This window comes from Oryza glaberrima, chromosome 7 (assembly GCF_000147395.1).
Source record: "Oryza glaberrima chromosome 7, OglaRS2, whole genome shotgun sequence".
NCBI lineage: Eukaryota > Viridiplantae > Streptophyta > Magnoliopsida > Poales > Poaceae > Oryza > Oryza glaberrima.
The window spans coordinates 24,415,493-24,487,581 of record NC_068332.1 but is presented as its reverse complement, the minus strand read 5'-3'; the positions used below and the strand labels follow the sequence as shown (position 1 = coordinate 24,487,581).

General features: G+C 43.7%; 2 protein-coding genes and 4 pseudogenes across 2 annotated transcripts; 1 reads left to right on the top strand and 5 right to left on the bottom strand.

The window, feature by feature from the left end:
• Window positions 1-3,855: 3,855 nt before the first annotated feature.
• Window positions 3,856-8,324, bottom strand: LOC127780330 (uncharacterized). Its single transcript, XM_052307230.1, has 3 exons — window positions 8,059-8,324; window positions 4,647-6,870; window positions 3,856-4,302 (listed from the first exon to the last, which is right to left on the bottom strand). Exons 1-3 carry the CDS (start codon window positions 8,322-8,324, stop codon window positions 3,856-3,858), a joined length of 2,937 nt encoding a protein of 978 aa, XP_052163190.1.
• Window positions 8,325-13,115: 4,791 nt separating this feature from the next.
• Window positions 13,116-26,943, bottom strand: LOC127780503 (uncharacterized; annotated as a pseudogene).
• Window positions 26,944-34,782: 7,839 nt separating this feature from the next.
• LOC127780329 (uncharacterized) lies at window positions 34,783-37,101 on the bottom strand (annotated as a pseudogene).
• A 3,942-nt stretch (window positions 37,102-41,043) lies between these two features.
• LOC127779526 (uncharacterized) lies at window positions 41,044-57,113 on the top strand. Its single transcript, XM_052306328.1, has 3 exons — window positions 41,044-41,384; window positions 47,335-47,428; window positions 51,757-57,113. The coding sequence occupies exons 1-3, from the start codon at window positions 41,067-41,069 to the stop codon at window positions 52,581-52,583; spliced, it is 1,239 nt and encodes a 412-aa protein (XP_052162288.1). The 5' UTR covers window positions 41,044-41,066; the 3' UTR covers window positions 52,584-57,113.
• Window positions 43,685-47,709, bottom strand: LOC127779525 (uncharacterized; annotated as a pseudogene).
• On the bottom strand, window positions 56,368-67,076 carry LOC127780328 (uncharacterized; annotated as a pseudogene).
• Between the last annotated feature and the right edge of the window lie 5,013 nt (window positions 67,077-72,089).

Here is a 72,089-nt window from a genome sequence, read left to right as displayed (position 1 = left end):
TCTGGGCATCATATTATTTTTGTGAAAATAGAGAAAAGTACGTTTTAATACTCCTTCGTCCATGAATCACCCAAAAGGGAACTCTTTGCTCTGGCCACAGAAGAAGAGAGAAAAATATTATACTCCATAAAATGTGCATTGCCATAGTAGAGCCTGTATATCTCAGCCATACTTGGAAAGGCTGGACTGCTCCTGCCTACTGAGTACTGACTTTGTGTTGCAAGGTACATCGAAACACTGAACAGAGTTACAACAACGAGAGAACACAAGGATGGACAGGGATCTAGCGGCCACTAAGAAGCCGCAGAAAGAGAAGGAAGCAAAGCCGAAGTGAAGATGTTCCTCCAAGCATCGGTGGAGCTTCTGGCGGAGTCGTTGAGGCGGAAACTCCACATAGACGATTCTTCTTTGCATGCTTTAAGCAGTCTTGTGGTGCATGGAGGCAAATTCTGAAAGACTACCTCATTTCTGTGTTTCCAGATTCTCCAGAAGCAAAGAAGGTAGAAGCATTTGTACTGCTCCGATGGAATGCAGCTGGGCGGCTGGATGAGGTTGAGAGCCTTCATAGAGGGAATGTTGGGGTTTGCATGAGTTAGGTCCCAAAAGGCCTTTGCCACCGAGCAGTGAAGGAAAAGGTGCTCCGCAGTCTCTGGAGCAATCTTGCAAATCTCGCAGACATCGGAGGGACTGATGTTTTTCTTTTTGAGATTCACCCTCGTTGGCAGTCTGTCTTTCGCGAGTAACCAAGCAAAGAACTGAACCCGGGGAGGGGCCTTGTTTTTCCAAACGAATTTCCAATTCGAACAGCAGGTTGGTCTTGAGTTTAGGATTCCATAAAGCTTTGAGCAGGAGAATGTATTTTGATTTGTTTGGAAGGTAAGTGATCTGCTGTCTTGTTCTGCGCTCGGCTGGAAGTTTTGAAGCAGCGTAGAGAGATGAGCCAAATCTTGTGAAGCAGCTGCTGTGAGCCTAGGCTGCCACAGGTGATCATATGAACTGAGCATTTCTTTTACTGACACAGAAGGCTTCAGGCAGTGGGAGAACAGCGCCGGCATTTTAGAAGCAAGAGGAATGTCGGAGATCCAAGTGTCGAACCAGAAAGAAGTTTTGTCTCCAGATCCAACGCAGCATTTTGTGTTAACTTGATATAGAGGCAGGAGTTTGGTTAGGCTACGGACGTGGGGTCCCAAATTTGAATCAGGGAGCAACTTGTCTTGAGGAATTTCATTCCACAGCCAGATGGTCCAAGGAGTAGAAGAGACGTGAAGCTTGTGCAGGTTTTCAACAGTAAACAGGAGTTTTGTTTAGCAAGGTCCTTAATTCCTAGGCCACCGAATTTTTTGTCAGTGCAGACTTCATCCCAGGATACCAAACATTTTGAACCAGAGCACAAATCATCACCGGTCCAAAGGAAGGCTCTTCTTCTTTTGTCAATCGCCGCAAATACTCCTTTCGGGAGCTCCATAGCCGCCATTGCGTAGGTAGGGAGAGATGATAGAATTGCATTAATGAGGATGATCCTGTCTGCGTAGTTCAGTAAGGAGGCCTGCCAGCTTGCAAGGAACCTGTCCACTCTCGAGATCACAGGAGCAAAGGCATCGAAGTTTGGCTTGGTTGTGGACAGCAGAAGTCCCAGATATGTCTGCGGGAAGTTTTCAAGTCTGCATCCCAGCACATTGGCAAGCTGGACTTGATCTTCAGGGGGGACATGAATGCACACCATGGTACTCTTGGAGTAGTTTATCTCCAGTCCAGTTGCAGAAGAAAAATCATCAAGAATCCGCTTGATAAGGGCGACATCCTGGGAGGAGGCTTTGCAGATTATTAATGTGTCGTCCGCATATTGAAGTGTGGAGGGAGTCATCTGCGGGTTGAGAGGATGTCGTAGCTGGCTTTTCCGGATGAGAGTTTGGAGCACATCAGCTACAATGATAAACAGATAAGGGGATAGAGGATCCCCCTGGCGAAGTCCTTGTTTGCAGGAGATCCAATTACCCGGCACACCATTTAGGATGATAGAGGATCTGGCAGAAGCGAGGAGCATTTTGATACAAGTGTTCCAAGAATCATTGAATCCTCTGCAGTATAGAATTTTGTGTAAACTGTCCCACTGGACTGAGTCAAAAGCTTTGGCGAAGTCTAATTTTAGGATCACCGCAGGGGCTTTTCTCTTATGACAGCACTGGACTAATTCTGTTGCATGAATGAAGGTTTCAGAAATATGCCTCCCCTTGAGAAAACCTGTCTGGTCTAGCTGGATAATGGAGCTTAATTCTTTCTGCAGTCTGAAACTGAGCACCTTTGAGATTATTTTAAGCGAGCAGTTCTGCAGGGCAATCGGCCTGAAGTTGCAAGGTGCAGGCGCCTTTCCTTGCTTTTTGGATGAGCACAATGTATGCCCTGTTGATCTTGTCCAGGTCAAGGTTGTTGTAGTAGAAATTATGCATCAGGTTGAGGACCTGAGGGAAAATAAGATTCCAGGCAGCCTGATAGAAACTAGGGCCTATTCCATCCGGACCTGGGGCACTGTCCTTGTCCATTTGCATCACAGCCAGCTTTATTTCTTCCAACTCGAAGAGCCCAGAGATATTATCTGAATTAATCTGGGGGTGGCCTGAATATAACTCCAGAAGATCAAAGTTCCAATGAGTTGCTTTACTGGCTCCCAAAGAGTCAGAAAAGAAGTTGTACAGAATCTGAGCTTTGGTTGAGTGATCGTATACAAAGTTGTTGTCCACCAGCAGCCCTCTGATTGCATTCTTTCTCATCTTTACAGAGGCATGAGCATGGAAGAATTTAGAGTTTGTTCCCATGAATTTGATCCACTTGACTTTTGCTCTTTCTTTCCAGAAAATCGATTCTTGCTGATTGAGATCAGAAAGTTTAAGTTGTAAAAGAGAGCGTAATTCCATCAGAGCTGAGGAGCAGGTGCCGAATTCCTCAAGGAAGTCAATGTAATCAATTACAAAGTTACAATCATTTCTGCAAGCCTGGATGAATCTGTGATCATGTTTCCAGATTTTTGCTCTCTGCCTTACCCTTCTGAGATTCAGATGGAGATCGCCCGCCGCTTCGGTATGTGGATCTGGGAGGGACCAGCGCGATAGAACGTAGGGAAGAAAGTCAGGATTCAGCAGGGCCGAGTTGTCAAATCTGAAGATCTTGCTTTTAGGGATTTTGGTTTGGATGGAAAGAAGGAGCGGGACGTGATCAGAGGTTGTTCTTGTTTGGGAAGTGAGGGAGCAATTGGGGAGCAGATCATTCCAGGCTAAGTTGAAGAAGACTCTGTCGATACGGGTAAGTGTGGGATTAAGTCGCTTGTTGGACCAGGTGAAGAGTCTGTCTGAGAGTGTAAGTTCGAGCAGGGAGAGATTCTCAAGAGTGTCGTTGAAAAGGGTGTAGTTGTGTTTGAATGAGGCTAATCGCTATGGCGAAAAACCCAGTTTGTAGGTGTCAAAATAAATCACAGGTTTTACGAATATAAACGGTGCCAAAGCTGGGACATGCTAGAACCTGGCATAGGGATTGCAGTCATCTCAAGCATCAATAATGTTGATTTGAGATGACACCAAGAGATCATAATTGGATAAATCGTCAGAAGCTAAATAGATTACAATGCAGGACTAATGTGGTACAATCACAATAACTTTTACTCATCTAATAAGATCATATGCACATTCACTTGTTTTACCGTGTGTTAGTAATAAGCATGGTCTTCTGACTCCAACACCAGCATTTTCTGTTTGTTCTTTTTGCATCACCACAGCATCAATGATAAATTTGTGGCATCTGGATTACAACGAACAATTCATTAACTCACTACAGTTGCAATTGCGAAATTATCTACATTATTTTTCAGTTGGAACTGCTGATGTCTTGCAAGCACTGGACACCCAACATTTCTTTTGCTCTATCCACAAGAGCAAAGAGAGGTGTTTTGTATTCCATGAAACCTGCGCCGCCCAAGAAAATCCAGTAGTTCTCACTCCTTGAGGGCATCTCTTCTACCATTGACAGTGCTTCCATCATCCGGAATTCATTGAAACAACTAGCATAGAGGGAATTGCACTCCATCATGTATATGGATTGCTCAAGTATCACCCTCCTGATCCCAGGACAATGAGCACCTGGGTTGATATTTGCATTGAGTGCATCAACTAGCCTCTTCACAAACCTTCGCTTAATTTGTCCACCCTCCAGTTCTTGGGCAAATTCTTCAGGAATAACTTTGCATATTTGTGAACTTAGGCCAATGAGGATCTCTAGTTCTGCCCCTTCTACATTCATTATTCTTTCCAACACCTGTAGTGGAAATAATATAATGTAGCATGAGTACTAGATGAGACACCACCTAGGCACCTAGCACTACGATAATTCAGCAAAGCACAGTACATTACACTCCAGTTTACTACTCCCTCCATCCCAAAATATAGCAACCTAGTACTAGACACCACGATATTTTGGGACAGAGGGAGTATTAAATATTTTTTTCAGATAATACTAGTAAATAAATGCCCCATTTAATAAATAAGGGTTGGTGAAATTTCATCAGACAGCATAAAGACAATATGCAAACAACAAAGAATATTATCCACCAGAAATATTGACTGCATCTATAATCTATTGCATGAAGTAGCAAGGCTCACCTCTCGCAAAGTGTGAGATAACTCTTTCAGGTTTAATTCTGTGAGCTTGGCTTGGGCGTGCTGGCACATACTACGCAACAAACTTGCTGCCACATATATGTACTTCTCATCAGGGATCAAGATCATATTTTTTAACTTATTAATGAGCTTTGGTTCCTTCATCATAACTAAGCAGTTATGCACATTATCCATTGCCAACATTGCCAGTGCTTGCCCAGCTACCTTTGGTAGAAAGCAATCAACATTTGTGCTAGAGGTTCCATCTGATTTGATGAATGCCTTCATCAGCCTGGTTATGAGCACCTGCATTTGCCCTATCTCCTGCCTTGTGTCACCATCAATGGCAAGGTTTCTAAGGATTCCAGCAACAAGTTTACTTAATTCATGATGGCTGCTAGTGTTTCCCAAGATATCTGCGAGGTTTCTTAATAGGAAGGGATGTTTTGATATCTTATACCTGAGTGCTATGCCAATTTCCCCTCCAATGCTTGTCAGCCTCTGCAACACCTTCACTGATGACTTCACCAGGACCCATTGTTGTGCCTCGCTAGTTGTTGTGTCACCTCTGAAGCTTGTGAATCCTATGATCTTCCAGATGAGGTTAGTTTCTCTATGAATTTCCACACAGTTATTTTCATCACCACTAGCAAGGTTGTTAACAATCGACATCCCCAGTGCAGGAAGAAGATCGTGGTCTGTCAACGGTTTCTCCTTGGGGATTGACCAGTACTCTGAAATCCGTTGCCAGGTTCTGATTACGAAGGATATACGTTCATTGATATGGGTTGATCGGGTTTGTGTCTCCAGCAAGTTATCAGTGTCCCCATGTCGCTCTTGAATTTGACATTGGTCATCAGCTGCATCATGCCTATCCTCTTGGCTTTCTGATGTATTGTGAATTGGGGCTTGCTTTCCCTCCTGTTCACCATCTACATCCAGAAGTGGGTTTCCCTTTTTCGGTTTGCCATGAATGTCTAGAAGTGAAGATACAAGCTGCACTGTCCCAGGAACAGTGATGACCCGGAGGCTCTTTGCAAGCTCTGCAGTGGCCTTCGCTGCATATAATCTGACTACTGTATGGTTTGGACTTGACCAGCCCAACATGCTGATTAATCTGGCCATTGTGTTGGTAGAGGTGGTGAGTTCTGATATGATCCGTTCCCTGGTTGGTTCCCTTTGAAGAAAAACGTGCAGCATCTGGACACTAGAGAGCTGCATCTTGGGTGAGTCTGAGTTGAGGGAATCCATTGCAAAGGTGATGAGGCTGATCTTCTTTGGAACAAGCACACCTCCTTCCATGTATTTCTCGAAGGCGTATGCGTAGTACAAATTGACAGATGCAATGCCCCACTGACCTCCAAATCCACTCTGGCGGATGAGAGATCTCCGAGGGATGAAGGAAAAGAACTCCAAGATACAAGCTGCAATGTAGAGTATCCCTTGGCCAAGCACCATCCCGTAGAAGATACTTAGAGATGGCACGAGGGTTTCATTCTCTCCATCTTTTTTCTTGTCAATTAGCCAATCAGCCCAGTGGTAGTACTGTGTTAGAAAGCGGAACAGCGGGAGCAAGACACGGATTGTCGCTGCTGGGATCTGCAGGTTGCCGCATGACACTAATAGTACCAGAGCAAATGCTTCCAACATGATGAGCGCATCTCGATTGTATTTATCAACCATAAGCAAAGGCATAATGATTGAGGCAATCATGCACAGTTTCAGAATAATCTGGCACCAAAACTCACGTTTTCTGCCTAGAGTACCATTTAGTAGCTTGATTATACTCAGGAACCGGAACCTGCTGATTGTCACGAGGAGCACAACTACAAGCAGCACTACATACGCTATCGTCCATTTGGGCATTGAGGCATCGGTAAAGAGTTTGTTCGTCTGAGAATTAACATAGAGTCGTAGTACAAAGGGACCCAGCAATAGGATTGCAACCATGGGGCTCCATAACGATATCGCACGGCGTATCGGATAGCTTGTGTGTAGTCTTGATGCCGCTGAACATACAAACTGGACAATTGCTAGGAGTAACATCACCCCAAGAAACCATAACGGGTTCATGAAGTAAGGAATGTAGTTCCGGAGAACCGTGCAGAGCATAGCATTGGAAATACATGCGACCATGATCAATCCATTCCAGCCAGCAGCAGGTCTGAAGGCACCTCTCGTGCGGAAGAACAATTGGTAATCGAGCCTATTGCTGCGGCTGAACATCCTGTATTATGTATAAGGTAATGCAATTAATAAAACTAGTAATTCAAATTGAAAATAACTATGGGATTGTCCCGCGCGAATCGGGCGGTGCTAGATTTTAAAAGCAAAATTGAACTTCCCCAAAGCGACTTCTCCGGCGAGATCGCCTGTTGCTCAACAATGTCTACACATTTGTGATCACTAGCTCGTGTGATTCTTTGTAGCTTCCTAGCGCATATGTCCTTGATGGGAACTTCCTGGACAGGCTCCGTATCCATGGCCACCATGGAGGTGGTAAGAGAGTATCTCCAGCAGAGACGCTAAACACATGCCCTAAATGATGCTAGTAGGGGTTGAAGCTAAAATAGAAAGTCCAGCAGAATCTCCGCTAAAGACCCTCAAATCCCCTCCCAACACAATAGAGCAGGACATCTGGCAGGGAACACAACGTAGGAATAGGGAAACCTCATCCGACAAAGCCCACAATAACCGGAACCAATACAGGCGAGACGAGCTTAATTATATATGGGCGCGAGTGCGCGACTAAAGAGTGCAGGTGCACCAGTCAGTCTCAATATCCAAAGGAGATAGATCGAATTAGAGTTTTCCTATGGTACACCTTATATACTTCCTCTGTCTCAAAGAAGTGGATGTTTCACCGCCCTAGTGTTGTCTTAAAAGATACTCACTCTGTCCTAAAAAAAATGAATCTAGTACTGGATGTAACACATTCTAGTGTCCAGATTCATAGTACTAGGATGTCTCGACATTCAGACATCCTAGTATTACATATCCTAGTATTAGGTTGGTTTTTTATGGGACGGAGGGAGTATGTCGTTTTAGCGATTTACATAGAAGTGGTGGGACCAGTCTATTCCGTGAAACCAGAACATATGAAGTTTTTTTTCTCTACTGTGATCTTATCATCTCGCGTTGATTCAGTCACCCCCACCCCGTCAACTCCTTTGTCGCTCGCCCCCTCCCACTAAGCCGATCCCCAATCTCCGTCGGCCCCCACAATCACCGCTTATTCAAATGATAACTGAATCAAATAAATGGGGTAACTTGGTCATTTGCACTGCTCACTAATTTGGGTCAGAAATCTGAAAGCTTCAGTTTTTTTTTTTTGGACGGAGAGGGTATTAATTAATGAGACGTACTGGGTTGTCTATGGACTATGAAGAGAGCATGCATATGTATCGGTGCATACCTTGTAGCTTCTATGAAGACTATGACCGTCGCGTAATAGAAATCGTCGTAGGAGCGGAGCATCGTCAGGTAGCCGCCTAGCAGGACGACGGTAGCCCAGGTGAAGACCAGAGAGCCGAGGGCGTTGCCCGTCCTCTCCATCAGCGCCACCACGCGAACGAAGCAGTTCACCCACTTCTCCGGCGCGGCTACCCGCCGCCCTCGCCGGTCACCGCCTTGCGCCGGCGGCATTTGGACGCGGTGTTCTCCGCCGGCGATGTCCGCCATTGATCCCACACCACACTTGACCTGACCTGACCCAACTCAAAGGGGGCATCTATGGACAATCTATATATGACGGAAACCATGTGAGCTTGTCAGAAATTAATACATGTTCATTTGGACTGGGCGTCCAATTAAAAATTTAAGGTTTCAGCTGCCTGTCTGCTGTCAGTCATTAAGCGCAAAAGTGTAGGAGGTTTCACGCTTGTTTTTTGTTGTTTGGCGACCATGCCGTTCACGCCTTCAGCCATTAATTAGGATCAATTAATTTATCCCAAAGTGCATTGCAAACTTTGCAAAAGTTATGGGAGCTCGTGGAATATTAAGATCCTGATCACGCCGGAGTTTGGATATCTTGCGTGATGTTTGCATCGATGCATGGCAGTATTCTACTCCCTCCGTCACAAATTATAAGGTCTATATTTTTTTTACACGATCTTTAATGAAATACTTTGACCATTAATTTATTTTATGTCATGTTCCTAACAAATATGAAATTAGCTTCACATAAAAGTACTTTAAAAGATGATTTTAGTGATATAACTTGCATAATACTTAGCATATAGGTTAGTACGATTATTAGTCAAAAGTTACCGAGTTTGATTTTCTTTAAAAAGAGGGCGTCATATAATTTGGGACGGAGGGAGTAGGAAGGTAACCTATGCTGAAAGCTAAAATGAGGTAAGAAGGGCAGGCATTGGATATTTGGATCTGTCCAATGATGCACATAACTCTTTTATCGCTAGAGGTGAGGGCTGAGGCCTGAGGGTATACCTGATTTTGATTCAACTAAATGTTGCTTTTTTTTTTAGCACCAATTAAATGACAGCGCGACTGCTTGCACTTTCCCTACTTGGTTAACAAGGCCAACCGCAGCCAATCCACACTTCCTCGCTAGGCATGCAGCTCCATCCTTGTGAAGGATAAAGGCACACAATATCCCTAATATGATATATGCAGTACTGTAGCAGAGGATAGCAGGCATAAGGATGTGTTCTTTATTCCCTCTTTCCAACTTCTACTTTCTCTTTTTCACACGCACGCTTCGTAAACTATTAAACGAGCGTTTTTTTGCTAAAAAAATATTCTACAGAAAAGTTGCTTTAAAAGTTCATATTGATTTATTTGTAAGTGGTTTTTAGCTAATACTTAACTTTTTTAGAAACACAGTACAAATACAGCCGCTCACCCCTATAAATGCATACACATACCCTAATACTATGAGCACCTCCGAAAGACTGGGCCGACATATTTTTAAATTGACGAAGTCACCATGGGCATCTCGTTGTTGACGGGTGCATCACCTACCAACATATTTTATATTTTGAGATTAACGAAGTCACCACAAGCACCTCATTGTCGATGGGTACGTCATCTACCAGCATATTTTTAGATTGACAAAGCCACCACGGACGCCTCGCTGTCGACGGGTAGTCGCTTATCACTGAAAGAATAATTAGCCGTAAATGTGCGAGGACCCATGTCAAATTTAGGATTTGAACCCGATGGACTGATTCCAGTTAAACTACGCTCACTTCGCAGCCAATACTTAATTAATCACTTGCTACTACGTTGGTCTGTTTTACGTGTTGGAGTGTGTTTTTTTTTAGGGGAAATCAGAATTTCCATTACTGAGACAGCTGAATCATCAGCAACCAGATACATGATTTGTGCCGGAATAGGAGCCAGAACAGGGGCCTGCTCCGGATCACAGACACTACCCAAAGCTGCCAACTCAGGAGCTACTCTGTTACATGACCGAGGAACATGATTAACACACCAATAAATAAAATTCAAGCGCAGTAAGGTTTGAAGCTCCGCCACCAGGAAAGACACGTCGCTCAGCTCGAACTCGTTCGTGTAGACCGCTTGAATCACAGCAGCCGCGTCTGTCTCAATAATCACCCGGCCGATTCCCATTTCAACTGCTGCCTGGACTCCCTGTAAGCATGCAATGAGCTCACCATGGAGAGGATGCATAGATTATTAACTCTCCCCCGGAAAGCAGCCACCACATCACTATCCGCATCACGAAGAACACAGCCCACGAAGAACACAGCCCCAGCCGCCATTACCAGAAACAGGATTAAACGCTGCATCGCAATTTACGTTGACATGATCAGTCATTGGTTTCTCCCAGCGTGTTGGAGTGTTGGTGGGAAAAGGTTCCCAACCCTCTAAAACAACACAGAATGAACCCTGAAGGTGACGCTTCCGAGTTCTGCGCCCTTGGGGGGACTCATGGGCCGGATTGGATTACAAGCACAAATTGGGCTTCAGTTTTTCCATAATAAGTTAGGCTTTTTTTAAAGAGAAAATGGGCTTCTACCATGCCCGAGAATGAGGTGGGCCACGATCAGCAGGGGCCTTCGCAGCGGGCAGCTCGGGCATGGCGACGAGCAGCTCGCGCCTTGACGCCGGCCGGCGAGTGCGAGCCCGCTACCATCCATGGCAGGAGCCCGAGAGTGAAAGGTACCCCGCTCCTCGCCTCCCTCCTCCGCAGTTTCTTCCTCCATCTCTCCTCTGGACCTTTGTTTTCTAGCTATGTGCTGCGCGCGCTGGAGATCCACCCGCCGGGGCTGCACGGCTGTTGTTTGTTGAAATGCCTGAACTGAATCGACCCTGATACGATCTATCACCAGGGGATGCAATGCTGACATCTACAATGATGCTTCACCTTCATTGGCTGTCAAGTTGAATGCCTGGGCAATTCAACTGCCAAAACACGGAAGAGGAAGGTGCGTTTTTTGGGGATTACAGGAAGGTGCGTTTTAATACTCCTAGGTCTTCAATGTCGTTTGGTGTCTCCGTTCTACTTGTCTACATGGTTAGGAATCTTCGAACTGTGTGCATTTGTAGTAGTTCAACTGCATCATAGATATGATTTTCGTGAGGAAATTAAGCTTGTTTACTACAAATATTAGTACAACCTACATATGACATACAGACATAGTCAGTTGACACGGCTGATGCTAGTACCATTCATGGCCCATCGGCTATTTTGCTCTGGCCACGAGAGTGGAAAGTAGTACGCTGTGCTCCATGAGTCCTGTGTCACCTGAGAAGCTGAGAACAACATGTGGTTTTCAGTTTTTGAGGATGGGTTTTCTACCATTGATAGCTTTCCATCATCCAGCGTTTGTGGAAATCGCTTGCATGGGCAACATGGCAAGAATTGAACTCCATCAAGTATATGGAATATGTAAAATCAAAGTGTGTTTGATTCTTCTGTGGTGATGAACAATTGGCATATGTGATTATTGGTTTTGATATTTGAAGATTATTGGCGAAGTGGTTTTAGAAATGATTGGATTTTTTAGACGGTGAACAGGGACTGCTAGATTTGGGTCCGGTCAGATCGGGCTTGTACTGCCGGTCAGACCGGAGGTCTTCGAGCTGTCAGACCGGCCAGCCCGCGGTCTGACCGACCGATTCTGTATCGGTTTCTGTTTCGGGTTGTTTCATTGGATTTTCGTGGATATTTCATGTTTATGACTTCTAGATGGATACTATGCGTATGTAATACTGTTGTGTGCTAACAATGAGTCAAGTTGGAGATAGCTTGTGCTCGGATATGGTTTCTTTGTTTGATTCATGTGTAGGTAATCTTTACGCCTCGGGAGAGTATTGCCGGTGATGGATTGAGAGTCAACTTGGAGATAAGGTGACGTCCGGACGGTCAAGATATCATGCGGGATACTTAGGATAAAGATTGATGCATGTGGTTGGTGAAGATTCCATATGGCATACGATGGAGATATTGTGTGCGTATGGGATGCGGAGTTATATTTTGGATGGAGTCCAAAATTGGTACAATTGGAGTTTGTAAGTTTGTTTCTTATACGGGAAGGTTTTCTAGGTGGATTAGGACTTCCTGTATGAGTTGGGTTCGTGGCTTTAGGCTGCCTATGTCATGTATAAATAGAGAGGGAAGGCGTGGCCTCCCGGTATCGCTTTTAGAGCATTGAGTTGATAGTTTAGTTAGGGTTTCGTGTTTAGTCGAGATTTTTGTGAGGAGTGTTGTTGTTGCACTTTGTAAACACAGAGAGATGTAATAAAGTTGTCATCTACTTCAAGAGATCTTCGATTTGTGTTTGCTCGGGTTCGACGGTCTAACCGGCGAAACACCGGCGGTCAGACAGGCGGGTACTCACCGGTCAGATCGGTGACGGTGACAGAAGGCAGAAGCGACTCAGGAGCGGTTGGACCTAGCGATCTACACTGGTCAGACCGACGGCACAGGCGCGGTCAGACCGGCAGATCAACTTCGGTCAGACCGATCTACATCGATTACGAGGGTAACTTTTTATTCCGCAAAAAGTTTTGGTTTTTGAGTATATCAACCATTCGCCCCCCCTCTGGTTGGCTTAGTTCTGGGTATTCGATCCTACAGAATGCTGAACAATCACCCTCCTGATGTTGGGACTGTGAGCACTGGGACTCATATGTGCATTAAGTGCATTGACAAGCCTTTTTACAAATCATTCCTTAATCCGACCATGCTCTAGTACTCAGGCAAAGTCTTTTGGAATGACTTTACAATTTCGTAAACTAAGGCCAATAAGGGATTCCATTCCAGTAGTTGCAACCATTGTGCCAGTAATGATTGTTCCACACAAGAATTCCACCTGTTTTTAGGCTGTTTCTACTCATGAACTCACTCTTGTGGTATAGCTCTAGTCTATGGATTCTGCTACAAGTCTCTGTGCATATCAGCTTATGCATGATTATGTAATATTGTACAATTTAATAACCCATTACAATTATAAATGCGAAATCATCTCCTACATTTTTTTTTCAGTTGGCACTACTAACTCCTTGCAAACACTGTTGACCCATCAGTTCTTTTGCTCTGTCCACAAGAGCAATGAGAGGTGTACTGTATTCCATGAAACCCACGTCACCCAAGAAAATCCTATAGTTCTCAGCCCTTGAGGGCATCTCTTCTACCATCGATAGTGCTTCCATCATCTGTAATTCATTGAAGCAATTGGCATAGTGAGAATTGCACTCCATCATGTATATGGATTGCTCAATTATCACCCTCCTGATTCCAGAACAATGACCACCTGGGTTCATATTTGCATTCAGTGTGTCAACTAGTCTCTTCATAAATCTTTTCTTAATCTGTCCACCCTCCAGCTCTTGGACAAATTCTTTAGGAATGACTTTGCATATCTGTGAACATAGGCCAATGAGGATCTCTAGTTCTGCCCCTTCTACATTCATTATTCTTTCCAACACCTGTAATGGAAACAACAACACAATGTAGCATGAGTTGTAACAGCATGATTCAGCCAAAAAAAAACTCTAGTTCACTAGTAAATAAATGCTCCCATTTAATAAAGTGTAAGTGGAATTTCATCAGCTGGCATAAAAGAACATATGCAAACAACAAAGCACATTATACACAACAAATATTCATTGCATCTGTAGCATGAAGGAGCAGGGTTTACCTCTCGCAAGGTGTGGCATAGTTCCTTCAAGTCTGATTCTGTGAGCTTGGCTTGGGCGTGCTGGCACATGCTACACAGCAGGCTAGCCGCCGCATATGTATACTTCTCATCATGGATTAGGATCATATTTTTCAGTTTATTAGTGCACTCTGGTTCATTCAACATAACTAAGCAGTTATGCACATTATCCATTGCTAGCATTGCCAGTGCTTGCTCGGCAACCTTTGGTAGCAAGCAATCAACATTTGTGCTGGAGGTTCTATCTAAATTGAGGAATGTCTTCATCAACCTGGTTATAAGCACCTGCATGTGCCCAATCTCCTGCCTTGTGTCACGATCAATAGCAAGGTTTCTGAGGATTCCTGCCACAAGCTTACTTAATTCTTGATCACTGCTGTTGTCTCCTAAGATCACTCCGAGATTTCTTAACAAGAAGGGATGTTTCGATATCTTGTACCGCAATGCTACGCCGATTTCCCCTCCAATGCTCGTCAGCCTTTGCAGCACCTTCAGTGATGACTTTGCTAGGACCACTTGTTGTGCCCCATTGTTTTTTATGACAATCCTGAAGTTTGTGAATCCTATGATCTTTGGGATGAGGTCAGTTACTCTATCAATTTCTACACAGTTATTTTGATCACAACTAGCAAGATCGTCAAGAATCGACATGCCCAGTGCAGGAAGAAGGTCATGGTCTGTCAATGGCTGCTCCTTGGGGATTGACCAATACTCTGAAATTTGCTGTCAGCTTCTGAGTATGGAGGAGTTCCGTTCGTTGATGTGGTTAGTTCGGATATGTGTCTCGAGTAGGTTATCAGTGTCCTGAAGCGGCTCGTGTACTTGGCATTCTTCAGCTGCTGTATCCCTAATTGCATCATGCCTTTCCTCTTGGCTTTCTGATGTACTGTAAGTTGGATCTAGCTTTCCCTCGTGGTCACCATCTACATCCAAAAGCGGGTTTCCCCTTTTCTGTTTGCCATCAATGTCTAGAAGTGAAGATACAAGCTGCATTGTCCCAGGAACGGTGACAACTCGGAGGCTCTTCGCAAGCTCAACAGTGGCCTTCGCGGCATATAATCTGACTACTTTATGACTTGGACTTGTCCATCCCAACATGTTGATTAATCTTGCCATGTTCTTGGTAGAGGTGGTGAGCTTTGCTATGACCCGTTCCCTGATCGGTTCCCTTTGCAGAAAAATGTGTAGCATCTGGACACTGTAGAGCTGCATCTTGGGTGAGTCTGAGTTCAGGGAATCCATTGCAAAGGTGACGAGGCTGATCTTCTTTGGAGCAAGCACACCTCCTTCCATGTATTTCTCGAAGGCGTGTGCGTAGTACAAATTGATAGATGCCACCCCCCACTGACCTTCAAATCCACCATGGCGGATTAGCGATCTCCGAGGGATAAATGAGAAGACCTCAAAGATACAGGCTGTAATGTAGAGAATCCCTTGGCCAAGCACCATCCCATAGAAGATGTTCAGAGATGCAACTAGATTTGTCTTATCTCCGAGGTTCTTCTCGTCAATAGGCTCGTCGTCACTGTAGTAGTTGTGTGGTAGAAGGCGCAACAGTGCAAGCGCGACACGGACAGTCGCTGTTGGAATCTGTAAGTTGCCAAATAATACTAACACTAAAGCAAGAGCTTCCAGTATGATGATAACATATCGATCGCTTGTATCAGGCACAATAAGCACAGGCATTATGATCGAAGCAATTATGCACAACTTCAGAGTAAATTGACACCAAAATTCTTGTTTGCTGCCAAGAGTACCATTTAGTAGTTTGATTATACTTGGGAACTGGAGCCTGCTGATCGTCAGCAGGAGCATCAATACAAGCAGCACTACGTACGCTATCATCCATTTAGCCATTGTCTTCTTGGGAATGAACGATTTGGAATCAATATAGAGTCCTAGTACAAAGGGACCTAGCAGTAGGATTGCAACCATGGGGCTCAATAATGATATAGCACGTCGCATTGGATTGCACGTGAGCAGTTTTGAAGCTGCTGAACGTAAAAACTGGAGAATAGCTAGTAGTAATATCACCATAACATACCAAAACGGGTCATCTGATGCCATAATATTGCCCCAGAGAGCCGTGCAGAGCAGAGCATTTGATACGCATGCAACCACGATCAGTTCATTCCAGCCAGCAGAAGGGTTGAAAGCACCTCTCGTGCGGAAGAACAACTGGTAATCGAGTCTGTTGTTGCGGCTGAACATCCTGTATGATATATGCTAGTGCGATTAACACACAAAAAAATTGATGATCTAATCCTAAGCCAATCAGCACGAGAGTACTATCAGGATTCCGATACAAATACTATGGCTACAGCCTCATCTTTTCGCTTATCCTTATGCTTATAAGCAAAAAATTAAATTTTAAAACTTAATTTTGAAGTTGTTTTTTTAGTTTTTTCATCATTGTTTTACAACATTTGCTTTTGAATCACTAAGGATACGTATATAAAAGTTGTGCTCATAAATTTTTTTTGATTGCAAATAAACATAAGCGCAATTATGTGATTCCACTACTGCTACATAGGAAGACTACCGTACGCGGCCATATAAACAGGGAGTGAGGCCACCGCATCCTGACGCAATACAACTATACTCCTTCTGTCTCATAATAAGTTAATTTAATATAATGTGACGCATCCTTTTTTATTGTCTAAATTCATATTTTTAAGGATATGTTATATCATGTACAATTAGAAGGCAGTACAAGCGAGGAGTTCATTGCCCCATTCACATGAGAAGTAGTAATCCCCTGACGCTAGACTCTTATATCGGTTAAAAATTTGAAGGTATGTTTAAGAATTATAGAGAGGAACAATCACTTCAACACTTTGAAGTCCTTAAAGAAAATTTGTGATCCACCTGGTAGAACAATTTCTATATTTTTACTATATAGATTGTTTTCTCACTGCCACCATGGTATTATTTTTAAGGATTGTTTGATGAATTTTTGTGCTAAAAATTCATAGAAGATAAAAAAATTTATTGGGCGTTTAATTTTGTATGAAAATATTATTTGCAACCCAATATACACGAGGCGTATCTCTATGTCATGTGGGCCTAGAGATTTCAAATATCACGATGTCCGAATATATTCGATATTGGACTCGTTTTGTTGTATAATTTGAATAGAAAGTAATGGTTCAAATGGATTTTAAATCTGATGTACGATTCAAAAGATTGGAGCTATTAAAAGAAAAGAAATAAGCAAGTGCTATCGTTACTTGCTTTGCTACGTGAGCATGCACGGTCATTATCTCTAATTTGGAAATTGGCAGTGGTGATTAAACACATGGGGCCCACCATCATCAGCCATGTTAATCGCATGATTATCTCCAGACTCCAGTACGTGTGTTTGGTTTTTATCTCGTGGATGGATTAGCTCATCTGTGCGTCGGCTTATCAGGAGAATTAACGTGTGATATTGTTGGCTTATGCTGGAAATTCGGAACAGATCAGGCAGATCGTTGCCGCCGCCTCTGCCTATAAAAGGCACCGACTCCGTCTCTCGCGACGGAGGAAGAAGAGGGAACACACGGCGCCGGCTTATCAGGAGAATTAACGTGTGATATTGTTGGCTTATGCTGGAAATTCGGAACAGATCAGGCAGATCGTTGCCGCCGCCTCTGCCTATAAAAGGCACCGACTCCGTCTCTCGCGACGGAGGAAGAAGAGGGAACACACGGCGCAAGCGCTGCACCATTAAGCAGCAATATGCCCTAGAGGTACACACCCGCACCCACATATATACGCAGAGAGATCAGAAAGAAGATGCATGCGCATGGCACAGGGTGCGTGATCGCGGATCAGCAACCTGTAATCGCCGGCACTGATGGCATCTCTATCGGCGAGTCTTCAGAAACAAGCTGATCTCGTTCTCCGTCAAGCCGCTTATCCAAGATAACACAACAACACCGTAGTGCTGTGCAGATATTATGCATAGCCCGGCATTATCTCCTAGAGGGAGCAAATATACACCGTAGCGTTGTGCAGTTGCGCAGCCCGGACGGTAAAATAGTAAAGTGGAGTAGTGATGAATATATCGTGGATGTGTTGTGAACTTGTAGCCATGGATATATAAGTATCCCTAGTGACGCATACACATGTACACGCCATCTTTGTCAAGCGATTAATATGGGCTGCAAATAAATACAAGGCGAGCCTGACCCTCGTGAGGGTTGGACCGTCTAAATTATCAATATCAAATATTGGATGTGGATATTTATTTATATAAACTTGGGATGAGTTTGAGTCTTATTGGCATCAGACTAACCATGATTTATACATATTTATATTCATGCCGGATGAGTCACATATTGCCTCGTGCATGTCATGTATGGGAGCAATTCCTTCTCTCTCCAAATTCTACCGGATGGACGGGAGCAATTTCTCACAATTCCTGAAGACAAGCATTATTCGCTAAATAAAACAACGCTAGCCATGAGGGCGAGGTGTGCAGATTTAAAATAAACGTCGACATCGTGGCTGAGTGTCGATGAGATGAAATGGCCAATTTATCAATATTTGTGCTACGTCCGAGACCGACGAAGCCGGACGACATATTGGCCAAAGCTAACAAAGCTATAGCCATTCACTCATTTCATTTGTCTGATGGATAAGGCTAGACAAAACCATGGCCGAGCGCCGACAAGGCCAGGTCACTATACTATTAACACGTCTAAAACGGACGGGAGCTGGATACACCATTGCTGGGCACCGATGAGGCAAAAGCAACCGTAAAATCCATGTTTGATGAAGGCCAGGATACATGACTGGGCACCGACGAGGCAAAAGTCACCCGCTTCACCAAATTCCCTCTGCACACCGATGTGAGGGTAGTGTAGTGTGACCGGGTTTTGGTGAAACAAAGCCACCCGTTCCACATTCACTATATTCACCGTTAAATCTGCACCAACCTCAACCTTCGGCGAGCAATTAATTTTGAAGACGGTGATCACAAAGCGCAGCTTAATCGGAGGTATTCCATAGGCTCATCCTATGGATGTAATTAACCGGTAGCCTCATTGCTAGGCACCGGGAATCAGCGGACTGCACGCAATCTCCAGTCAGCATACCTTTCTATTAAGCATTCCTCGCGAAGGCAAAAGGCGAACTCCTGTAGGAGCCCTCATATATTTGTAAACATTCATGTTAATGAATCATGATTAATAAAATACAGGGTTTCCCTATTTTCTGTGTGTTCATTGTTTTGTTTTCATCAAACAAGGATAAAGGAAACTTTATCAACAATTATCCAGTTTGAATTTCCTTTTGAACTTAACTGGAAAACCAAGCGGATTGTGGTTCAGAGCTAGCCGACCCAGGAAGTCCCGAGCCTCATCGGTTGCCCATATTTTTAGCTTATTAGGGAATAAAAATTAATTTATTGGTAAAACTTTTATATACTTTTTGAAGCAATTCAAAATCCAAAGCTAAGAAAATTAGTTAAAAATATCTTAAAATCAACTTCAAAATTAAGTTTAAAACTTTAAATTTTAACTTTTGCATTGGCTTATTAGACCAACTAATGGAGCTCCCGGTTTTCTAAAAAAACCCATTTGGTTTTGTAAACCATCTGTACTACCAAGAGGGTTGCTAGCTACAACTACAAGCATACAGAAAAAAAGGAAAAAAAATTAAAAATATACCGTTTATTTTTTTCTCTCATAAATATTCGGGTTGTAATTTTATTTGCACAGATATACCGTTGATATTACGATCTTGCACAATAAAAACGCGAGACCGCAGTTCACGAGAGCGAGTGGTCTCGCAAACTCAAGTAGCGATACCGATCCTTGCCGCTAATCTCTACTACTTTAAAATTTTGTAGTGGTGACAGACACGCGCAATCGTACCCATTGGATCCAGATATCCAACGCTTCAGAATGCGTGCTGTAGGCGCAGACACATGCATCCCCTCCCCACCCCCTGAGTCGTCGACCTCTCCTCGTTCCTCACAACCACCGCGATCTCTCGCCCTCGATGGCTCGATCCCTCTCTCCGCCGCTCCCTCCGCCACTCCCGGCATCCAACGCGCCTCCTCCGTGCTCTCCTCCCCATCGCCACTGCGGTGCCTCGCCGAAAGACGTTGCCCCCACTCATCCATCCAGGGCGTCATCGTCGTGCGATCCTAGTGTGGCCGCGACCTCACGCACGCATCTCTCTCTATAGATTAGGGTTGGGGACTCGCGGCTGGGTGGCTGGGCGGTTGGGTGAAGCAGCAAGCCAGCAACGAGGTGCTTTGGTGAGCTGGCGATAGCGAATAAGCGGAGGAGGGCGCAGTCATGGAACAGCAGCCGGCGCCGCGGTGGCGAGCCGGCGAGCAGCATATGGAGGCAGAGCAGGCAAGGGCGCAAGGTACCAGGCGACTGGGCAACGAGACTGCCGACGCTGACAGCCGAGCAGCTAGGCTGACAGCCGAGCAGCTAGCAGATTAGGCAGCGAGCAACAGCAGCTAGAAGAACAACTAAGCAACCGGTGAATCGATAGTTTATAGTCACTGAATGTCTGAATTAGTCATGGTCTTGCACTCTTGTCCTATTGCTTTTATTCTATAATGCTATGCTTAATCACTGTAAATATGTAATCTATCATTTTAATGAAGTTAAACAAGAATATCAGTATGAGATGATAGGGATTTACAAGAATTGAGCCTCATGTTCCATCGTTTTGATTTATTGATTTGCTATGTAGAAGAAAACAACATTGTTAAATTATTATAAGACAATTAAAGTGGAAACCTTTGATCGATGAGAGCGCAAACTATTCTGATTTAGATTGTGATGAATATTGTTGACTATGAGATGTACATGATTCTGATTTAAATTGTGTATATTATTGATCATGAGATGTCCATGCCATTTTTCAATCCCAGGAAAGCGTAGGTCCAGGAAGAATCAAGCGGAAGTTCAGGGACATGCACTTGGGAATCTGCTGAAGTTTTCTCTGACATGATACGGTGAGACTGCCTTTCTCTGAACTTCTGATAGAAAGTGAAGAAGTTTTGTGCCATGCTTAGATCTGTTCTTGTATTAGTTGGTACTCTCTTCAGCCAGTAAACTAGCAGAGACAACACTTAGGATGTGTTTGGATGGAGGGATAGGCTGGGATAGGATATGGCCGCCCAAATTTTGGAGGTGTTTGGATGATGGGCGGTACTAGGATATGGCCACCACTTAGGGAATATTCCCTCCAGATGCCGGCTCTGTGCATCCGGCCGATTCGGCCGGACGGGGCGGCCCAGGACCGCGCGCGACTCGCGCACGTGAAGAGGTCGCGTGCCCTCACCTCCTCCCATCCTTATCTCCCTTTTTTCTCCTCTCTTCTCACCGGTTCACAGTGGCAAACCCTAGCTCTCCTCCCTCATTCGGCGGCGCACCAGGCGGCATGGTTCGACGGAGCGGGTGGCCATGCCGGGGACGAGCGGCAGGCGGGGCGGCGGGGGGCGGGGGGGGGGGGGGGGGGCGGCAGGTGTTGGCGGCGCAGGTGGTGGGTGTGTTGGCGGCGCGGGCGCTCGCCCTTTGGCGGTGCGGGCGGTGGGTGTCGGCGGCGCGGGCGGAGGGAACCGGTGGCGCGAGCGAAGTCTACAGGCGGCGCGGGCGAAGTCTATAGGCGGCGCGGCAGCGACTCCAGGCGGGGCGGCGGCGACTCCAGGCTGGGCGGCGGCGACTGCAGGCGGCACGACGGTGGCTCCACGCGGCAGCTGCGGCGGCGAGTAGAAACAATATCCCTCTCTTTGCATTCCTCCTCGTTTCAAGGTATACTACAAATCTGAGCATAGTTCTGGTTTTTTGGTGATTGATTTGTTCAGATCTGAGTGCTATAGTAGTTTCTAAGCATGGGCATGAATGATTATAGAGTGCTATAGTTGCTATTTTGAGATATTTTTTTCAGATCTGAGTGCTATATGTTTTATGACTCAATAGATGTGTGCATGAATGTGGTAGACCTGATTTGGTCAAACTTTGGCATTGTAGATGGACAGCAGAACACGGTTTCTGATTTATACGGCTGCATCATATATGTTGTTGTCAATGATGGCTATGGTTATCGAGTCTAGAAATAAGAAAAGGAAAAGGGTTCCAAGGAGAGAAGGGATTACCTATGGGCCAATAGATGAAAGAGATAGGAAAAGATTTGATTATCTCAATGACAAGATTTGGAAAAACGATACCATCTGTGTGAACATGCTAAGGCTTAAAAGAGCACCTTTTTTCTGTTTTTGTAAACTTTTTAGGGATCGTGGCTTGCTTGTGGATGCTACACATATGCCTGTTGAAGAGCAAGTGGCTATGTTTTTACATACAATTGGGCACAATGTTAGAAATAGGGTAGTTGCCACTAATTTTTATAGGTCCGGTGAAACTGTTAGCCGATATTTCAACCTAGTCCTTCATGCTGTTGGTGAGCTGAGAAAGGAATTAATAAGGCCACCCTCAATAACGACTCCATAAAAAATATTAGGGAACCCAAGGTGGGATCCTTATTTTAAGGTATGATCCACAATTAGTTGTACACCATTATTTGTAGACGTAAAATTATGCCCATTTAAATTTTTTACCTTTTTGTGTTCACCAAATAGGATTGTATTGGAGCTATTGATGGCACACATGTACGAGTCTCTGTTACCAAAGATATGGAGCCTTCCTTTCGTGGTAGGAAGGATCATGCTACTCAAAATGTAATGGAAGCTATAGATTTTGACCTTAAGTTCACGTATGTGTTGGCTGGTTGGGAGGGGACAGCACATGATGCTGTAGTTTTACGTGATGCTATAGAGCGTACAGATGGCCTTCGTGTCCCACAAGGTAATGTAAGTCCAACTTGTGCATAGAAAAATTATTGACAACACATTTCACCAACTTGCCCTTATATGTTAGGAAAATTCTACCTAGTTGATGCGGGATATGGAGCAAAACCTGGATTTTTACCCCCTTTTCGTGGTGTGAGGTATCACTAGAATGAGTGGGGGACTAATCCTGTATAGAATGAGAAGGAGCTATTTAATTTGAGGCACTCATCTCTTCGGGTGACCGTTGAGCGTGCATTTGGGTCTCTCAAGAGAAGGTGGAAAATTTTAGATGATGCCACTCCATTTTTTCCCTATCCAACTCAAGTGGATATTGTGGTAGCTTGTTGTATTATTCAGAATTGGATTATAGAAGATGGTGGTGATGATTTTATCATATCAGAGGAAGAATGGATAGCCAACTACAATTATGCAACATCAAGAAGTGGGCAAGCTAGTGAGCATGCATACATGGTTCAGTTCAGGCAGGATACCGCAGACCAAATGTGGGAAGATCGTCAAGCTCACCATGGAAATTGAAAATTTTAGATTTGTAGTCTATGTATTTGTATGGAACTCTAGGACTTATGTCCTCCTTTTTAAGACTTATGTATTTGCTGACATGTATTTGCTTGCTGAAATTTATTGTTTGCTGAAATTTGTATGCTTGCTGATATTTTTAGTGGTTGCTGAAATTTATATGCAAGCTGAAATTTATATGTTTGCTGAAATTTGTATTGGTTGCTGAAATTTGTAGTGGTTGCTGAAATTTATATGCTTGCTGAAATTTATAGTGGTCGCTGAAATTTATATGCTTGCTGAAATTTATATGTTTGCTGAAATCAATTTCTTTATACATGCTAGGCAATGGAGGGAAGTGGACAAAGTGATAAGGGTAGACATGTTACATGGACATCTTCAATGTCTACCTACATGCTTGAATACCTCGAGGGTATTGTTGCTAGTGGGAACAAAACTTCCTCGGGGTTTAAGCAAGTCCACTTGAAGGCTTGTGCTAAAGCTTTGAATGATCACTTCAATATTAATTTGACTTCAGATCAGATTAATAATCACATTATGACTTGGAAAAGAAAATATTCTAAGATAGCTGATCTAAGGAAGTTGAGTGCTGCTCTTTGGGATGATGAGAATTTTATCATATTACTTGATCATAAACATTACGCAGACCACATCAAGGTATGCCACAACCACATTTACACCATTTTATTGTTACCTATAGTGGTTGCTGAAATTTATAGTGGTTGCTGAAATTTGTAGTGGTTGCTGAAACTTATAGTGGTTGCTGAAATTTATAATGGTTGCTGAAATTTGTATTAGTTGCTGAAACTAATTTTATTATTAAACCATGTTGTAGGATCACAAGGCTGATGCTGAATATTTGAACAAATCTATTCACAATTATGGCAAGATGCTTGTGATATTTGGCAATAGCTTGGCTACAGGGAAATATGCAAAAGGGTCAGGTGATCCTCTAGCCAATGAATCTATTGCCATTGATGATGATGAAGAAGAAGAAATTGGTATTGGAAGTGCTGCAGCAACTGGATCAGCTAGTAGAGTTCATGCCCTTAATGAGGAGAATGGTGCATCATCTTCAGCACCCAAACCCAAGAAAACAAAGACTGCTGCTGCAATTGAAGAGGAAGGGCTGATAGGCGCATTTAAATCTGTTGGTGACAAGCTTGCTGGAGCAATAGTTGAAGCTGGAAAAGAGGCTGCAAAATCTAACAAAGAGCTGCCCGATAACCTGTATGAGAGTGTGCATAGCATTCCAGGGTTTGAAGATACACATCTTGCTCATTATCATGCACATCTAGTTGACAATCCTCCAACTGCAAGGGTGTTTGTTACCCTTGAATTTGCTCACAAGGTCACTTGGGTTGCAAGATATATTGCCACCACTTTTAATGGGTGAACTGTGCTGTGATGGTTGTGTGATGCTGTTGGTAGTTGCCCTGTGTTCAACCTTCTTTTGCATACTTAGACAATGAACTATGAGTATTGAGTGTGATGGTAGCTGTTAGATGGTAATAGGCATGCATTCAACCTTCTTTTGCATACTCAGACATTAAACTATGAGTATTAAGTGTGATGGTATTTGGTAGATGGTAATAGGCTTGTGTTAGCCTACTTTTGTCCCTAAACTAGTCACTTTTATGGCTGTATGGTTGATGGTAAAATTCAGATGTGGTGGTTTCATTGGATGATGGTTAATTGATATATTTTTGCATATTTCATTTCTAGGAGCATATGGCGTGTTGTATGTGTGTGCTCCTCTCCTGTTATGTGTGGTAACTGGTAACACAGATGCATGTTAAAAATTTCTGAAAAAAATTGTCTTGGGCTCATGATCCATGTACAAATATGTAGACAAGTAACATGAATGCTCATGAGCATCTTGTTTAATTTTAATTTTCTGTTCTCAAGGTAGACAACAAATACGTTATGCATTTGATTATTTGTACATGCAACTATCCAATTTTCCCAAGTATACCAGGTAGGAGGTATTCTCACCATTTCCATCCAAAAGGTGATGATAACACTCATCCATCCTACCAAACAAAAAATTGGCTCACCATATCCACTTTTTGTCCATCCAACCAAACAAAAACTTGGCTCATCCTATCTACCCAACCAAACAAAAAACTGGATGGCCATATCCCTAAAAAACTGGATGGCCATATCCCATCCACCATTGACCACCATCCAAACACATCCTTAATCATTTTGAAAGGCCAGTAACAGATTTATTTTTGTAATTCTATGAATCTTTCTACGACTTGCAGTTGAGAGGTTATGTGAAGTCTTCAATATAGTCTGTTTAGAATCTCAAGTTCAGATATTTCAGAATATCCACTACGCTTTTTACCTTTATCTCTTGGTAAATTAATTTCAGAATGTTGTTGTAATTCAGTTTAGCATGGATTATGGAGATGGTGTTTAATAACATGATAGTTCAGGAGGGTTTTTGAAGTCAGGCATCGTTTCTATGCTAATATAAAACCATTTGAATGAACCATCAACAATGGATGACCTAAGAATAATAGTGTGTTGGGCCACTACCATTCAATTATTTTTTTACCATGACAAATTTTAGATATGCATAATGATTTTAAGAAAGTCAAAATTCACAAACTTGCACTCGAGGCAATTGGAAAACACAAGGGGAAGTGTGTGCTTGTTCAAGAAAATTAATTTCATACTCCATGTGTGGGTTCTGGCTTTTTGTGCCGAAACCATCATCAGATGGAAAAATAAAAGGCGGAAAGAAGTGAAGTATAAACTGAAATCTTGAACTTTGACTCCTAACTATATGAAAATATACACAATAAGATGATAAAGCCAGAGCCCCAAAGATATCACCGAACTCTGGTGAAAATACCATACTCTTCTATCTCCATTTCTATCCCCTGAAAATCTGCAATGCATGGTCCTTCTATTCATCTTCATATATATATATATCTGAGTTTAGAAATAGCTCCATATCAAATCCATATGTTAAATTTCTTTCCTGGGAGAACAAATTAGTGTATGCCATCTGGTGGGAAATCTTCTCTCCCCTCTTAGAACTCACTTTTGACAAGGTCAAATTATAGACTTGAGTGTTTGTCAATGATGAATCGTAAATTTTTTTAAAGAGTTATATTTTTTCCGTTGCAACACACGAGCACCTAACTAGTCACTGATTAATTAGTGATTAATTATCTTAATTAGTGATTAATTAAATCAGGATAATTAATCACTAATTATTATTAATTAATCATTAATCATTCAATTTTCAAAACGTTCTCGCACACTCACCATGCGAGACCGCTCGGTCTCGCGCCTCTGCGTCTTCTTCGTGCGAGACTGCCCATGTCGTCAGTCCACGTCAGTTTCGCGTAGCGGTTTAGCGATACCGGTGGTATATTTGTGCCAAAAAATTTATATCAAGACTATTTCTAAGAAAAAAAATATGAACGGTATATTTTTAAATTTAAGTCCAGAAAAAAGAAGCACGAGTAAAGTCTGATTCTACGCATGTTCTGTATTTGTGTTGTGTTGTATAGAGAGATCAGACGAACTTAGTGTTGCGTACCTTGCAGCTTCTACGAAGATTATGGTGGTTGCATAAAGGAAATCTTCATCGGGTCGGAGCACCGAGGGGTAGCCGCCGAGGAGGACGACGGTAGCCCATGTAAAGGCCAGCGTGCCGATGGCGTTGCCCGTCCTCTCCACCAGCGCCACCACGCGAACGAAGCAATTCAGCCATTTTTCTGGAGCAGCTAACTTACCTTGCCCGCCGGAGTTGGCTGCTATCTTGGACTCGATACTCACCACCGGTGATGTCCCCCATACTGCCGTATACCGGCCGCTCGCTTCAACGGGCCGGAGACCTTGGCGCGCGTTACAATATAAGAGCAGGTACAGTAACAGCAAGCATAAATGCATAATACGGAGTAGTGAACTATAATAAATAAGCTATATACTTATGTGAAAGAGAGGTAAATAAAAGTGAAAAGTGTTAACTCTCATACAAAAGCTAACTATACACAAGCATAAAAAATATGCATTAAATTCATGGTGAGAGAAAGAGAGAGAATGAAAAAAATAAACATAACCTGGAGTAGCTAACTTATTATACATGTTAGTTTTAACATTACCCTAATAGTAAGTAGTGAGCTCTTACTCTACATTGATTAAACAGGCTCTAAAAATATACCACATCAGCCTATTGTATATGGAGTGGAGAGAATTGACGAGCGAGAAGAAAGCGGATGACAAATTTATCGCCGGGCGATTGCTCTCCTCGCAATGCGCTATCGCTCGACTGCAGCCCAACTCGGCGATTAAAAACGTCATTTGTGGGTGGCCCCGCACACCACAACGGATCCCCTTCCCAACCGAGCAAGATCAATCTCTTCCCTCTCCACCCCAACCGCGCCCGCTGGATCTCCGCCTGCCCCTCCCGCGCGCGATTTCTGCCCTCTTTCCCGTGCGCCATCTCCCTCCACTCCGCTTTCCACGAGCATGAAAAATAATCCTATTTTACCGGTCCCAAAAATCCGGTAGATTGATGGTTGCCACCCTCACTATCTGCCTTCCCCTCATCCACCTTGCTTAATCTCTCCTGCCCGCAGTCCCGCACGCTACAAAATTGTACTGAAACCCTAGTTCCCCACCACCAAAAGCCATGTCCCGCCAGAGGAAGACAAATTGTGCCACAGTTCCTGGTGTTCCTAGTTCCTACCCCGTGTGTTTCAAAAAAAATAGTTCCTACCCCGTCGGCGGAGGTATGTTTTTTTTTTTGAACGGTGGGTAGCTTGGTTCGTCACACCACCGTCAGCTTGATTTGCTTCTCCACCGTCGTCAGCTGGATTTGCTTCTCCACCGTCGCGATAATAATAAATATTGTTTGTGTTTCAAAAACTGTGATACATGTGCCCACAAGTTTTAGTACCTAGTTTTTTTAGGATCAGTGGTATTTGGGTTGTTTTTTTTTAGATCAGTGGTATTTGAGTTATGTAGTAACTGGCTAGGTGGCCCGTGCAATTGCGCGGCTAGCACCCATACAAAATATCTTTTATCTATGTATGATTTTACTTAAAATTTATTAAATAGCTATCTCGTTGGCTTAGGACTTTGAAAGACTGAGCTTTAATATCTATGTTTTTTTTCTATAGTTTTAAAATGTCACACTGATCACTACCCCTTATTCCTTTGTTGCTCGATCTGCCATGGTTTTTATTCATCCTCCTTGAGCCTTTAAAAAATCAAACTTGTAGTTTTTAGAATTCATTGTCATGTTGGGTTTTGTTTTTATAATTGTTAGAAGTCCCGTCAAACGCTACCACTGTACTCCTCTACGGCTTGTCTGCTGCCTACTCTCTTTATTGTCTTTGGGATTTTAAAAATCAAACATAATTATCGTTGCGGTTCACTTTTTACTTTTTATAAGTTTCGTGAAATCATCAGCGGTTTCGCCACTATACTCCTCTACGGCCCGCCAACTGCCTCCCCTTTTTATTTTCATTGGGATTTTCAAAATTGAACATGATTAATATTGGGGTTTACATTTTACTTTTTAGAAGTCCCATCAACCGCTGTGACCATCATGCTTAATGGCATGCCCGTCGTCCCACCTTTTAATCGCTATTACAATTTTATTTGGGCTTTGTTTATAGTTTTTATATGTCCTATCAAATGCCACCACCCTAATTCTTTAGGCAATTATTTACGGTACTGTTGCCTCTCTTCTATTTATTGTCATTTGTTATCGTTGTGTTCTAGATAAACTTTTTCTTTGAAAAATCCATATTTTTCATTCCAATATTTTTTATTTATAAATTGTATTCATATTTGAACTCTTATATTTTTTTCTATTTTTGAAATTTATTTTATTTTTTATTCTGAATTTTACTTAATCTCGTGATGTGTTCTAGGTGGTCCCTTCCAATAGTCTTTATTTTTAATCCAAATTTTAGTTATTTATAAATTGTATTCCTAGTTGAACTCTTATTTTTATTTTTCTAATTTTGAAATTTATTTTATTTTTTATTTTGAATTTTAGTTAATCTCAAGTTATGTTCTATATGGACTATTCTTTTAATATTCCTTATTTTTTATAGCTTACCAGGTTTTCTTTTATAGCTATTAGAAATTCCGTAAAACGTCGCCACACTGCTCCTTTACGACCCATCCGTTGCCACTCTTTTTTTATTGTCGTTAGGATTTGAAACATTGAAATTGATCATTGTTGGGGTTCCTTTTTTAAGTTTCTAGATGCCCCATCAACTGTCGCCACCCCACTCCTTTACTACCTGACCTGCCATCCCTCCTGTTTATTGCTATTGAGATTTTAAAAATCAAAGCTAATTGTCATTGGGGTTCTATTTTATATTTTTTAAATGCCTGTTCAATAGCCGCCATCTTACTCCTTTACGGTCAGAACATTGTTACTCCTTTTTATTATCATTGGGATTTTAAAAATTAAACCTGATCATTGTTGGTTTTCTCTTTTGTATAGTTTTTAAGTTTCGCTAGCCATCATTTCTCTACTCCTTTGTCCTTCTTGGCTTGGCTTCTTAATAATTTTATATAATTTATTTTATTTGCTATTTTGAATTTTAATTAGTCCCGAGCTATGTTTTATATGGTCTCTTTTTTTAATATTCCTCATTTTTATTTAGAATTTCAGTAATTTCTAAATTATATTTCTACTTGAACTCTCATTTTTATTTTGCTGATTTCGACATTTACTTTACTTTTGATTTGGAATTTTAAGTAATCTTTTGTGGTGTTCTAGATAGACTATTCTTTCGAAATATATTTTTATCTGATTAAGTTATTTCTAAATTGTATTTCTACTTGAACCGTAACTCTTCTTTTTCTTATATTAATGTGAGAATTTTCATTCTAAATGTTCAGTTATTTAGAAATTATATTCCTACTTAAACTCTCAATTTTATTTTATAATTTCTAAATTTATTTTATTTTTTACTCGAAATTTTAATTAATTGATCTCATGTTTCTTTTAAGATGGTCTCTTCTTGCAACATTTCTTATTTTTAATTATGAATTTTAGCTATTTATCCTGCTTAAACTATTACTTTTTTCTAATGTTGAAATTTATTTTATTATTTTTGAATTTTAATTAATCTTGTGTCGTTTTCTAGATAGACCGTTCTTTTAATATTCTTTTTTTGAATTACAATTATTTTTTTCTTCTACCCAAAAGTGCACACATATATCAAATTGCACTTCTGACTGATGAAATATGGTAGTTAGAGATGTTTTAGGATAGAATTGATTTGTGTGGACTCCTTCCATATTTGTAATCCTTCCTTATCTCCTTCCCATGTGCTTCTTTATATATCGCCCTCCCCTGAGGCTCAATACAATCAATCCACGTTAGGCAGTATTTCTCTCATCCCTATACTATCCAACAGAAGCTGCCATGAAGGTGAAGGTCTTATGACATAAAATTATTTTTCCGGTGATGACTCATCTTTTATGAAATTAATTAAATATATTTTGAATTACGCGCATGCCTTTAGCCGCTGGCGTTTTGCATTTAGACTACCTAATTAATCGTAAGCCAGTGCAGCCTATATATATATATATATATATATATATATATATATATATATATATATATATATATATATATATATATATATATATATATATATGCTCTGCCATTTATTAATTCAGTTTATATTGCTTTAGATCACCTTTAAACACTTAACAAATTATGTTTTATTATATTTGTCAATTGTCATGGTGAATTTGCATGACTCTAGTCACAGATTACAGGCCCTAGCGCCATATGCATTCAAATATGTATGCCCGAGTCCTAATCCGATTACGTCAGAATCCTACTCCTAATTAATTTATGTTTCCTTAGACAGAGCCAAACATTGATCGGCCGAGTGCTATGCAGCTTTTTAGTTTCCTATCTATTGCATTTAAGTTAGTTCCCAAAACTTATTTGTAGCCTTACTAAATCTTAACCGTTATAATTCAGGACTATCACGATCTAACGGTGTAGATTTTATCTTTTTCTTCGATTAATGTGGAAATTTCTAGCCTTCATAGCAAACGTGGTGCCTCGTTTCAAAGCTGTTTTAATAATATAATAGATAGATAGATAGTGCCTTGTAATTTTTGTGCTACAGAGAATTTGGTTGATACGGTCTCTGATATAGTCCTGGTACAAATGGCTACAAGGATACACTTCACTCTTGATCATACACACTAATATGTGCATGTTATAATTAATTATTTGATTATGAGATGTTTTCAGCCAACATAGTAGCTGACTTTAGTAATGGGCTATTAGTCAGCAACGAGCTATACTATTACCATTGCTCTTAAGCGCTAGCAGGCATGAGCAATTCAACCAATTGACTGCCATGCGCTGCCACTTGTGTCAGGAGAGCGTACGGAACAAGGAAGAAAATACTACTACTCCCTCCGTCCCAATACGTAGCAACCTAGGATGGGTTCCATACTAGGACTATGAATCTGGACATAAGGTATATCCAGATTCGTAGTCCTAGGATGGGATTACCTATCCTAGATTGCTACATATTAAGACAGAGGGAGTACAATACATTGATTAAACAATGACTTTTGCTCTAATACAGTCTACTCCAGCTAGTATGAAGCGGCCAGCAAGAAACTCAAGTCTACTCCCTCTATCCCATAAAAAGCGAATCTAATATTGGATGCGACATATTCTACTATGATAAATCTGGACATATGTATGTCCAGATTCATAGTACTAGGATGCGTCATATCCGGTACTAGGTTGTTTTATTTTTAAGAACGGAGGAAGAATTTGCATTTCTACCGCATCGAAACAGCAAGACTGACTCCACGAAGCGGATATATACATATACACCTATATAATACACACAAGTGCGAATAATTTCCAGCTACTAGTCATCACATCGGTCGTATTCCCTAAGAGATAATCCAAGAAATGTGATTGACAAGTGTCCAAATCCAAGAAGTGTCATCGACAAGAGTGAGTTCCAAAAAATACCATCGTATAAACGACTTTATCCTAAAAATACCATCACCGTTAGGGTTCCGTCCATCCCGTGCCATTAAATATATTGTTCATCCTATAGCACTTAATGGCGCGGAATAGACGGAACCCTAACGACGATGGCATTTTTGAGACAAAATCGTTTGTACGATGTCATTTCTTGGAACCTACACTTGTTGATGGCATTTCTTAGATTTGGATACTTGTCAATGTTATTTTTTTGGATTATCTCATTCCGTAAACCCCAATTGGAAGATGTGTGTACGTAGTGGGTACTTGCCTACTTGGCGTCAGCTTCCCATTTATTTCTATATCATGTACTCCTTCCAAAAATGTTAGATTTATTTCATATTTTGATTTTTTTTTTCAAATAAACTAGTCGTATTTATAGTTTTCATGTATCTAAAACTTGTTTATAATCGGAACTTTTGTCGGCCCCCGGTTTTATATACCGGAAACCCCATGTATAATACAGTACCACTCCCTGGATCAATGGGTGGTACACAGATGGCACAGTCGAATATCACAAGCTGATATCGTTTTCTGTGACTAAAGAAAAACTGTTGTCTAAGGCTGGAAAGGATATTCTAATTAAGGCTGTAGCTCAAGCTATCCCAACCTTTGCTATGTCTTGTTTTGATCTGACCCGCACTCTTTGTGATGAGATCAGCAAGATGATCTGCAGGTATTTTTGGGCTCAGCAAGAACAGGAATACAAAATCCACTGGCTTTCTTGGGAGTTACTTTGCAGCCGGAAGGAGAAAGGTGGGCTAGGTTACAGGGATTTGCATTTGTTTAACCTTGCTATGTTAGGCCGCCAATGCTGGAGACTCTTGGATCAGCCAGACTCTTTGTGCGCGAGAGTTCTAACGGCTAAGTATTATCCTGACGGTAATTTGTTGAATGTCAAGGAAGGTCCTGGTATCTCATACTCTTGACGAAGTATTATCCGAGGGCTTTCTGCCCTGAAGGCTAGGATGATTTGGAGGGTTGGCAATGGGAGCGGCATAGATATATGGGAGGATCCTTGGATCCCTGCCGGAGTTACCCGAAGACTGATAACTCCACGAAGAGGCACTGTGCTGAACAAGGTAGCTGATCTTATTGACCCAGTTACGGGTTGCTGGGATAAACCACTAGTGGAGGAGATTTTTTGGGAGTCTGATGCCAGGAACATTCTGGCGATTCCGGTGAGATCAGACACAGATGATTTTGTTGCCTGGCATTTTGATACGAGAGGAATGTACTCGGTTAAATCTGCGTATCATGTCCTGGAAGATCAAAGGGAGAGATCGGCGAAGAAGCAAGTGGGCGATTCCTCTTCTGGAGCGGTGCACCAGCGGAATTTCGAGTGGGATAAAATCTGGAGTTTGCAATGCATTCCTAAAGTCAAACTGTTTATCTGGCGGCTTGCCCATAACAGCCTCCCCCTGAAAATCAACATTAAAAGGAGAGTACCAGACGCTGAAACTCTATGCCCAGTCTGCAAACGGTTTGATGAGAATGGTGGACACTGTTTCCTGAAATGCAGGCCCATGAAACTCTGTTGGAGAATTTTATGCCTTGAAGATATCCGTTTAAGCTTGATTCAGCTTGTTTCTGCTAGAGATGTGGTACAGACCATTTTGAAGCTGGAGGATGATCGAAGAATGGAGGTCTTCTTTCTTTTGTGGGTTTGGTGGTATGCACGCAATAAGGTGAAGTCGGGTGAGGAGGTAATCAGAGTGGAAGAAGTGGTCCATAAGGTGAAATTGCTGGTCTATGATTATGCCTCAATGCGTAAAGATAAACGTCCCCATGTGAATGTGCAACGGAATAAATGGGTTCCCCCTGTAGATGGAAGATTGAAGCTCAACTTTGATGGAGCCTTCCGAGCTGCAAACAAGTCCGGTTGTTATGGATTCCTGGTTCGTGATCATCTTGGATGTGCTGTTCTTGCGGGTGCAGGATGCCTGGAACATGTGCACGATGCTGTTGCAGCTGAAGCTGAAGCTTGTTTAGCTGGCCTGCAAGCTGCCTTTTCGCATGGTATTAACTCCGTCCAGGTGGAAACTGATTCATCCATCCTAGAGAGAGCCTTCCACTCTCATGATTATGCTCTGTCTCCATGCAGTTCTATCGTAAGGGAGATCAAGGACCTCGTCCATTTAAATTTCTCTAGTGTTGTGTTTAATTATGCTCCGTGATCATGTAATGTGGCTGCGCATAAGCTATCTCAAATGGGTGTGTGCTGGGAACCGGGTCAAGCAAGTGTGTGGACTGACCCTGTCCCTGACATTGTTCAAACTATTGTGGATCGTGATTTCACTGATCCTAGTATGTAATAAAGCGCGCCGGTTGAACTAAAAAAAAAATACAAGGGTTACCCAATTGGGACCCCAAATAGACCAAGCATGGTCATGCATATTACAAAATGTCAAATAAAGTAAATGAAATGGCGGAAGCGAAGCAGCGGCAGTCCATTGAAATCCACAAGCATCAACTGGTGAACCTAGGTACATATACAATAGCCTTTGTTCATCTCAAAGGCAAATTTATGTTCTTTCTAGAAAGGTCATATGCACAATCACTTATTTACCATATACTAAAAAGTATGCATGGTCTTTTGACTGTAAATACGAAATCATCTTTCAGTTTTTTTCAGGTGGCACTGTTGATGCCATGCGACCACTGGCGACTCAACAGTTCTTTTGCCCTCCCCACTAGGTCAGAGAGAGGTGTGTTACATTCCATGAAACCTGCGTCACCGAAGAAAAACTTGTACTTCTCAGCCCTTGAGGGTGTCTCTTCGATCATCGACACTGCATCCATCATTCGGAATTCATTGAAACAATTGGCATAGTGAGAATTGCACTCCATCATGTATATGCATTGCTCAAGTATCACCCTCCGGATCCCAGGGCAATGAGAACTTAGGTTCATGTTTGCATTCAGTGCATCCACTAGTCTCTTAATGAATCTCCGCTTGATCTACCCGTGCTCTAGCTCTTGGGAAAATTCTTCAGGAATGAGTTTGCATATCTATGAAAGGCCATTGAGGATTTCTAGTTCTGCCCCTTCAGCATCCATTATTCTTTCCAACACCTGTAGTGGAACCAGCAATGTCATGTAGCATGATAAATATAGTTGTACAAACTATAGTTATATAATTCATTGGTAAATAAATGTGCCTTCTTTTTACCAAAAATGACAAAAAATAATAGACAGTGAATGCACAAATGATACGGCATACTATACACCTCTATATTGCACTTGTAGTATGTATTAGCAGGGCTTACCTCTCGCAAGGTGTGAGATAGTTCCTTTAGGTCTGATTCTGTCAGCTCATGTTGAACATGCAGGCACATATTATGCAACAGACTCGCTGCCACATATATGTATTTATCATCATGGATTAGAATCATAACGAAGCAGTTATGCGGGTTTTTTGATGACAGCATTACCAGTGCTTGCCCGTCGACCTTTGGCAGCAAGCAATCAACATCTGAACTAAAATGATCCATGAGAATCGAGGAATGCCTTCATCAGCCTGGTAATGAGCATTTTCATTTGTCCAATCTCCTGCCTTGTGTCTCTGTCAATTGCAAGGTTTCTGAGGATTTCTACCACGAGCCTCCTTAGTTCTTTTTGGGAATACGCAAGAAGCGCATCTTTGTATTAAGAGAAATAAAGTTTATTTATAGAGATTTGAAAATGAAAATAAAGAAGGGGATAGGGTACCGGATGGACAACAAAATGTAAGGCCTAATCTCATACAAAATTTTGCGACCGCCACTCCGTGGTCAGTAGAGGTAACTCCAGCATTGCCGCGTTCGCTAAGCGCCAAAGCTCGGCCTCAGCCGCCATCACTTTGCCACTTCGACCCAGGTCTTTTGCTGTTGGTTGAAGACCCTGTTGTTCCACTCCTTCCAGATAGTCCAAGCTATCAAGGCTGCAACGGTGTCAAATCCTCGTCGCTGAGCTTTGGCAACCTTCATTCTCTTGTCACAAAGCCATGAGAGGAAGGAGGGTTCATTGAATGGCAGTATGTCTGACAAACCAATTGCTCGGAGTGCGAACCAGCACAGTTGACGTGACTCCGGGCATGCGACTAGGATGATCAATCGTCTCGTCATCTTGATCGCACAGGACGCACCGATCAGGATGTGGTAAACCCTGTCTCCGCAAACGATCGGCCGTCCAACATCTGTTTAGTGCCACTAACCATAGGAAATAGCAGCATCGGGGCGGCGCTAACGACCCCCAGATAGGCTTGTCCTGGAATTGGACCCTCCCCACAAACATGGACTGATAAGCTGAGTGAGCTGAGTATTCTCCTGATGACTCCCATCTCCAGATGATTGAATCTGGCTCTTCCGTGAGGGCATCCAAGAATTGCAAAGATGTCCACAAGCTGAGGTACTCTAGGATTGCTTGGATTCTGAAAACCCCAGATATATCCCGGATCCATGTTCTACCTTGGAGTGCTTCGCGAACCATCCTGCGATTCCGCGTTCTTGCTGCAACCACGGCATGCACAGCCGGTGCAAGGGTGCGGATCGACGACCCCTGGATCCAGTTGTCTTCCCAGAAGAGCACGTTCATTCCATTGCCGACTCGACATGTCAAAGAGACTTGGAGCAGGTTCCTCTCCTTTTGCGAGATCAGAACATTGAGTCCATGCCATGGCTTTTCTAGCGATGTCCTCAGTTGCCAAGCCCAGCGGCACCAGAGCGCAAGTCCCATGCGCTCAAGATCAAGGACACCCAATCCACCATACGATTTGGGTGCGCAAACACGTGCCCAAGCGACCCGGCAACTTCCACCGCTAGCACTTGCTTTCCCGGCCCAGAGGAAGCCGCGACGGACCTTATCGATTCCCTTTATCACCCACTTTGGCACATTGATGGCCATCAGCAAATAGATCGGTATAGAGCTCAATACCGCATTTACCATAGTGACCCGACCAATGGGCGCCATCTGCTCTGCCTTCCATACCGGCAACCGACAGGCTATCTTGTCCACAAACGGCTGCATGTCTTCTTTGCGAAGACGGAAGATGGAAAGGGGCAGCCCTAAATAAGTGCAAGGGAATGTTGCGACCTGACATGGTAGTTCGTCCTGGATCAGTGCAATGTTGTTGTCGTTGCACTGAATTGGGAGAGCTGCACACTTAGCAAAATTCATCCCAAGCCCTGTGGCTTCCCCAAAGATGTGTAGAATTTCCTTTGCTGTGCTGATTTCCTCAGGATCCGACCGAATGAAAACGACCGTGTCGTCTGCATAGAGGGAAGTTCGGTAGGGCAGGTGCAGCGGCTGTAACAGCCCTTCATTCTCTGCTTTAGAGAAAAGAGAGCTTAACGAGTCCATAGCGGGGATGAACAGCATGGGAGAGATTGGATCCCCTTGGCACACCCCTCGCCAGTGCAAGATAGGGTTCCCCGGTATGCCATTGATCAGGACCCGCGTACTTGCTATTAGGAAAAGCATGGCAATCCAAGCACACCAACGGCTACCGAACCCTTTGTGCTCCAGAACCTCTAAAATGAATTGCCAGGAGATGGAATCGAATGCCTGCGCAATGTCGAGCTTCAAAAGCAAGGAGGATTGCTTCCGCTCATGCAACCGCTTCGCCGACTACCGCACTAGCATGAAGTTGTCCTGAATACATCTCTTCTTGATGAACGCACTTTGATTATTGGCAACCCGAGAATCTAGCTTGGGAGCTAGGTGGCGTGAGAGGATCTTCGTGAAAAGCTTAACGAAGCTGTGAACCAAGCTAATTGGGCGAAAATCCCGCAGGTTCCTGGCATCTGGGCGCTTTGGCAGTAGCATAATGAATGCCTTGTTCACCTTCTCCAAACTCGAACCATCCATACGATGGAGCTGTTGGAGAGCAGCTAGAACATCCACTTTGATGATGTCCCAGCAGCAATGGTAGAACTGCTCGGTGAACCCGTCTGGTCCCGGCGCTTTGTCGCAAGGAATTTCCTTGACTGCTTGCCACACCTTTTCGTCAGTGAAAGGGTCCTCCAAATCGGATAACGGCTGCCCCGGCTGCTCAAGGAAGCTCAATTCGAGCGAGAACTCACGCGGACTGACTGAGCTAAGAACTTCGGAGAAGAAGGACTGTGCAAGTTACGCCTTCTCTTCCGGGGCAGTTGCGACCTCTGAGCCGAATTCCAATTGCTGAACAAAGTTTCACCGACGACACCAAGCTGCTTGCTGATGAAAGAACTTCGTGTTCGCATCTCCTTCTTGCAACCAAGTGATGTGCGATCTGTGCCTAGCCATTGTCCGTTCTAAGGAAGAGTACGCCAAATACCTCTTCTTTAGTCCTCGGTGCAGGAATCTTTCTTGTGCCGAGAGACCGCGCACTTCCTCCGCTCGATCAAATTTCCCAATGAGTTCTCTAATCATTTCTAGCTGTAGCTTAACATTCCCCACCTTCCGACCACTCCAGCTTTTTAGGGCACAACCAACCGACTTGAGCTTGGAGTCAAGCCTGGAAATGGGATCGATGATGGTACACGATTCCGACCAAGATTGCTGCACCACATCAGAGAATCCATTCAATTTGCACCAAAAATTTTCGAAGTGAAATCTCCCCTTTGACGGATGGGCCAGCAAGGTTGAAAGGAGTAGAGGGCAATGATCCGAGATCAAGGAAGGCAGAGCCTTGAGGAAGCATTGAGGGAAGAGTTTTTCCCAGTCGGCTGTGAAGAATACCCTGTCAAGTCACTCCAGGGTTGGGTTCTCCCACCCATTCGACCAGGTAAAAGCACGTCCATTCAGGTTGAGCTCGTGGAGAGCTAGATCGTTGATAGTCCGACGGAAACGACTCATCATCCGATGGTTGAGGTTGGCGTTGTTTTTGTCCCTATCTTGGTAGATTAGATTAAAATCGCCAACAACTACCCATGGCCCATTACGCATACTTCTGATATCGCGCAGCTCCTGAAGGAAGAGCACCTTGTCCGCATCGGACTGGGGACCGTAGACGACCGTAATCCAACAGGAGGACCCATTGTAAAAGGATCCTCCTTAGTTCTTTGATTGCTGCTGCTATCTCCCAAGATCTCTGCAAGGTTTCTCAATAAGAAGGAATGTTTTGATATCTTGTACCTCAGTGTTATACCAATTTCCCCTTCAATGCTTGTGAGCCTCTGCAGCACCTTCAACGATGACATTAACAGAACCTTCTGTTGTGCTTCGGAATTTACCATTGCACTTTTGAAGCTTGTGAATCCAATGATTTTGGGGATCAGGTCAGTTACTCTGTCTATTTCCACATAGTTATTTTGATCACAACCAGCAAGGCTATAAATGATTGACATGCCTAGTGCAGGGAGGAGATCATCATCTGTCAATGGCTGCTCCTTTGGAATCGACCAGTACGCCGGTATCCTCTACCAAATTCTAGGTATGTATCTTTGGTCGTTGATGTGCATTGATCGGGTTGGTGTTTCCAGCAGGTTATTGATGTTTCTCTAAAAAAGGGTTAAATAATTATATTTATCTTGAACTATATATTTTTAAAGAAGCCAGTGTATTTCTTAACTACTTTAAAAGACAATCATTTTCCTTTTTTCGTCAAAAACCGCTCCCTCACATAAAAAAACATCATAGAAAACCACTCTTCCTTGAGAAAACAGTCCTTAAAAAAATCTCATGATCCTAATATAAAATACGTAAGTAGTTTTATATAAAAATGATCAAGTATGTCCGTTTGAAATGTTGGAGTCTTCATCCGTTACTTTGCATTCCCAAATTTCAACCGGCCCAAATATGGAGTATATTTCTTTTCTACGGAAAAAAAAACCGATTTAGCCCATCTATATCTATTATCCATCACAAAAACTACCTAACAGCATCCTGTGGTGGTGCGACGGTGGGACAAACTTAATGTGCCCGAACCGTTACCATCTCACCCCCATCAGCTCTCTCATGAAAGTATATAGACTCATGCGCGTCTTTTACATATGCGTCAGTAGGGCCAGGTGATAGGTTGATAGCTGGTGACTATGTGCATGCGTGCATAATGGTTGGCCCAAGGAGCAATTAACTCCTCTTGCCTACTGCATGGTAGAAGTAGGCTTACATGGGTGGGGTCCATGTGTGCAGGTGATAGCTGGTGAACCAGTCATGCATGCATGATCGTGAGGCCTATGCAGCAGTCAAATCAGTCATATGGATATGTACACTAGTACATGTATATATAACTATACATTGATACGGATCATCACTATCATCCCTTTTAACTAGACATATATCATCATAAGTGCCTACAAGTATCATCGCCCGAGCATAGAAGGTATCATCACCAACAACTACATTACGAAGTGCGCCGATGCGAGTTTTCTCGAAGGTGTGGTCCAGGTGCCGTGCTACCGTCGTCTTGCCTCCATGCTCCACCACGCGGCTGCCTTATCCTCTCTCTTCTCCTCCTCGTCCAGGCTATCAGGTATCATGGGTACCAGATACCAGGTACCAGTGGTACCAGGTACCTACCTGGTACCTGTGATATCAGCTTTGCTCCGGTACATATGGTACCTACCTATGGGTACTAGATATAATATTGACAATTCGTCTAATATGATCCAACTAAATTAAATGAGCAATCATTAGTTGGCCCAATTAGCCAACTAATAATTGTGCATGGTTGGCTTAAAAATCTAAATTATTTAATAATAAAAATAACGGAACAACTATTTTACCATAAGCAAACTCATTATACAAGAGTAATTTAGTGCAGACTACAGCCAGGGAACACTGTCCCATACTGACGCATAGGCATAGCTTCTACTCCGTAGCTAGCTAGCGATTGACACATAGCACAACTCCATACCAGCCGGCAGGCAAGCTACTAGACCCTATAGTGTGTCTAGGGGGCACGTCCTATAGTGTGTCTAGGATACACACGCATCTCGTCTAGGGGAGAGTTAATGGATATACCGTTGAACGGTATACCGTTCTCTAGCAGCCCTCATTGTCCATCCCACCGACAGACGCACGATCCGGCAATGGCCTGGCTGCCTCGATCGACTAACGCGAGGCGGCCGGCAACCTGCCAGGCTGCTAGGCGCGACGGTGCTGGCTGGGCGACGATCTCCGGCGGGCAACCAAAGCAGCCGACAAGGCGACCAGCTAGGCGCGACGGCACCAGGCGGGGGCGGCAGGCAAGGATCTTCGGTGGAGACGAGCAGCCGACATACGTGGCGAGGGCGAGCCGGCGAATCCCCTCCAGGCCATTCCTCAAACAGGTCCCGATCCGATCACCCTTTTGCCTCATCTCTTCCTCCGTGCCCCCTCTCCTCTTGGCAAGGTAACTGATGTTTACACTCTTAGTCCTACAGAAAGAACAGAGTGATGGTTATACTGAAATTGACTGCTCTGCTTAGGGATTTGGAATCTTGGGAGTGCTCTTGGGTTGCTAGTTTACTACTAGGTCAATCGCAATGCTGAGTTAGTAGAAAGCTCCAGTACAGCATAGTTTTGGTCTCAATAGGGCCATGTACATGACTTTAGTGGCCCTGTACTAAACTAGAGTCAGATGTCATGGCATGCACGGTTGACATGGGCGCATGATTTGTATATTTCATGGATGTTCAGTTGAGTTCACATTAATTGATAGCAAATAATTTCCAGGTATAAAAAATAACCCAAAGATTTTACCAAAAAATTTGATGCCAAAAGCGGGACGCACTAGAACTTGGCATAGGAACTGCAATCACCTTAAACACCTATATCTAACCAATTATTATGCATTGGTCACTCTTAAGAGATGATATTTGGACAAATCATCAGTAGAAAAGCCGACAAATAGTACTAATGAGGTAAAATTACAAATAACGTTTGCTCATCTCGAACGAAAATCATGTTTCTTTCTAAAGCCATATGCACATTCCAGTTTTTTACCCCGTGCTAACAAGTAACACGGGTGGGCGGCTCGGGAGGCGAAACCCTAGCCGCCCGCGCCGCCGCATGCCGCATCCCGGCCCTCTCCTCCACCTTGCCGCCGCCGGAGCTTGCCGGCGTGCCGCCGGCGAGCTGGGAAGGCGGCGGCGAGGCCAGTTGAACTCGGCGGCACCCTCCTTGGCGCGAGGAGGTTGGGGCAAAGCCGACAGCGTCAACCTCAGCGGCTGGAGGCGAAGATGGCAGGGCATCGTGTGGAGGCGGTAGATCCGGCCCTCCCACCCCCGAATCTGGTCGGTGCGGTGACGGCGCGAGCTTGAGCGACAGCGTGGCGACCGCGGCAGGACCACTGCGGCGACGCGGTGGCTGGGCGTCGGTCTGGCTCCGGCGTGGCGGCGGCTCGGGCTGTCAGCGCGCCGGCTACTTCGGTGACGCGGCAGCCGGAGTGTCGCCTGCGCCCATGTGGTGGCTGGTGGCGCGGCGGCCAGTGGTGGCGGCGCACCGGCTGTGTCGGTGGCACGATGTCAACGCATCGGCCGGAGTAGAGCCTGCGTCGGCGCGGTGGCCGAAGTGCAGCACGGAGGTCAGTGCGGAGGTGCGGCAGCGGCGGCTCGGCGACGGCCGCTCGGCTTGGCCGCCTAGTGGCAGCCCAAGACGCGGCGACCGTGGGGGGACTCCGAAGCCGGAGCGGCAGCGTTTCCGGCATCGGCGCAGGCTCAGATGGTAGTGCAAAGGGAGCTGGCGGCCGTGGGTCGTCTTCTTCGTTGCTGGTCGGCACCCTCGCCCTTTCTGGAGCTCCCCCCTTCTTTGTAGGGAATTTCTAGGTTGGATTGAGACGGCAGGTTGTCACTTGTCAGCGGGGGAAGCTCAGGATGCCGAAGCAATGCCACCCAGTCCCAGGTTCTCCTTCGGCCAGATCTGGCGAGGAGGCCGGCGGGTGGTGGCATGGAGGGGTCCTAGGCCAGCTCTCAGGGATGGTGGTTCGATGAAGTCGGCCGACGGTGGGGCGTCGGTGCGGTGTGGTGGCAGTCTTGTCGTTGGCAGTACTGGAAGCTGATCGCGGAGGGGCATCGGTCGGGTGTGGTGGAAGCCATGTGCCGCCGATGTTTAGATGGTGGATTCGGATTGGGCGATGGACCACGGCGTTAAGGGGTTCCGAGCGAAAGCTTAGCCTAATTTCTTTAGGCCAACGGTGACTACGCCTTCAGGCATGGTAACCATCCTGAGGGCATTGTTGAGATACCCCTCCTCCCTCGGCAAGGAACTCTGGGTGAAAACCTTGTCCAGTTTTTGGACGGATGACGACGGCGTCTTTCGGCGTCGCGACCCTCGTGAGGGCGTCGTTTTAGAGTCTTCATGTCATAGTGGTGTTGTTGGCCTAGTGGCGATCGGTCTCGCATAGCGATGGCCGGTTCGGTGCTTGGCTTCCCTCTCTGTAGCGTGTGTTTGGACGGTTGGCACATGGTTCGGGGCGTGTGCTCTGGTGCACATCCTTCCTCGACAGCCAGCTGTCGATGTAAAACTTTTCTTGTAATATTTTCTTCCTATCTTAATTGCATTGAATGACCTCCTTCGGTCATTCCGGCAAAAAAAAAACAAGTAACAATATGAATGGTATTCTGATTCTAATGCCACCATTTTTTTTCTCTGTTCCTTATGTCATCGCCACAACATGCGTAAATTATAAATTCATGGCATTTCAACTGCAATAACAGTTCAATAATTCACTGCAACTGTCAATGGGAATTCATCTCTTACAATTTATTTATTTGTCGCTGCTGATGCCTTGCAGCCACTAATGTCCAATCAATTGTTTTGCTCTGTCCACGAGAGCAGAGAGAGGTGTGTTGCATTCCATGAAGCCTGTATCACCCAAGAAAATCATGTAGTTCTCAACCCTTGAGGGCGTCTCTTCTACCATCAGCAGTGCATTCATCATCTGAAATTCATTGAAACAATTGGCATAGCAAGAACTGCTCTCCATCATATATATGGTTTGCTCAAGTATCATCCTCCGGATCCCAGGGTAATCAACACTTGGTTTCATATTCGCATTCAGTGCATCCACTAGCTTCTTCACGAATCTTCGCTTAATCTGTCCGTGCTCTAGCTCTTGCACAAATTCTTCAGGTTTGACTTTGCATATCTGTGAACTAAGACCAATGAGGATTTCTAATTCTGGCCCTTCAACATCCGTTATTGTTTCCAAGACCTGTGTAGTGGAACCAGCAATGTCATGTAGCATGATGAACATAGTTGTAAACTATAATTATACTTATACAATTTAGTGGTAAATAAATGTCCATTTTGATTATAAAATAATTATGTCTTGACAAACATTAATAGACAACAAATGTACAAATGATACAACATACTATACATATCTAATATTACACTTGAAGTATGGATTAGCAGGGCTCACCTTTTGAAAGGCATCAGATAGGTCATTTTGGTTTGATTATGTGAGGTCGGGTTGAGCTTGAGCATGCAGGTACAGATTACGCAACAGGCTCGCAGCCACATATATACATTTCCCATCATGGATTAGGATCATATTTTTTAGTTTATTAATGAATTCTGGTTCCTTCAACATAACCAAGCAGTTATGCACATTTTCTGATGCCAGCATTGCCAATGCTTGCCCAACAACCTTCGGAAGCAAGCAATCGCCATCTGTACTAGATGGTCCATCAGAATTGAGGGACGCCTTCATCAGCCTGGTAATGAGCACCTGCATTTGCCCAATCTCCTGCCTTGTGTCTCGGTCAATGGCAAGGTTTCTGAGGATTCCTGCGACGAGCTTCCTTAATTCTTGCATGCTAGTGTTGTCTCCCAAGATCTCCGCAAGGTTTCCCAACAGGAAGGGATGTTTTGATATCTTGTACCGCAATGCTATGCCAATTTCCCCTTCAATGCTTGTGAGCCTCTGCAGCACCCTCAGTGATGACTTTACGAGAACCTTCTGTTGTGCTACGGAATTCACCATTGCACTTCTGAAGCTTGTGAATCCTATGATTTTGAGGATCAGGTCAGTTACTTTGTCTATTTCCACACAGTTATTTTGATCACAACTAGCAAGACTGTAGACAATTGACATGCCCAATGCTGGGAGAAGATCATCTTTTGTCAGCGGCTGCTCCTTGGGAATTGACCAATATTCTGATATCCTCTGCCAACTTCTGAGTATGGATACTTGGTCGTTGCTGTGTGCTGATTGGGTTGGCGTTTCCAGCTAGTTGTCAGTGTCCGCAACTAATTCTTGTCTTTGCTCTTGATCACCAACTGCATCTAGTCTTTCTTCTGTTGTATCAACAAAAGGATCTTGATCATCATCTGCATTTAGAAGTGGGTGTCCTCTTTTTGGTCTTCCCTCGGTATCCAGAAGCGTTGATACAAGCTGCATTGCCCCAGGGACAGTTACAACTCGGAGGCTCTTTGCGAACTCGGCCATGACCTTCGCAGCATATAATCTAATAGTTGTATGTTGGTTTCCATCAGTCCAGTCCAACATGTTGATCAACCTGGCCTTCGTCTGCATTGAAGGGGTGAGTTTCTCCAGGAGTTTTGCTCTTGTCGGATCTCTTTGCAGAAAAGTGTGCATCATCTGGATCCCGTACAGTTGATTCTTGGACAAGTCAGAGTTTATAGAATCTATCGCAAAGTTGCGGAGGTTGATCCTCTTTGGAGCAAACACACCTCCTTCCATGTATTTGTCGAAGGCATATTCGTAGTACAGATTGACAGATTCAACTCCCCACTGACCTATAAATCCAGCACGGCGAACGAGGGATCTTAGTGGGATGAACGAGAAGACCTCCAGCGTGCCGGCAACGATGTAAAGTATGCCTTGGCCAAGCACCATGCTGTAGAGGATGGTAAGAGATTGGCCAAGATTTGTCTTCTCACCAACACCGATGTAGTCATGTCGCGTAAGGCGCATCCTCGCGAGCTCTTCGCGCACGATGGCTGCAGGAATCTGCAAGTTGCCAGATGACAGTATGGCAAAACCACATAAATCGAGCAAGATCATCACGTGTTGAACAGTTGAAGGACTGGATCAACCATGAAAAGCATCATCACTATCGCAGCAAGCATGCACGAGTTAAGAATAAACCGACGCCAAAATACGTGTTTACTGCCCAAAGCAGGACGCACTTGGTTGACAATAATTGAGAACCGCAGCCTGCTGACTGTCACCAAGAGCACAACCGCAAGGAGCACTATGTACACTATCCACATGACAAAACTGTCTCTGTACATATGGAATATGGAGGAACCCATCAATAGGATTGCAACCACGGGGCTCCATCGCGATATCACACGGAGCAGCAGACTACAGGTGCGTGGTCTTCGAGCTCCTCGAGATACTAATGGGCCAACCGTAAGTAGTATTACTACTAATACCATGATTATAATCAATATAAATGCCCCGTCCTGCACCTCCCGAACAACAATGGCCACCTTAGCAGCAGAAAAGTATACGATCGCGATCAGTCCGTTCCCGCCAAGTGATCTGAAACTGAAAGCACCTCTTGTCCGGAAGAACAATTGGTAATCAAATCTATTGTTGCGACTGAACATCCTGTGTAATCTAAGAAAAGTGAAAACTTAGACTGCAGAACAAAAAATCAAAAACAGGTGTAGATGGGCAGTACATAAGTAGCTGTATATACCTTGCGGCTTCTAGGAATACGATGGCTGTCGCGAACCAAAAATCGCCATGCGAGTCGAGCACCACAGGGTAGCCACCTAGCAGGACAACGGTAGCCCAGGTGAAAGCCAGCGTGCCAAGTGCATTGCTCGTCCTCTCCATCAGTGTCACCACGCGAACGAAGCAATTCACCCATTTTTCCGGCGCCGCGACCTTGTCTTGCCGGTCGGAGCTGGCTCTGGCTGCTATCTGGACTCGATGCTCTTCGCCGGCAATGTCCCCCATTTCCGGACCACGCGCTTCAACAAGAGACCTTGGGCACCGCGGTGATGCAACTCAATCTGTGTTCCAAAATTTTAAACAATGGTGGGCACTGGGAAGTCCAAAGAAAAAGAAAAACCTGGGCGGTGCTCCATTGCCGGCCTGACAAAAAATTCAAAGCTGCAACATTGACTCTACGAAGCTGGTCAATTCAGCTACAATCGACACGAGTGCGAAGTTTCTAATTAATAATTGGCTTATTGGCACATTAGTGAGATCAATTGGGTAGATGTGGGTGACATGACCTCATCTCCCCTGTTATTTTTATCAGGTGCAGATGTGGTTTCACCTTCTTTCTCATTCCCCTTATTGTTGTTTTTGGCCAGGTTGTCACCGGCACATCACGACTCACATGTGTCATAGTCAATCAGGCAATGTCTCCGAAAAGACAGGAATTCTTGGCCCTGTTTACATCCCCCGGTAAAATTTTTCACCCTGTCATATCGAATGTTTGGACATATGCATAGAGTATTAAATATAAACGAAAAAATAACTAATTATACAGATTACGTGTGAATTGAGAGACGAATCTTTTAAACCTAATTGCTCCATGATTTGATAATGTGGTGTTACAGTAAATATTTGCTAATGACGGATTAATTTGGCTTAATAAATTCATCTCGCAGTTTATAGACGGAATCTATAATTTGTTTTGTTATTAATCTACGTTTAATACTTCAAATATATGTCCGTATATCCGATGTGACATGTCAAAACTTTTCACCCCTGGATCTAAACACAGCTTGTCTGTCGGAGGCATCCGAACTCGGGATGGAATGCTTGGAGGTAGGACGTGAGTTGAACGTGCGTTCATCGCGACACACGGGTTTGGCAGTTGGGCCGGGAAACTCAGCAACACGAGGAGCGCGACATGGACCTGACGTGATGTCGGCCCTGTGGGAGGCCTGACGTAGGGCTGTCAAAAAAGCACGAGGCTCGCGAGTTGCTTGAGCTCGGCTCGTCTCAGACTCGATTCGAGCTCAGCTCGAGATCTTAACGAGCCGAACCCGAGCCTAGCTGCAAGCTCGCGAGCTTTGTCGAGCCGAGCTCGAGCTTCTCACGAGCCTAACTGTGTGTGAAATATTTATCTTTTTATATGATAAGTTAGTAGCTCGAGGATAAATTAGTATATATTCATGTGAAAATTGTATTTTGGCATCATATATTAATCTTAGATTCTCATTTTTTTTCCTTCAATATTGTTAATTAAAATTATTTTTTTTGCAAAATTTTGCCATCAAAATATACATTGTCTTATACTTGATCGAGCTCGCGAGCCTAACCGAGCTCGAGCTAAGCCTGCTTAAAAGCTCGAAGGAGGACTAGGCTCGATTCGAGCTTGGCTCGAGCCTGTGTCACACAAGCTCGAGCCTAGGTAGGCAAGCTCGCTCGAGCTCGGCTCGTTGACAGCCCTAGCCCGACCGATGGGTGCCAACTGGCAAGGTCACAGCCTGATGCATGAGGAAGCCAGCAGCAAAAACCTGCGGGGTCAAAGCTATAAATTTTTTTAGTTTTTCTATTGTTACAACACAAATATCAATTTTTTTTATCTATTTTGCAAAAACCTATGGGGTTAGCTGACTATACAGATTACATGTAGCTTCGTCACTGGTCAGAGGGCGAATGTCGTGGACTCGGAGTGTTTGGCTTGGCACGTGCCGGAGCGGCCGGGAGCCGGTAACATCCGAAGGCTATGCGAAACAGCTGATCCGGCTGTTTGGCGGAGAGTAGCTCGAGCCAGCGAAGGAAACTCTTAACTACCTCCTCGGCTCCTCCACACCAGCTACCACCTCTATCTCAAAATATTGCTATCTAAGATAGAATTTTTAGGTAACAACATGATTTTTTTATCGCTAAGTTTTTAATATTTTGGATAGCAATACCTAAGAACAGAAGATACTAGGTAGTAGTAATATTTTGAGACAGAGAAAGTACATATTTCTGTTTCCGTTCAGAAATAAACCAACCGCCCCAATTACATATCAGCCCATCTACTTCCCGAGATCTCCTAACTTCACTTCGCATGATCCGAGAAAACTGAGGGGTGCCCTCGACTAGTCAACTCGACCGAGTAATCGCGAGGTGACAGGCGATGGCGGCGAGGCGATCAGCTAAGTGCTAGGGTGCCGGCTTGACGGCAGGCGAGGCTCTACGACCGGACCAAGAGCAACCGACGAGGCGAGGGAGAATCCCATCCAGGCCATTCCTCTACGGGTGCTCTCTCCCCCCTTATCGCCCTCCGAATCCTTCTTGGATCCTCTTTGCTTGGCAAGGAAACCCTTGTTTTCGTTGCTTTGCTAACTCGATCTAGGGATGCAAGTGGGTAGTCCCGCTACCCGTATAAAAATCCGCTTGCTAGTGTATTTTTTGCATGGTAGTTCAAAATTTAGAAGAATAAATGACCTAGAAGTGGGATAAGCGGGCAAAAAAAGCCCGCTTGCCCACCCTGCTTGCATCCCTCCCAATCCAGTTCTAGTCCTAGTCATGGTTGTAGTCGCACTAAAAAAGGGGAGAGAATCATGGTTATTCTGGAATCGACTATTCTGCTTAGGGAATCGATTACTAGTTTATTACTGGTTAATTGCAAGGTGAGTTGCAGAAACCCAATGCACCGCAGCTTTGGTCTCGACACGAGGGGCGTGAATTTGAGAACCCTGTGCTCAACAAAATTTCAGGCACCATGGGCCATGGCACGCATAATGCATTGACATGGGCGCATGACTTATTATATAACAGTTGAGCACCCATTAATTAGGAGTAAAGTTTTTGCTCGGTGCACAAAACGAGAGATAGAAACACTGAACCCATAAGTTGCGCATTGTCATGGTCTGAATTTCTCAGCCATAGTAGGTGAGTTCTGGGCTGCTACATGTTAGATAGATCTCCCTCCCCTTGAGCCCAACAGCTCAAGGGGGCCTTGACCCGTGCCCTGATCGGGGGCGCCCAGCCCAATGGCTGGTGGGCCCCCATCACCCTGCGCCATATAAAGAGGGGTGGAGGCAGAGCGGCACAAGACACGAAGTTCGTCACCGCCGCCAACTCCACCCCACAATCCCTAATCCGATCGAGAGGGGGCGCAGCCAGTGACGGGAACGCCCCACCGCCGCGCCACGCCTCATCGTCGACCACGACTCCCACTGCTACGACCACCGTCGCCGTCAAGCACACCGTCGCCGCCGTCCACGTCAAGCCCGCGACGACAACGACGATGGCCGGCCGCACTTCCTCCTACTCAACATCGACCGGTCACATCCCTAAACCCTCTCACTCCCTCTTTGTTAATCCATCTATTGTTGTTCGTCTATCCAAAGTGTTCTACCCGACTAGATCTAACCTAGGTGATCCCAAAGCAATGCTAACAAATGGTATCAGAGCAACCCTAGCGTTTGGATCTTGTTTTTGGGGATGGAAATCCAAAGAGAAAAGCAAAAGAAAGAAAAGCAAACGGTCCAACGGATTGAAAAGAGAAACCCTAACCCTAATCTTACCTCGTCGCCGGCCGTCGTTGACGCCAGCAACGGAGGGGGGAGGGGCAAAGAGGCACCGCCAAGGAGCCCCTCGATGGCTGCGCGCGCACCCGCGGGTGCATGCGCGCACCGGCGAGGGGGCCCGCGGCGGCGCTGCCATCTCCTTCGTCGCCGCTACTCTCTCTCACTCGGTGGGGCTGGTGGCGCGATGGGGGAGAAGAGAAAAGAGGCGTCGACGACACCGCTCGGCGCGGCCGAGCCCGCCCGAGAGAGAAAGCGAAGAGAAAAGGAGGGGGCGCCGCGGCACAGCCGCTCGACGGTAGCGCACTCACCCTTGAGTGAGTGCGCGCACCGGCGAGGGGGAGTGCGACGGCGCTGCCGTGTCGCCGTGCCGCCGCCGCGCGGTAAGCCGCCGCCAGGGCTGTGCCGCCGCCGCCGCTGTGCTAGGGTTTCGGCGGCCGCATGAGAGAGAAGAGAAGAAGCTAGGGTTTTTGGCGCAGGCGACTGGGGGTCAGGTTTCGTTTTGCCCGATCTCTCCGCGCGGTCGTCCGATCGAAACCCTAGCGATCGGACGGCCGGCGGCGGCCGGGCCGAAAACAGCCCAAGAGGGCGCGCGCGGGGGGCGGCTTTCCTGGCCCAGGCCTAGGTTGCGGCCTGGGGGAGGGGGCATGGCCGCAAGCGCCTAAAGGCGACCGTGGGCCGACCGGCAAAGGCCAGAAAAGTCCATTTTAGGTCCCTCGGCGAAGGAAAAGAAGTTTAATAAATGTCCCTATTCAGAATCATTTTCAATATGTTTAATGATTGTTTTTATTTCTAAGCAATTTGTAAATTGTGAAAATTGTTTAGAGAATAGATAAATGTGAGAAATGCTTCTGAACATGTATTTTGTATATTTTCATGCAAATTACAATAGAATTTTGAATTGTTTTTACATGTTTTTCCTCTGTTTAAATTTGAACCAACGGGAGAATTTTTACAAAGAGTAAATAACATAGTTTTGTTACTGTTCTTATGGATTTTAATATAGATCTTCCGCTGCAAATAGATGAAATTGATGAAAATTAGTGTTTCTAAAATTAAATTTCGAACCAACGGGAGAATTTAATTTTAGGAACATTAATTATGTGCTATGATATTGTAATTTTCTGACCCACGTTGATGATTGCAATGTTATAGTTATGGCTTTATGTGTTATGTCTATTTTCTGCCCAACGGTGATGTAGACTTAATACATAATATTTTTAATGTTGATTTTGTTCTTACAATACATGATTATCTCAGGTGACTACTCCTTGATGAGTTACATTAAAGATATTCCGACCCTGAAAGGAGATAACTACGAAGAATGGAAAAGAGAACTCGACCTTACTTTTATCTTGGGAGAGGTGGACTGGGTGTTGACTACCTCATGTCCTATAGAACCTGCTGAACTTTTCAGAGGTGAAAAAGAGTCAGATGCTGAATGGCAAAAGAGAGAGAGGGAAAATGCTTCCCTCATCATGTCGTATGACATTGAGCATATGAAATGGACCTTAGCCAACAAGGAATGTTTGGCTGCGGTAAAGAACACGATTGAGCCAACCATATTGGGCTTAATCCCAGAGTATGACACCGTCTCTAAGTACCTCGAAAGTATAAAGAGCCAGTTTGCTGGTTCTTCAAAGTTTTATGCGACACAACTGATAAAGCAGCTTGTGACAGAAAGGTACCATACAGGTGGTGTAAAAGACCACATTCTTAGGATGAGCAACATGGCTTCCAAGTTGAAGCAAAAAGATTTGGGCATCTCAGATGACTTTCTGGTCCATCTGGTTATGACCTCATTGCCAAAGCACTTTGTCAACCTTGTTGTCAACTACAAAATAAGTCCAGAGAAATGGAATATTGAAGAGCTCATCTCTAATTGTGTGCAAGAGGAGGAAAGAATCAAAGAGACCATTGGTGGCTCAATTAACCTTGTTAAAGATAACAAGGAAAAGAGCCACAGGTCACCCTCCTCAAAAGCAAAACAGCCTCAGCATCTGCCTCAGCAACAACAGTTTACAGTTGAGACAGGATCAGTGTCTCCACTGCAAGAAGACAAGACATTCCAAGAAAGATCGTCCTGACTTCGTGACAGTGATCATGGCAAAGAAAGGTGAGAACATTATTACATTTGTAAATGAATCTCATTATGATTGATTATTCTAGATCCACATGGTGGATTGATTCTGGAGCAACTATTCATGTGCGTTCGATGAGGACTATGCAAAGAAGCGAAAGATCCATTAGAGTTGCCAATGGAGTTGAAGCAAAAGTTGAAGCTATTAGAGATCTTTGCCTAGAGCTCGCGAATGGCTTCACACTTTTACTTCGAGATGTTTTTTATGTCCCTTCTTTGCAAAGAAATAAGTGTATCCAAATTGGATTTTGATGGATATGATTGTCATTTTGGAAATGGCAAATGTGAACTATGGTATAATAATGCATGTATTGGTCTTGCTGTGTTGCAAGATTAGCTTTATTTGTTATCTCTTTTTGAGAATGTGAATGTTGTGTCCTCGTTGACAAAAGAAAACAAGAAAAGAAAGCGAACTCCTGATGTCTCATCGAAATTATGGCACTGTCGTTTAGGCCATATTTCGAGGGGGAGAATTGAGAGACTGGTTAAGAATGTAATTCTTCCTCCATTGGAGTTCTCAGTTTTAGAACAATACATACAATGCATAGAATGCATCAGCGCCCAAAACACCGTATGAGCTATGGATCCTCCGTGTGTGGGGGAGTCCTACAGAGGCCAAAGTATTTAACCCAAATCTTGGGAAATTGGATCCCAAAACAGTAAGCTGTCATTTTATTGGCTATTCTGAAAGATCAAAGGGTCATCGTTTCTACTGTCCAAACAGTTGTACAAAGTTTGTAGAAACGGGACATGCCGTCTTCTTGGAAGACGAAATGATTAGGGGGAGCTCGGTAATTCGAGAAATTGATCTTGACGAGAGGCGGGTGTCTAAGCCCGCTCAGTCGATTCAAGAGCCTTCTTCTCTCTACCTGCTGATGTTGTGCTTGCAATGCATGACGTTGCGGTACCAACACCTATTGTTATCTCTCCTGTGGCAACAATGAAAGAAAGTGAGGAACCTGTTCTACAGGATTCAATAGAAATTATTGCCACACCAGAGGAGGAGCTACAATAGCCTCAAACAAATAATGTGCCAAAACAGGAGGCCCCTAGAAGGTCTGAAAGAGTCAGAAGATCGGCTATCCATGATGACTATGAAGTTTATAATATAGAAGAGTCGCATATGCAGGATGATCCCACCTCATATGAAGAGGCCATAAGAAGCGCCCGCTCATCTGAATGGTTGGAAGCCATGAAAGATGAAATTAAATCAATGAAATTAAATGTTGTCTGGGATTTAGAAAAAATTCCTAAAGGAGCCAAAACAGTAGGCTGTAAATGGGTCTACAAAACCAAATATGACTCTAGAGGGAATATAGAAAAGTTTAAAACGTGACTTGTGGCAAAAGGCTTCACGCAAAAGAGAAGGGATTGATTACAATGAGACATTTTCTCCAGTCTCTTGTAAAGTTTCCTTCGGGATTATAATCGCACTGGTGGCACATTATGATTTAGAATTACATCAGATGGATGTAAAAACGACATTTCTAAATGGAGATTTGGAGGAAAAAGTATACATGGCACAACCAAAAGGTTTCGTCATGAAAGGAAATGAAAATATGGGATGCCGTCTAAAGAGATCCATTTATGGATTAGAATAAGCTTTGAGACAGTGGTACTTGAAGTTTGATGGGACAATAAAGAAATTTGGGTTTCAAGAGAATATCGAGGACAACTGTATTTATTCAAAGTTTAAGAACGGGAGATTCATTTTCCTAATTCTATATGTGGATGACATTCTACTGGCTAGTAGTGATGTCAGTCTACTGCAGGAAACAAAGAAATTCTTGTCCTCAAACTTTGACATGAAAGATCTCGGTGAGGCTTCATATGTTTTGGGCATAGAGATTCACCGAGATAGAACAAAGTATGCATTAGGACTTTCTCAAAAGGCATATATAGAAAATGTGTTGAAGAAATTCAACATGTACAGATGCAGTGCTACACCTGCTCCTATAGTCAAAGGCGAAAAGTATGGGGCATCGCAATGTCCTAAAAATCAGTATGAGCTCAATGAAATGAAAAACAAAGCCATATGCGTCAGCTGTAGGAAGCCAACAGGACGCGCAAATGTACACACGACCTGACTTGGCATTTGTTACCGGGTTACTTGGCAGATTTCAGAGTAATCCAGGCCCAGAGCACTGGAAATTGGTATAGAAAGTCTTGCGTTATTTGCAAGGAACAAAAGGCCTCATGCTGTCTTACAGAAAATCAGAATCGCTCCAGATAGTGGGGTATTCTGATTCTGACTTTGCAAAAGATAATACAAAGTCAACATCGGAATATGTGTTCACCCTGGCAGGAGGAGCTATTTCATGGAAAAGCTCAAAACAGACTATCACTGCAAGGTCTACTATGTATGCCGAGTTTATAGCATGCTATGAGGCAACGGGGCAGGTGAACTGGCTAAAGAAATTCATACCCGGTTTTAAAGGTGGTTGACAGTATTGAGAAACCACTAAAGTTATACTGCGATAGCGAACCCACAGTAATGTACTCTCACAACAATCAGTCAAGTGGTGCTGCCAAACACATTGACATAAAGTACTATGTTGTGAAAGACAAAGTCCGGGATCAAACAATCAGTCTCGAGCACATTAGAACAGAAAGGATGCTCGCGGATCCGCTCATGAAAGGCCTACCTCCCAACGTGTTCAAGGAACATGTAGCATGCATGGGTTTAAGGGAAGCCTTATGAATCCTAGACTATAGGGCCCAAAAGTTAAAGTATCTGTTTCTGAATAGAGATATGTATAGTGGTTGTCGAATCCATCGGTGATTAACCGTGACAATGAAACATGCTCTATATGCAAATCTGTGATGGAATAGAAAAAGGCTAAAAGAAATAGTGAGATCAAGGGGGAGAATGTTGGGCTCAAGGGGGCCTTGACCCGCGCCCTGATCGGGGGCGCCCAGTCCATTGGCTGGTGGGCCCCCGTCACCCTGCGCCATATAAAGAGGGGTGGAGGCGGAGCGGCACAAGACACGAAGTTCGTCGCCGCCGCCAACTCCACCCCCACAAACCCTAATCCGATTGAGAGGGGGCGCAACCAGTGACGGGAACGCCCCACCGCCACGCCACGCCTCATCGTCGACCATGACTCCCACTGCTACGACCACCGTCGCCGTCAAGCACACCGTCGCCGCCGTCCACATCAAGCCCACGACGACAACGATGATGGCCGGCCGCACTTCCTCCTCAACATCGACCGGTCACATCCCTAAACCCTCTCACTCCCTCTTTGTTAATCCATCTATTGTTGTTCGTCTATCCAAAGTGTTCTACCCGACTAGATCTAACCTAGGTGATCCCAAAGCAATGCTAACACTACAGAGTACTATCTTGTGTTGAATGGGGCTAATTACCAGCGCAGGAAACCCAATTTTCAGGAGTCGAATAAACAACATTTTTTTTTTGAAAATAATCGATGCCAAGACTAGAACACACTAATACATTGTGTAGGAATTGCAATCACCTTAAGCATCTTTAATCAATTAAGCATTGTCCACTCCAACAAATGATAATTGGCAGTAGCAAATACTCCTAGATTACAGTGCAGGACTAATGACTAATGAGGCACAGATACAAATAGCCTTTCTCATCTCGAAGGAAAATCTATGTTCTTTCTAGAAAGGTCATATGCACAATAACTTTTTTACCCTGTACTAACAATATACATGATGACATGATCGTTTGACTGAAGTGCAAAATCATCTTACAACTTTCTTCAGTTGGCACTGTTGATGTCATGCAGCCACTGGCGACTGATCAGTTCTTTTGCTCTGTCCACGAGAGCAGAGAGAGCTGTCTTGCATTCCATGAAGCCCATGTCACCCAAGAAAAACATGTACTTCTCAGCCCTTGAGGGTGTCTCTTCGACCATCGACACTGAATCCATCATCCGGAATTCATTGAAACACTTGGCATTGCGAGAATTGCACTCCATCATGTATATGGATTGCTCAAGTATCACCCTCCTGATCCCAGGGCAATGAGCATTTTGTTTCATGTTTGCATTCAGTGCGTCCACTAGCCTCTTAATGAATCTCCGCTTAATCTGCCCGTGCTCTAGCTCTTGGGCAAATTCTTCAGGAATGAGTTTGCATATCTGTGAACTAAGGCCAATGAGGATTTCTAGTTCTGCCCCTTCAGCGTCTATTATTCTTTCCAACACCTGTAGTGGAACCAGCAATGTCATGTAGCATGATAAATATAGCTGTACAAACTATAGTTATACTTATATAGTTCATTGGTAAATAAATCCCCCCTTCTTTTTACCAAAAATGACAAAAATTAATAGACAGAGAATGTAAAAATGATATGGCATGCTATACACATCTATGTTGCACTCGTAGTTTGTATTAGCAGGGCTCACCTCTCATAAGGTGTGAGATAGTTCCTTTAGGTCTGATTCTGTGAGCTCATGTTGAGCGTGCAGGCACATATTACGCAACAGACTTGCTGCAACATATATGTATTTATCATCATGGATTAGGATCATATTTTTTAGTTTATTAACGAAATCTAGTTCCTTCAACATAACGAAGCAGTTATGCGAATTTTCTGATGACAGCATTACTAGTGCTTGCCCAGCGACCTTTGGCAGCAAGCAATCAACATCTGAACTAAATGATCCGTTAGAATCGAGGAATGCCTTCATCAGCCTGGTAATGAGCATTTTCATTTGTCCAATCTCCTGCCTTGTGTCTCTGTCAATTGCAAGGTTTCTGAGGATTCCTGCCACGAGCCTCCTCAGTTCTTGGTTGTTGCTGCTACTGTCTTCCAAGATCTCTGCAAGGTTTCTCAATAAGAAGGGATGTTTTGATATCTTGTACCGCAGTGTTATGCCAATTTCCCCTTCAATGCTTGTGATTCTCTGAAGCACCTTTAGTGATGACTTTAAGAGAACCTTCTGTTGTGCTTCAGAATTTACCATTGCACTTCTAAAACTTGTGAATCCAATGATTTTGGGGATCAGGTCAGTTACTTTGTCGATTTCCACGCAGTTATTTTGATCACATTCAACAAGGCTATATATGATTGACATGCCTAGTGCAGGGAGGAGATCATCGTCTATCAATGGCTGCTCCTTGGGAATCGACCAGTACTCCAGTATCCTCTGCCAAATTCTAGGTATGTATCTTTGGTCGTTGATGTGCATTGATCGGGTTGGTGCTTCCAACAGGTTATCGATGTCCTCAGTCGGCTCTTGGTCACCAGCTATATCATGTTTTTTATCTTGTCTATCTAATATATCAATAAAATGATCTTGATCATCATCTGCTACTAGGAGTGGGTGTCCTCTTTTCGGCTTTCCATTAGCATCCAGGAGCGTAGATACAAGCTGCAATGTTCCAGGGACGGTTACAACTCGGAGGTTCTTTGCAAGCTTGGCAGTGACCTTGGCAGCATATAACCTGATAGCTGTACAATGGTTTCTACTACTCCAGTCCAACATGCTGATTAACCTGGCCATCGTCTATGTTGAACTGGTGAGTTTCTCCAGTAGCCTTGCCCTGGTCAGATCTCTCTGCAGAAATATATGCATCATCCGTATCCCATACAGCTGATTCTTGGACAGGTCCGAATTTAGAGAATCAATGGCAAAGTTGCTGAGGCTGATCCTCTTTGATGCAAACAAACCTCCTTCCATGTATTTGTCGTAGGCGTATGCGTAGTACAGATTGACAGATTCTACTCTCCACTGACATGTAAATCCACCATTTCGGATGAGGGCTCTCCGAGGGATGAACGAGAAGACCTCCAGTATGCCGGCTACAATGTAAAGTATTCCCTGGCTAATCACCATTCCATAGAAGATTTTTAGAGATGGGACAAGATGTGGGGTGCCACCTTGGCCGTCGTAGCCCTTTGGATTAAGGCGCAACCCTGCGAGCTCGACACGCGCGATTGCTGCTGGAATCTGTAAGTTGCCGAATGACACAATGGCCAAGGCTTCTATGTCGACAAACATTATCGCATATCGATATATTTTCTCAATCATGAACATCGGCATCACAATTGCAGCGAGCATGCACGAGCATAGGATAAATGGGCGCCAAAATATGTATTTGCGACCCAAATCACCCTGTACTCGGTTGATTATAATTGGGAACTGCAGCCTGCTAATAGTCACTAGGAGCACAACCACAAGGAGCAAACCGTACAATATCCACATGGCCAGCTGTGAGCTCCTGTGCTCTCTGTAAACACAGAAAGCAAGTAATAAAGAGTGCAACCACTGGGCTCCACAGCGATATCTGACGGCGTAGCCGACTGTTGATGCGTAGGCGCAGTCCTAGAACTTCAGCACATAGAAACTGGCCAGCAGCAAACAATACTACCATAATTTCAATCACTATACGTGGCCGGCGTACTTCCCAAACAACCGTAGACACCATAGAAATGGAGAAGCACACGATTACCATCAGCCCGTTCCAGCCCAGTGGTCTAAAGGCACCTCTCGTCCGGAAGAACAGTTGATAATCCAGCCTATTGTTGCGGGTGAATATCCTGAAAGTAGTCATATTGTTTAATCATTAAACAGAAGGGAATTGAGGGGGTGTTTAGATATTGTAAAGTTTGGGCGTGTCACATCAGATATTATATCCGTCATTAGCAAATGTTTACTGTAGCATCACATTGTCAAATCATGGAGCAATTAGGCTTAAAAGAGTCGTCTCGCAAATTAGTCGCAATCTGTGCAATTAGTTATTTTTAGCCTATATTTAATACTTCATGCAGGTGTTCAAACATTCGATGTGGCAGAGTGTAAAATTTTGAGGTGGGATCTAATGAGGGCCTTAAAGACAGAATTTTAAGGTACCCTCAAATGATTATGAGCCTTTAATCGCTTCGGATTCAATGGATTTGATTTTATTGTACTACACCCGGTAGCAGTGTAGTAGAAATTATATAGGGGTAAAATTAGAAATAATATATATAACATTACAATAAATTCGTGTATCATATACCATATTAAAATAGATGAATTGGTAAATATATTTTACTAAAGTTTCAAATAAAATATTTTATATACTTATGAAAATATATAGTTAGATTTAAAATTTACTACACTACTACACATGGTAGTAGAAGGTACCATACCATAAAAACAAAAAGGCGCATAGGAGCCAATTATTTGATTATCAAAAGTTAGTTTCACACTAAAAGTTTGAAACGCTTGAAATCTTATTGAACAGCTTTGCAACCTTATCTTTTCGCTTATTCTTTTCGCTTATGCTCATGCTTATCAGCTGAAATTTAAATTTTTAATCTTAAATTTAAAGTTGATTTTGAGGTTTTTTATTAAAGTTTATTTTTTAGTCTTTTAGATCGTTAAGAACATGTATATAAAAATTTTATTCACAAATTATTTTTCATTTGCAAATATGTTGTTTGACTTATTTACCGAATAAGCGAAACGATGAGGCCGTTGATATGATTGCTAGGTTGGAGTGCTTCTCTATCTAGTGCAAGCTTGCAAAGTCAGGTGGCATCCAAACAGGAAAAAAAACGCTAATTGCAGAAGATTATCAATGTATTATAGAAATGGAATTCCATCTATCCAAATTCTTGTCAGCCAAACATGCCAAGACCAGGAGACGTTGCATGTATACATACCTCGTGGCTTCTAGGAAAAATATCGCAGTCGCATAACGAAAATCGCTCTTGAGAACGGACGGATAGCCACCCAGCAGGACGACGATGGCCCCGGTGAAGGCCACCGTGCCGAAGGCGTTGCCCACGCTTTCGATCACCGCGAGCAAGCGGACGAAGTAGTTCAGCCACTTCTCCGGCGCCGCGGCGACCGCCTTATGATCAGCTTGTCCCGACTCCGATACCTGTATCCGGTGCTCCTGGACAGCGCTGCCGTCGCCCGTCGGCGGCCATCATACTGATTAACTTAGGTAATTAGCGATCCTGCAGGAACCACAAGCTATAACCTCAGCACATTTGTAGAGCAACCCAAACAAAGCCGATACTCCTATATATGTACCAAAAGCATGACGCCTAGAGAAGACATTTGTAGGCCCAGTTGAGAATAGCACAATCAATCGGTGTATGGAAACAGAAGATGGACGCGGTAAACCACATCCACAGCTCGCAAATGTCAAGTGGTCATTGTCTACTGCACTGTAGCAGTGCCGCAGCAAGATTGGTCTGTCGGTTTCCACAGCTCAGGAAGCCGACGTACGAGAAGGATGCGGTAGACTCGCTCACAGTTAAAAGCGCGGGAGTAGTTAACAAGCTCGCTAGCTCAATGCCGGCCGGCCTGCTCCACCACAGGCGCAACCGGAGCCACAACTTTAGATACTGATCCTACACAACCCAAAAGATTAGTCTGATGGGTGAGGACCGCCCCTACTTTTAAGTCGTGCTCCCCCACCGTCAATTTTCAATGTGGGACTAAACCCAACAATCTCCCCCGTCATACATCGGGCCTAACAATCTCCCCCGTCACATCAACCCATGTGACCCCGAAGACTTGTTACTTGGGCCTCGGGCCTAACAATCTCCGCCGTCACATTAACCCATGTGACCCCGAAGACTTGTTATCTAGCCTCCCGACCATATGACCCATGGAAATTATTCCGGGTTCCAAACCTTGGGCTCTGATACCACTTGTTATAAAAGTTAGTCGATATAGCGGAATGACGACTAACCTTCCCGATCGCTTCAATCATTGACCACCTCAATCATTGACCACCCAAGACATGCCAGATGATGACACAGGAACACACGATATTTGTTAACGAGGTTCAGCCGAAGCCTACGTCCCTGGGGCTCTGATTATGGGCGCTCCTCCCCAACCAATATAGCACCTAGCCGCTACGAGTTCATGGCCACGCCGCCATCATCTCCCTGCGTGTCTACGCTACATTGTAGTCGCCATGGTTACATTGTGGTGCCCCCCTCTCTATTTAAGAGAGATGTCGGGTTACAGAGTCCGACTCTAACTCCACCCCCTAACACCTATTACAACTCTAAGTCCAACTGTAACCAAATAGGACTAGTATATTCGACACCTATTCTAACAATTTCTTCTCAAAACAAAATAAATTTTATCTTTTTTTTTTGCGGTTGACCAGAATACCCAGGCTTGTTCTCTTCCTCCGTCCTGGTGCGTTGTGGGCTGTGGCCACCATCGGTGATGCGCCGCCACCGATCGAACCCAAGCAACGTGAAGTCAAGAAGGTCGAAGGCACAGTGCACCGCCTCCTCAGGGAACCCCTTGGTTTGTAGGAAAAATATTAAAAAAATTGTAAGATTATAATCCTGTGAAAAAATTCCTATAGTCATTTGAAACAAGGGATTGGATCCTATATTATCCTTTCAAACTGCTATGGGATGAGTAATCCTATAGAGCTTTAGGATGAAAGTTCGCAAAAAAAATTCTTTGAATCATCTCATCCAATTATTGTGTTTTTCCTATTGTTCAATCAAACAATCATTCATGTGTTTTTTATTCATCTATTTTACACTTGCATTCATATTAGAATTCTATGTTTTTTTTCTATTACTCCGTTTTTCCATTCCTGTTATTCGAAGGGGCCTTTGTGTTTTGCGCTATTGTTCAAGCTCGTCATGCACATGAACATGGAGAAAATGATTATTGATAAAAGATAGATAAAGCTCACCAAGAAAGGAAATATTTCAAAAATGGCATAATATCGATTATTATTTCTTGTAAAGTGAGATTTTTTGTCCAAGAGGTTAACTTTTTTTCTTGTAGTTGGAATTATAAAATTTGAGTAGACATGAAGGAAAAAGATCGGATCCTCATTCCCCTCTTCTTCGTTCTAGTACTGGCTGCTTCCCTCTGTGATTGTATCGTATAGTATCTGTTCGTCATCGCGATCAGCCATCTGTTCATATAAGAAATATTTTCATATATAATATTAAATCTGTAGTAATCATATCCTAACTCTAGTAATCATATATTAAAACTCTAATAATCTTATATTAAAACTATAATAATCTCATATGATAACTCTAAATAATCATATTCTAGCTCTAATAATCATAAATGAAAACTCTAATAATCATATGCTAACTCTAACAATCATATTAAATCTCTACTAATCATATGCTAACTCTAGTAATCATATATTAAAACTCTAATAATCATATATTAAAACTATAATAATCTCATATGGTAACTCTAAATAATCATATTCTAGCTCTAATAATCATATATGCTAACTCTAACAATCATATTAAATCTCTAATAATCATATGCCAACTCTAGTAATCATATATTACATCACTTGCCTGCGCAAATTCCTCCGAGGGCTAGCTACCTCTTAGTCTTGAGAGACGACGACGACGTCTTTTCTGCAACATGCAAAAAACATGTATTAGTCTAAATGCAAAGGAACATATTTTGATTAGTGCATGATAGATTAAACTAGGTCGGAGGGGAGTAGAAGTTTAGGTTCATGGTTTCGTTCCCGTTCGGTCGCGTTCGTTCATGTTCGTTCCCGTTCGTTCACGTTTCGTTAACGTTCATTCGGCGTTCATTCACGTTTCATTCACATATCATTCGCGTTCGTTCGCATGTCGTTCGTGTTCGTTCCCGTTTCGTTCACGTGTCGTTCGCGTTCGTTCGCGTTCATTCGCGTTTCGTTCACGTTCGTTCCTGTTCGTTCACGTTCGTTCACGTTCGTTCCCGTTCGTTCACGTTTCGTTTGCGTTCGTTCTCGTTTTGTTCACGTTCGTTCGCGTCCATTCTCGTTTCGTTCACGTTCGTCCGCGACCGCTTGGGCAAAGCCAGTGGCGGCTTCGGCGGTGGCGTGGCGCGGCGGCGCGGCGCGGCACGGCGGCGGCGGTGGCGGCGTGGCGGCAACGGTGGCGGCGCGGCGGCGGTGGCATCATCGCGCAGCGGCGGTGGCGTGGCGCGGCAGCGTGGCCGTCGGCAGTGGCGGCGGCGGCGGCGGCGGCGGCGTGACGCGATGGCATTGGCGTGGCGCGGCGGTGGCGGCGGCGGCGTGGGCGTCGATGGTGGCGATGACGACGACGACGACGAGGCGGTTTGGAGAGAGAGAGAGAAAGAGAGAGAGAGATCGAGAGAGAGCCTCACCCCCGAGATTCGTCGGTGGCGTCGGCGGCGGCGTCGGCGGCGACGACGACGACGACAGCGAGACGACGGCGGCGCGAGCGAGGGATATCCTAGCTGCAGTGGCGGCGCGAAGGAGAGCTCTAGATCGGAGAGAAAACTTCTAAGTGTTGGTGGAGAAGACGAGTGCTTGGGCATATATATAGTCCGCGATCACCAACCGGGACTAAAGATATCTTTAGTGCCGGTTGTAGCCACCAACCGGGACTAAAGCCCTTTTCCCGCTATTTCCAAATTCTTTTTTAAACCGGTTAGGGTTAAGAACCGGGACTAAAGGTAATAACAGTGCATATTTAATCTCATTACATATAGGTTATCTAAAAGAGTAAATAATTCATTAAATTGATTTAAAGTCACAAATTTAATGATAAAACCTTTAAAATATATTAAGTGGATAATATATAATTAGCATATGATTTAAAATTGTTAAAAATTCTAATAATCATATATAATTAGCATATGCATGATTTAAAATTATTAAACATTCTAATTATAATATGTAAATACCACATGCATGATTTAAAATTGTTAAAAATTCTAATAATCATATATAATAAGCATATGCATGATTTAAAACTTTTAAAAATTCTAATTATCATATGTAAATACCACATGCATGATTTAAAATTGTTAAAAATTCTAATAATCATATATAACTAGCATATGCATGATTTAAATTTGTTAAAAATTCTAATTATCATATATAATTAGCATATGCATGATTTAAAATTGTTAAAAATTCTAATAATCATATATAACTAGCAGATGCATGATTTTAATTTGTTAAAAATTCTAATTATCATATATAATTAGCATATGCATGATTTAAATTTGTTAAAAATTCTAATAATCATACATAATTAACATATGCCATACAACAATTGATTTATATGGATATTCAATACATCCAAAACAGTTTACATCGTGTACACAACAATTACGGCAATACATCGCCGGTGACGGTTGACCGCACGTACTTTCTCCTCACTACTGGTCCTTCCTTGTGATCGCTGCGTGAAGAAAGGGTGTCTTCGTTTGATAGGAGGATGCTAGGGTCAACCGTCACCGTGAAAGGGGGTTGCCCATCAAACTGATCATAATCCTCGTCATTCTTGTCCTCGACTCCGACGATTTTTCTTTTGCCTGGGAGAACCACGTGGACTTTGCTAGACATGTCCTTCACGTAAAAAACTTGCGTTACATCATTGGCAAGGACAAAAAGTTCGTCTGAGTATCCAACCTTGTTAAGGTCAATCGTTGTCATCCCACTGTCATCGATCGTTACGCCTCCATCAGTCAGCCTAACCCATTGGCCCCGGAACAGAGGGACCTTGAGAGGTCCATAGTTAAGTTCCCATATGTCCTCGATAGCACTGTAATACGTGCCAGTTGTACCATCGTGTCCCATGGCATCGATACGAACAACACTGTTCTGGTTCGTGCTCTTTATGTCTTGCGCTCTCGTGTAGAATGTGTACCCATTGATCTCATATCCTTGGAATGTCGCTATCGAGCCAGATGGTCCCCTCGCCAGGAAGACCAGTTGTTGGTTAATCGTCTCGTTACCCATGAGATGTTGTCGCAGCCACGTGGGGAATGTATCAATGTGATGCCGTGTAATCTATGCATCGGAGTTACCGATGTTTCTGGCGCGAACTAGAGCCAAGTGCTCCTCGATGTAAGGAGCCACCAATGAAGATTGTTGCAGAACCGTGAAATGGGCTTTACGGAATAAATTGTTGTCTACCGTCTGTTGATGTGAAAAACATAAGGCCTAGGAGATCTGCTTAACTCCAGTGCAAGTCCAAAAATCTTGCCTTTAAGTTCGTGAGCATGCCAATTGATTTGATCCTGCAATCAACAAGAAACAAAAATAGGAAAATAATAGTTAAATCCATAAATGATAGCCGATCGGCCAGTCGTCGATGACGTATCATTTATCTTTGAGCCAATCTCATCTTTGCATTGATCGACAGTCATAAATAAGCAAGAAAGAACTAAATCTACTCGATCGGCTGTAGATATTAACAAAATATAATACTTCTATCGATTTATATTTGAATCAAGTGATTGGGATAGATCGGTCGCCATGCCGAGACAGTATAAACCACTTAGACCGAAATATATATTAACAAGAAGATTATAAACGTTTATAGCATAGCCAATCAGATAGATTTAGCATGTATCGGCTAATACTCCGATACCACTCTATATTAAGATATTAAAGCGAGCAAAATATATCAAACATGATGCTTAATATACTTAAATGCAATAAGATCTTAACATAAAGGGCGGATTTAACATATCAATCAAGCATATAGGATATAAAGTGGTTAAATCAGGTAAGATCAGGCAATCAGGTACCAAATTTGGTTGTTAACACATGCCCCCCAAGTCCGGAATATTTGGTAATGTTTCGGATTTGTCATATCTGTTCCTCCAAGAAAATCGCTCATTGCCATTTTTCTGACCGTTACCGCAGTGCTTTAAATACTAACCATCACCCCCGAGAAACTTCACACCATTATTTCCGCTTTCACCGCCGAAACAAGTTCTGTCTTCTCTCTCTCCGGCGATCCCCTCAGTGCGCATGGCGATCTCAAGGCGACTCCCCTTCCGATCAATCTTCCGTCCGCGACAATGTCGACTTCCGCCAGCCTGTCTGCCACGCCATCGGCCGAGTATGCAGAGGTATGTACCCATCGGCTAGATCTTCAATCTTGTATAGTAGATTGGTTTTCCTTTATCTCATCTTGTTTTCTTCTTCTCTATTCTTTTTGCATCTGTAGCACCTTTCCAATCTGGTAGCAATTCCCAGCCTTTCTCATGAGCATTAGTACTTCCTTGGTCTGATCGGCAATCCTGACCCTACTGAGTTTATTAGCGCCAAGACCAATAGGATACCTTTTAGATTAGTTAGCCCAGATCTAAGTCATTGGAAGAACACTTTTAAGTCTTGGCCCTCTCTTGAGAAAAGCACTCCTGAGAAAAGTTGGCCCGTATGGTACAAGCGTGTATCGGCTAGTAAGCAGACTCACTGGAATGAGTTAGGAATCGACCAAGCCCTTTGCTCTTACCTTAGCAAATTCGGCTAAGGATGAACCCTTGATGGCCTCTGCAACCTACTTCTGGTCCAACACCCTTAACGCTTTCATGTTCAACCAAGGGCCGATGACACCCACTCTCCTGGACATAACAATGATAACCGGCTTAGATGTCCCCTCATCGGCCAACCCTATGAGCTTGAACACCAAGAACACCTTTGACTTCAAGACCAAGAGCATAGGCGGCTGGTCAGGATTTATCTCCATGAACATGGGCACAGGATCTGTCACCCCTTAGGAACATGTAGCCTTTCTCCTCATGTGGCTTGAAAAGTATCTCTTCTGTGGATCCAGCTGTGGTCCTACTTCCAACTGGCAGCATATAGCCGAAGCCCTAGAGTCAAAGAGACAATTTCCTTTAGGCAAAATCCTCCTCGGATATCTATATCAAATGTTGAACAATGCATAGGCTAAGATAGCTGTCGGCTCAGTTGTCAGTGCAGGTGGACCATGGTGGCTGCTACAAACTTGGCTAAATTTAGTAGCCATGAAAGCTGTTAATCGGCCATCTGTGACAGAAGCTGAGTTTCCAAGGTTGGAGCCGATTATAGATGATGATGATGATGATGGAGAGGAGCGCATGCACCGTCGATGCATGTCATACGGGGAATATGCGTTCACACCAGCCGATGCTGGAGCAAAGCTATCGGCTGAATTACTGAAGGATTGGTTCTTCAGTTTTTATGATGGTTTTCCAAGAAATGCTCGAGCTTGGTTCTTCTATGAAGACTCAATGGACTTTGAGCTACCATCGGACTTCCGACTTGAAGATATCAATTCTGAAAAATTTGATAGATCCAGAGAAGTCTTCGCTGCTGCTATCAGCCCATGTATCCTTCCAGTTGGCATCCATCAGGGCAGGAATATCCAAGCCTCTTATGAATTCTACCACCCAACGAATTCTGCTAGGCAATTTGGAATGGGCCAACTCCCAATCAGCTTGTATTTTGCCGATAAAATCCAATGCAGAGGGGATATCTCATCAACCTTGATGATGGATCGGTTGCTAAACATCCAGGGACCTCCTCTCGGCACCATTGATAATATAAAGCTAGCCCAGTTCAGAAGCAGGGCCTTTGATCTATGGTGGGGTGAATGAAAACAGCACCTCTTTCATCAATCGGCTTCTGTATACATGACGAGCCTCTTCCCGGACTTAATTCCTCAAGTAAGTCTTTTATTTTAGTAGTTCCTATTCAACTTTATCATCCGATTTTCATCTTAACCAATCTCTTTTTCTAATTTGCAGACAACAGAATCATCTCCTCCTCACAAGAGTTACAGTGGCAGGGACATAGAATATCCAGCAGGCCTCCTTCCTAATGGTGGTGGATTGGCTCCTCTGATAATCGGCTACCATTCCCCCAAGACCTCAAGTTTGCTCCAAGGGCAAATAAGAGAACCAGCCGATGCCGGAAAGAAGAGGAAAACCAAAGCATCTGCTGTCGAACCATCGGCTACAAAGAAGAAAGCCAAAAAGCAAAAGTCTAAACCAGCCGATGATCTACCTGCTATTGATCCGGATGTAAAAGAATTCCTGGATGAAGCGGAGATGGAAGAAGATGTCGACGAAGCTGCAGCCGAACTTAGTGAAGCGAGGGAACGAACACCACCAGTCGATGCCCCAATTTCTCAAAAGACTCCCTCAACACCAATTGCTCCAGCTCGGCAAGCTAGGGTAAACACCTTTCGATCTCAACACTTTAAATTCTATTGGCCGATTTTCCTTAACAAGACTTGTTCTTGTAGAAAAAGAAACTTGTAGGCAGAAAGAAATCGGCACCAATACCATCTCTAGTCCCTTCTCCTGCCCGATCGGTAACTTGAATTTTCCTTGCATTGTTAAACTTGCTCCTTACCGACAACAACTAACACTTATCTTTTTTAGCTCCTTCCTCCACCTTCACCTCTTGTGTAGCCTGCTCAAGCGAACATACTGCATCGGCTGCAGGAAGCCACCATGTAAAAGAAGAACAACCAGCTGCTCCTGCTATCCCAGTAAGTTTTATCTTCAGGACCTCAAATCAGCTATATAACATGTTTTGATACTTAATCATCTTTAATTTTCTCCCTTGCAGGTCTTAGCCGATCTGTTCTCCTTTGAACTCAAGGATTATTTTGATGAGGAGAAAGAAGAAGACATCACCAGTAAAGTTGTACCCCCTTTGACTGATGATGTGAAGAAAATCCTTGAAGACATATCTCAACGGCTAGATGCATCATTGGATAACCTGGTGGTTGACTGTGGTACAATCCGAGCAAGATTTGCCGAGATTCAAGCACTCATCCCGAATGATCTGGCAAACACCATCTCTCCAGCTGTATACCTTGAGCAACATCAGTTCAAGCTGGAAAAAGCCAAGCAGAGGATAGCCGATCGACGAGAGCGAAGGGATATTGAAGCCACTATTCAAGCCAATCGGCACATCGTTCATGAAGAAAAAGCTAAGTTAAATCAGCTTTCGGTTGGGCCGATTCAAACCAGTATAGATCGGCTTGAGGCTCGAAAGATAGATCTTATAGCTCAGCTGAAGGAATGCAATGCCAAACTAGCTCTGGAACAAAAGAAGTTAGCCGATCTCCCAAAGGCTGTCGAAGAGCAGAAGTCGAGGTTAAAATCGGCTATCAAGAACGTGGCTGATTTGACAAAATCTCTCAAGATCATTCCTGGAACCGACGCCCAAGACATCCAAGCCATCGAGGAAGTAGACCAAATTAGACAGCGGGCTGTATCAGCTATCCAACGCTACTTGTCCGAATGACTATCCTTGTAATAGGGCTTAGAAAATTTTTTGTAATCGGCTAAGAAACTTTTATACTTCTTCTGATTGCTTTTGTGTAATCGGCTAAGAAACTTTGATTATCTTGCTGATCCCTTGTGCCGATTAATATAACTTCTCAATTTGCTCAAAAATTCTTAATTTTGTATATATGTGCCCCCTAATTTTACAATGATGAAGGCATTGATAAAATTACAATTTGGACTAACGGCGATATATTAAATATCGGCCATCGCACATCGGCAGAACGTAACCGATTATGATAAAAAAAAACTAAGGGCAATACAACTTGCATCGGCCATCTAAAAGCGATGTCAATTACATCGGCTTTGCATGTATCGGCAAACACGGCCGATCATGAATTGATCCATACGCTTGGATAATATTTCTTCAAGTATTTCCCATTGAGTGCTCGTCCATAAACTTCTCCATCAAGCCCTTGCAAGCTCCTTTGAACATAACCATATGGATTTGAAACGGTCCTTCCCAATTTGGTGACCACTTGCCAAATTTGTTATCTCGAGTTTCTATCAGCAAAATTAACTTCCAAACGAGCTCTCCCTCAGAAAAAGACCTAGGCACCACCTTCTTGTTATAATGCCGAGCAACCCTTTCTTTATCCCTGGTAACTTTTGCAAGAGCTCGCAATCTTGATTGAACCAAGTCTTCCTTTTCATTGGCCATGAGATTATAATACTCATCGGCTGTCAGCTCATTCTGCAAATCAGTCCTTCTCAAGCTGATTCTAATTTCCCATGGTAAAACTGCCTCGTGTCCATAAACAAGCTTATAAGGAGAAACTTGAATCGATCCATGACAAGCCATCCGATAAGACCACAATGCTTCGGCCAACCTAGTATGCCATTGCCGAGGATAATCAGAAATCTTTCTCTTAATTAACCAACTTGATTAAACTCTTGTTAGACGCCTCGGCTTGTCCATTGGCTTGTGCATAGTACGGAGAAGAATTCAACAATTTGATACCCATGCTATCGGCAAACTGAACAAACTCATCAGACACAAAGATTGACCCCTGATCAGTTGTAATGGTCTGAGGAATACCAAATCGGTAGATGATATGTTCTTTAACAAATTGTATAGCATCTCCTTTATCAACCTTTTTCAAAGGGATAGCCTCTACCCACTTGGTGAAATAGTCGGTCGCAACCAATATGAACTTATGCCCCTTACTAGAAGGAGGACTAATCTGGCCGATCATATCCATACCCCATCCTCTGAATGGCCATGGCTTGATAATCGGATTCATAGCCAATGCCGGTGCTCTCTGAATTGCTCCAAACTTTTGACAATCTTGACATCCCTTGTAGTATCTGAAGCAATCTTCCAACATTGTCGGCCAAAAATACCCTCACGCCGAAGCAATCACTTTATCTTGTGAGCCGATTGATGAGTACCACAAATTCCTTCATGTACCTCGCCTATCGCAACCTTGGCTTCATCGGTACTCAAACATTTAAGCAACACCCCATCAATCGTTCGATAATATAACTCATCATCCAATAAAGTGTATTTCAAAGCCTTATAACGCAATTTCCGAAAAGCCGATTGAGATGGGTTCTGTAAATATTGATACACATCATACCTCCAATCATCGGCTGTAATTGCAACAACCTCTATTTCGACATCCTTTGTCATCGGCTTATATCCCGATGCCCCTTGAGCCAAATCATTAGCCTCAACATTCTGCTCTCGTGACACATGCTTTAAAGTCACCAGCCGAAATCCACTCATCAACTCTCGGCACTTCTCATTGTAGACCATCAATGTATCATTTTTGCATTCATATTCCCCTGCCAGTTGACTAATCACCAATAAGGAATCACCCATAATTTCAACAGCATCGGTTTCAACTTCCCTAAGCAACTGCAACCCCCTGAGAACCGCTTCATACTCGGCTTGATTGTTAGTCGCATAAAGCTTAATAGTATAGGCAAACTCGAAACTTGCCACCCGAGGGGAAATTATAACCAAGCCGATACCACAACCATGAGTGCACACTGATCCATCAAAAAACAAAGTCCAAGGCACAATATCCACCGAGCCGATTGAGTCATCACAATGATCCACAATAAAATCGGCTATAGCTTGTCCCTTAATTGCCTTTGGTGACTCGTACCGAAGATCAAACTCCGTTAAAGCAAATATCCACTTTCCAACCCTTCCTTTCAAAATTGGAGCCAATAGCATATACTTAACCACATCGGCTTTACATATCACAGTGCATTCATTGAACAATAGATAATGCCTTAACTTGTGCAAGAGAAATATAAACACAAACACAACTTTTCCACAGGAGAATACCTCGTTTCTACATCCAAGAGCCAGTGGTTTAAATAAAACACAACCCTCTCTTTCCCTTCAAGCTCCTAAATTAAAACTGAGCCGATCGACTTCTCACCAGCCGATAGATATAATCTGAAAAGTA

What these genes read in the sequence shown, in the direction of transcription:
- LOC127779526 (XM_052306328.1), top strand. Translation starts at nt 41,067, where the DNA reads ATGGATATACCGTTGAACGGTATACCGTTCTCTAGCAGCCCTCATTGT. An exon ending in CCAGGCCATTCCTCAAACAG is followed by an intron (nt 41,385 to 47,334) that starts GTCCCGATCCGA and finishes GTTTTTGGCCAG; the next exon opens with GTTGTCACCGGCACATCACG. An exon ending in GGCCCTGTTTACATCCCCCG is followed by an intron (nt 47,429 to 51,756) that starts GTAAAATTTTTC and finishes TGATTATCTCAG; the next exon opens with GTGACTACTCCTTGATGAGT.
- LOC127780330 (XM_052307230.1), bottom strand. Translation starts at nt 8,324, where the DNA reads ATGGCGGACATCGCCGGCGGAGAACACCGCGTCCAAATGCCGCCGGCG. An exon ending in GTCTTCATAGAAGCTACAAG is followed by an intron (nt 6,871 to 8,058) that starts GTATGCACCGAT and finishes TACATAATACAG; the next exon opens with GATGTTCAGCCGCAGCAATA. An exon ending in TATCTCACACTTTGCGAGAG is followed by an intron (nt 4,303 to 4,646) that starts GTGAGCCTTGCT and finishes TTTCCACTACAG; the next exon opens with GTGTTGGAAAGAATAATGAA.